The 72089-nt window shown below is 37.9% G+C and overlaps 6 protein-coding genes and 1 pseudogene across 6 annotated transcripts; 2 read left to right on the top strand and 5 right to left on the bottom strand.

Annotated features, from left to right (window-relative positions):
- Positions 1 to 6405: 6405 nt before the first annotated feature.
- On the bottom strand, positions 6406 to 7341 carry LOC133054307 (olfactory receptor 51A7-like). Its single transcript, XM_061139188.1, has one exon. It carries the CDS (start codon positions 7339 to 7341, stop codon positions 6406 to 6408), a length of 936 nt encoding a protein of 311 aa, XP_060995171.1.
- Positions 7342 to 18021: 10680 nt separating this feature from the next.
- LOC133054296 (olfactory receptor 51A7) lies at positions 18022 to 18960 on the top strand. The gene has a single exon (XM_061139177.1). It carries the CDS (start codon positions 18022 to 18024, stop codon positions 18958 to 18960), a length of 939 nt encoding a protein of 312 aa, XP_060995160.1.
- A 4076-nt stretch (positions 18961 to 23036) lies between these two features.
- On the bottom strand, positions 23037 to 23978 carry LOC133054289 (olfactory receptor 51G2). Its single transcript, XM_061139169.1, has one exon. It carries the CDS (start codon positions 23976 to 23978, stop codon positions 23037 to 23039), a length of 942 nt encoding a protein of 313 aa, XP_060995152.1.
- Positions 23979 to 36691: 12713 nt separating this feature from the next.
- LOC133058627 (olfactory receptor 51G1) lies at positions 36692 to 37648 on the bottom strand. The gene has a single exon (XM_061145482.1). The coding sequence runs from the start codon at positions 37646 to 37648 to the stop codon at positions 36692 to 36694; it is 957 nt and encodes a 318-aa protein (XP_061001465.1).
- A 9655-nt stretch (positions 37649 to 47303) lies between these two features.
- On the bottom strand, positions 47304 to 51778 carry LOC133058582 (olfactory receptor 51A7-like; annotated as a pseudogene).
- A 5120-nt stretch (positions 51779 to 56898) lies between these two features.
- LOC133058498 (olfactory receptor 51A4) lies at positions 56899 to 57864 on the bottom strand. The gene has a single exon (XM_061145229.1). It carries the CDS (start codon positions 57841 to 57843, stop codon positions 56899 to 56901), a length of 945 nt encoding a protein of 314 aa, XP_061001212.1. The 5' UTR covers positions 57844 to 57864.
- Positions 57865 to 67025: 9161 nt separating this feature from the next.
- LOC133054279 (olfactory receptor 51L1) lies at positions 67026 to 67973 on the top strand. Its single transcript, XM_061139140.1, has one exon. The coding sequence runs from the start codon at positions 67026 to 67028 to the stop codon at positions 67971 to 67973; it is 948 nt and encodes a 315-aa protein (XP_060995123.1).
- The last annotated feature ends 4116 nt before the right edge of the window (positions 67974 to 72089 follow it).

Here is a 72089-nt window from a genome sequence, read left to right as displayed (position 1 = left end):
ATACACAACACTTCACAATTCATATATTTTAAAACATCTGGAAAAACACACACACACATATATATATATATATTTTTTTTTAATTTTCATAAGTCTGATACCTAAATGCATTAGCAGCAAACAACAAAGCTAACATGAACTGTTGTGAATATACTTATGGACATTATTTATTTCAATTGTGTGAATATTAACACATTTCACTTCAGTAATATAACTGTGTTAGAATACAGGATAATGCCCCAAGTGTTACAGGGCCTTTCTAAAGTATAAAAAATTCTGAGTTCCGAATGTTTTAGGTGAGCAATTATAGAAATGTGTAATCGTTCTTCCAGTTTTATGATTGTCAGTATATAAAGCAGCCTGCTATATGTGTTAATCTTTCGTTCCTCCGAATGTACTTTTCATAGTCAACTCAAAATTCAATTGCTCAATACCAAAATTGCCTTCTCAATGTTGAAACACTTTCATCAGTGTACTTTATAGTAGTTGTTATTAGTAGATGACTTTGCATTTTGGTGTTATTTCAAGCAATGCATTTAATATATTTGGGTTTTTTCTAAAAAAATTATAAATGTCATATATATGTATATTTAGATATAATTAAATTTTTGTGACTATATTGGGAAATACAGAAAAGTATTTAAAACATAACAAAAATCATTCACAATTCTACCATTGAGAAATATTATATGATCTATGACCTAAGCTCTTTTTAATAAGCCAACATAGTACACACACAACATATATTTATGAACCAGGGTAGTAGGGTATATTTCAACATATATTTCTACTTGTAGATTTGCCTGATGTTACTCACTATTCTCCATTAAATCATATTTTATATTAGATTAACTTTCTTTAGGAAGCTTTCCTCTGATTCTTCACTAAAATAGGCAAACTGCCATTTTTTTATTTGTGCTTTCTCACATTCATGCTTAAGCTTACCATACTTTACTCAGTGAATTTAATTATCTGTTTGTTCTCCCTACCACCAGACTATAAGCTTGAGGGTAGGCCTATGTTTTATTTTCATTTAATCCTAAATGCCGGGAGCCATTAGGGGAGGTCCCGCCCGTGCCGAGGTCATGAGGAAAATACCTGACAGGCAAGGCCGTCTAGGATAAGGGAGCCTCCAGGTTGGCCTCGGCCTCTACCCCACCCTGTATCCTCCCCACTTTCTGCTGTTGTTCTTGTTTGCCCTGCTGCGGATTCTTGTGTTGCCTGCCGAGAGCTCTCCTGCTCCTCTTTCATAAAGAGGAGTAAAGGGGAATAAAGACCAACTTAAAACCCTAACTAATAAATCTCTGGGATGCTGGTACCCTATGAAGGGGCCAGGGATGAAAGAAATGCTTCAATTCAAACCCTTTTGCTGGCATTCTGGCTTGTTTGATAAATGTGTGCTCTCATTGCACAAAATGCTCATGATGGTTCTAAACATCCTAAGCACAGTACACTAACAAAAGAAACTATTAAGCATAGGCCCCTTCGCGGGGTGAGAAAAGCTCCACAAATATAATAGCCACAAATGTGCCTATTAGAAAATAGTTTAGATAGAGATTAGCTGGCGACTTCTTGCAGGTAGTTAACTTTTAGACTAAGAGCCTGTTTTGTGCCATATCTGCTGTTTCTGCAGTCCTTCGCATTTCTGTTCTGTAAAAATGTAATCCTATCTAGTTCCTATAGAGATGATGCCTATTAGAAAGAAAATAGATTAATTATAAGAAAAACAGGGTTGGCTACCGAAGTTGCTTAAGTCACACTAGGTGCAAGCAATAAAATGTTAGCAGGCCTGAAGGCCAAATGATAAGAAAGACTCTTGTGAACGAAAAGTATGTGGGTTACATCCTGTTTCTGTTGAAGATCAAGTTGCTGTAATGTTTTGAGATGACCTGTGTGTAAGCAATATGCACTTCCCCCAAAGATGTTGTTAAGGGTATAAAGTGGCCGTGCAAAAATAAACTTCAGACTTAGCCCTGAGCTTTGTCTCACTCTCTCTCTCATTCGCCAACGCCGTTCATCCTGAGGGTTCCCCTGGATCCTGCTGGGGCTGGACCCCGGCAGCTAAACATATAATTTAGTGTTTAGCAAATACCACTTAGTTCTGACTGCTGCGTTGCATGGGTGAATAATATTTAATGTTATTTGTATATCATGGTTTATATTATACTTCCTATTATTTAACATTTCAGTATTTTATGGTATTTTTATCATAGAAAATAACTCTCAAAATATATTCTTATAAATACATATTTGACCACACATAGAATGTGAATTGTTAAATTGAGTGGGTTAGTTTGTAGGCTCTGGAAACACACTGCCTGGGGTAGATTCAAGTTTCTAACACCATAGTTCTGTGTCCTTGGAAAAGCTAACTGCTCAAAGCTTTAAATTCTTAATCCCCATAACAGAGGGGAACTCATAAAATCTACCATCCTATGCTCTTGCTAAAACTAATGGAGTTAAAGCAGGTAAATATTTAGCCCAAAGTCTGGTACCTGGTAAATGGTAAACGTTGCATGTATCATATTATTATCTTCTAAACTGTTTGTGATTTAAAAGCCATTCAAATATCTAATTGTTTTTCACTTTTCCTTTCAGCTTTTACATTTTTCTTATTTCTTTAGAAATTTGTTCCCATCCAGAGGTTAATTTATTTACTTTTATTAAAGTAGATTTAAAAGTTAGCTTTGAACATACTTCTTCATTTATCTTATTTTTGTGTGTGATTAAAGATCACAAACACATGTGTAGTTTAAATAGGTGCTAATTTTTCTACCATAATTATTTGAATAGTCAACCTATTTCAATATTGCTCTGATATTCCTTAATTATACATTAAGTTTTCATATCATGTATGGTATATTAAAGTGTGTTTTTTATATTTCCTTGTTTTTCCCATTGATTCATTGACCAAACTACACAGAATTTATAGCTGAGTAATAGTTGTTCTTATTATAAAGAGCCTTATTACAATTTTTATTTATTATTATCATACTCTTCAGTTTAATCTTATATATCTATTTTTGGAATTATTGGGTAAATTTCTAAATATGCTACTGGGAGCTTTATTGAAAATGCATTAAACCTGTATGGTAATTGAGGAAAAGGGACAAACTGAAACTTATTTACTCTTCTGATCAAGAAACATTTATTGACATCTTATGACTTGAGTTATTGTAAAGATTTGAATATCTGAGTTGAGGGTAAACACTAAAAAGAGAATAAGTATTCTTTCTCGTGTTTTTCATGACAATGTATTTGCTCTTTCTTGTGGTTAAACAGAACATTGACTGTTTTTTAGGGCAGCTTCTTTAACCTAAAATGTATAGTTATTCCTTAATGATTTTGGCAATAAGTTTTCTATCATTCCAGATATTCTGTATGCCTGAAGTTTATCATCATATTCTGAATTTTTAAAAGATTTTACTGCTGTTGTTCAGCAATAAAATGTGTTGAGATGAAAGTTGAGAAATGTGTCAGACTACTATTCAAATGCAATTTCCATACACCATACAAGTTTTGGAGATATGCCAATCAGCGTGATGTATGCAGTTATTTTAAAGAAATGAATTACAAGAAAGAGAGGTAGACATGTGAACTAATAAACATAATATAATTGGAAACTGTTAGGGTCCTCAGAGAATTTAGTAGTACAAACTGGGAGGATGTACAAAAAGTTGTCCCTCATTTTCCTAAAGAAGCTATAGACATTGAGACAACATCAGTTGTTGAACAACAAGAACTCAGTGAAATTCACCTGGGGACATCAAATCTATAGTAATATTTAGAGAACAACTTCTTCAAAATGCTTTTTGGGAACATCAATAATATTAATTATTTGTGATTTTGACTCAGGAAGTAAAACATTGAAATTTATTAACAGTAATTTTCTCATTAGCTTATTCTAAATTTTATGCTTTCTATCTTTGTCCCCAACTAAATACTCATGAGTAAAACATGAACAAAAGCCAAATGATATAATTTATAGGAAATAATTTGAGGTAGCCAATCATTCTTAGTTGGCTATTTACCTTTTTAAAAGTGGAACTATATATGCATGAATATTATTTTATATTCCTTAATATATGTCTAATATGTCATTTTTTCTGTTAGCTCAAAATTATTTCTAGCATTCTTAGTGTAACTGAACATGCCGAATACCAAATACCAAAAATATCAAGTATCTAAAAGCATTAAAATCATTATTTTAGAACATATATTTTAAGGCATTTAAGAATATCAGTGCTTTAAAAATTACTGTGCTACTATTAATAGCTTTCCTATTTCTTACTAATAGCAGAACTGCCCCTCTGTTTTCTTTTAGTAAATATGGCTTTTTGAAACCCTGTTGTAAGTTAGAGTAAAAGAAAAGCAAACCTGCTCTGTCTTAAAGAATATTATGAGTTTATTATCAGCTCAAGGTTGCATGCATGCTCAAATGTGTCTGACTCTCTGTGACCCCATAGATTATAGTCCCCCAGGCTCCTCTGTCAATGGGATTTTCCAGGCAAGAATACTGGGATGAGTTGACATTTCCTGCTCCAGGGGATCTTCCTGATCCAGGAATCAATCCCACGTCTCCTGTGTCACCTGAATTGGCAGGCAGATTCTTTGCCGCTGAGCCACTTTGTCTCTATTTGATGGTTAAGAGCAAAGACAGCATCACTAATTATCAGAGAAATGTAAATCAAAGCTAAACTACAATGAGGTATCACCTCACACTGGTCAGAATGGCCATCATCAAAAAATCTACAGACAATAAAAGGGTGTAGAGAAAACGGAATCCTCTTACACTGCTAGTGGGAATGTAAATTGGTGCAGTCACTATGGAGACAGAATGGAAGTTCCTTAAAAAACTAAAATATAGTTATCATGCTTGCATGCCTGCTATGTTGCCTCAGTCGTGTCTGACTCTGTGAGACCCTATGCAATGTAGCCCACCAGGCTCCTCTGTCCATGAGATTCTCCAGGCAAGAACACTGGAGTGGATTGCCATGCCCTCCTCCAGGGGATCTTCATGACCCAGGAATTGATAGTTACCATATGTTCCAGCAATCCCACTCCTTGGCATATATCCAGAGAAAACACCAACTCAAAAAGATACATGCATCCCAATGTTCATGCTTCCCCAGTGTTCACAGCACTATTTACAATAGCCAAGACATGGAAGCAACCTAAATGTTCATAGACAGATGAATGCATAAAGAAGAGGTGGTATATTTATACAGTGAGATATTACTCAGCCATAAGAAAGAGTGAAATAATGCCATTTGCAGCAACATGGATGGACCTGGAGATTATCATACTAAGTGAAGTAAGCCAGACAGAGAAGGACAAGTATCATATGATATCACTTATTTGTGTAATATATAAAAAGATACAAATGAACTTATTTACAAAACAAAAACAGACTCACAGACTTAGAATACAAAGTTAAGTTATCAAAGGGGAAAGGTAGTGAGGGCAAATAAATTAGAAATTTGAGATTAAAATACACACTACTATATACAAGAGACATAATCAGTAAGGACCTACTAAAGAGCATGAAGAACACTACTCAATATTCTGTATTAACCTAAATGGGAAAAATATCTGAAAAAGAATATGTAACTGAATCACTTGGCTGTATACCTGAAACTAACACCACATTGTAAATCAACTATGAAAATTGAAAGTCACCCAGTCATGTCTGACACCTTGCGACCCCATGGACTATAGTCCCTGGAATTCTCCAGGCCAGAATAGTGGAGTGGGGAGCCTTTCCCTTCTCCAAGGGATCTTCCCAACCCAGGGATCAAACCCAGGTCTCCTGCATTGCAGGCAGATTCTTTACCAGCTGAGCCACAAGGGAAGCCCAAATCAACTATAACCCAATGTAAAATTAAAAAAAAAAAAAAAAAAAAAAAACAAGAGCAAAGGGAGAAAATATATAAGCAACTCATATTTGAAAACAGACTTTTTTCATTTAAATGGGAAATCAAGAATTTAAATTGAGTCCCCACAGCAAATACATGGTGCAGGAAATACAGGCTGCTGGAAAGAAAATCAGTAACTGGTTTGGAGTAATGTCTTTAGCTTCCAGCTCCTCTGATATTCATTCTCTATAAGGGAAAACAATCTCTACTTCCATCTTTACAACCTTGTGTTGTAAACACTGTAACTAAAATTCCACATCCATCTATTGATTCATGATTTTAATTATATTACAAAACTATCCCATACATACCTATCAATGCCCATGTAAGTCCTAAGCTCACAGACCTCAATGCCCAGACCATATGTTGTTGTACTGATTACAATCATGACTAGGAAAGATAAGAATGACCCATCCATAATACTTTGCTTAGAAAGGTATTGTTTTATTCCCTGAACCTGGCTGACCCTGCCTCACTTTTCCCCATACCTTTAATTTAGACCAAATTTCCCCAGAACCTTCTCACGAATTTGTTGTGTCTTCACACAGTAGACAATGTGATTCATCAGAGGTGGCACTAGCAAGAAAATGTCAGCAATGAGGATCATGGCCAATGGGGACTTGAGCTTGCCAAAGCGGTGCATGGAAGCCAAAGCTATGATGGGCACGTAGAAGATGAGCACAGCACAGATGTGGGAGACACAGGTGTTGAGGGCCTTGAGCCGCTCCTTGTGGGATCCAATTCCCATCACAGTCTTCAGGATGAATATGTAGAACACAGCAATGAACACACTGTCTGTCCTCATACAGAGAACAACAAAGAAGCCATAGAAAAAGTTGAATGTGTTGTCAGAGCAGGCAAGCTTCATGACATCTTGATGGCGACAGTAAGAGTGAGAAAGTAGGCTCTTCCTACAATAGGTCAATCTTTTGAGAGTGAAAGGAAATGGCAGCACTAAGAGAATGCTTTTGATGAGAAATGCCACATCTATTTTGGCCACTCTGGCATTGGGGAGGATGGAGCTGTATCTCAGAGGGTTGCAGATGGCCAAAAAGCGATCAAAAGACATGACCAGGAGCACTGAGGACTCCAGATCTGTGAATCCATGGATAAAGAATTCTTGAGCAAAGCAGGCATTTGGGGAAATTCCTGTAGCATTGAGAGCAAAGATCCACAGCATAGTGGGGAGGGATGAGAGGGACAGTCCCAGGTCAGAGATAGCCAACATGGAAAGGAAATAGTACATGTGTGCATGGAGTGAGGGCTCTGTCCCAATCACGAAGAGTATGGTGCAATTGCCAAGGATGGCCACCAGGTACATGAGGCAGATGGGGATAGAGATCCATATGTGAAAATGCTCCAGTCCTGGGATTCCAATCAGGAAGAAGGTGGTGATCTCCACCTTAGAGGAATTGAGAGTGGGCATGATAAATTGATTTGGAAGTATTTATTCCCAGATCTGAAATGACACTTTCAGCAAAGGCCTGTTGTGCACTTCTCCCTCCTTTCAGCACTTTTGTCTGAGACATAAACAGAGAAAACACAGTTTTGAAAGACTTCTCATAAAAGAATAAAGGAATAAAATACGTGTAAATCTATGGCTGATTCATATCAATGTATGACAAAACCCACTGAAATGTTGTGAAGTAATTAGCCTCCAACTAATAAAAAAAAAAAAAAAAAAAAAAAAGAATGAGGCATTCCTTCCAAACAGACTATTGATAATATAGTCAGATAATGGTAACTGACAAGGAGAACCATGGATGTCACACTTCCCCATCAGGTCCTGAGAAAAAAAGTGCCCACATAAAGATATGTTCTGCAAATAAATTTCCCTTTTACTATTAGCTTTTGCCCCTCCCCACCTATAATCTAATTAAACAATTTATACACTCAGGCTGAACTATAGGGTAGCGCTTTCTGCTTGATCCAAAATGAGCCTAGAATTAAGAAGAAAAGAAGAAGAAGAAACTGCAAAAAATAGATTTTAGTAAAGCAGTTAGTAAATAGTTTCTCCAATTTCTAGAAACATTTGTTCCAAACACTTTTCAAGGCCAGGCTTCTAAAGCTGATTTCACTTACAAGCTCTCTGTAGAGCTTGCTACCACTGTTGGTAGCACCATCAATCAAGAAACAACTGTGACATTGTCAAGGTACAAAATCAGCACTTCCTCAGTTAGATCAAGAGGTGAAGATGAGAGACGGCTCTTAACAAGCTGAAAGAGGGAAAAAGAGGAACAAATATGTTAAAGAGAGAGATTTAAAAGAGAAAACATCGGAAACTAGTACTCTGTGCTAGACATTGTATTAGACAATTTCCACATATAGCTTCACTTTCAAAATATTTGTTCCATTTTTATGTGAACTTGAAAATAAATGTTTATCTGTGAAGCCTCATACACTTACTGATGAACAGGAGATAGTAAAATAGCAGAATTACTTTGAGGATAAGAGATAGTTGGCAAAGTCCTGATCAGTCTGAAACATAATAAGCCTTCTACTAACAATAGTTACTATCAAAAAGGCCCAGGCCATTTGTTTCTCAAGTGCAGTGACTCATGTGGAGAAATTACTCAAGAACTGCAAGTAAATTCATTGCCTTGAGAGAAAGTCCTACATGTCATTACTGAAAGGAATTAAAATTCAGGGGTACTATCTCTAAGATGAATGATATCTCAGACTCTTTATATACATTTTATTTAATTCTCAGAAAAACCTTGTGAAGCAAGTACTGCTATTATCTCTGTTTTATAAATTAAAAAAGAAAGAAATAGCTAATCATGGATATATATGTATATATGTGCTGCATACTCAGTCGTGTCTAACTCTTTGCGACCCCATGGACTGTAACTCAACTGGCTCCTTTGTGCATGGAATTTAACAGGCAGGAATACTGGAGTGGGTTGCCATTTCCTACCCCTGGAGGTCTTCCTGACCCAGGGATCGAACCTGCATCTCTTATGTTTCCTGCATTGGCGGGTGGATTCTTTACCACTGAACCACCTGGGAAGCCCCAGTCATGGATGGAACTAGAATTCAAACCCAGGTGTGTCTTATCCTCTGACTGAATACTAAGGACTGTCTTAGACTGCACCTTATAGTACTTTCCTTGCGTCACATACATCTTACCTGGAGTAGCTAGATTGTTTTCAGGCCCCTCTTCCAATTAACATGAGGCCTTAATATCCTCTACCTGCTCTTTCTTCCGAGACTAAATAAAGTCCTCTCTTCTGATTTGAGTCTAATGACTAAGATCCTGTCATCCATGGCCTGACTCTGTACCCATGTCTACCTTCCTATTCTTTGCTTAGATGAATACATTTTACTCTTTCAGCTGATGAGTCTGCCTATTTCCCAGTCCCTATCTCACAGAGTTCCAACTCTATCCAGCATTTTGTCTAACTGTGCATGAACAACTGGATACTTTCTCAGATGAACCGTAGAAAGGTGAATGGAACAGTGGCAATGGATGGCTAAAAGCATTTTAGTGCATTTTTACATTTTCATAGCTTCTTCTCCAAATTTAAGTTAAAAGTATCTTCTTATCAAGTAAACATATCACCAAGAGAAGCTCCCCTATCCCCTTTCCCCCATTGCAGTCTTTTTGTTTTTTTACCTTTGAGCCCTTCCTATGTCAAAAAGTCATCCTTATTCATCATCCTCTCTAAGGCTCAGTTCATAGTTTCCATGTTTCAGACATACCCACGTTACAAAGCCATATTATGAGACAATGTTATGTTAGGGCCCTACTGCACTTACCATGTGACCACACAGTGAAACAGAAATGATTTTAGGCTAGAGGCTTCTCAGCCTCAGTGTACCATGTCTGCTGACCAGCCTTCATCTACAGATCACTCTCTGAGCTGTCTTTTGAGTTTTGTACTTATGGCACACCAATTCCTACAGCTCTGCTATCCTCTGTAAACAAATGATTTCCCTGAGCAACTTCCTAGAAACTCCCAGAAGAGAGCCTGGTGCAGGATTGAGGTTTAACTCACTGGTTCCCACAAGAACATGAAAAGGTCAGACTGCAATAGTCCACAGGTTTTGGAGACTTGAACATATCAAGGAGAGCCTGCCTGAGAGATTAGAAAAAGCAGTTGAAGCTACCAAAACATTATTTAATTACAAATTAACTGATACATTATTTTAGGCTCATCACTTTTTAGTTTCTTTTTATTTTCTTATAGTCAGTGAAGATGTTTTCCCTTTTTAATTATTAAAATATAAATTACATAGAGTAAGATAGATATATCTGGAGTGTATAGCTCAATTTCAATTTTTATCTACATATGCAACAAAGTAGCATAGAAACAGGAAAGTGCTAAAATCCCCAAATCTGATTAAGAATTTGTCTTTTTCCAGAGAAGGAGAAATATCATATGAAATCCCTTATATGTGCAATCTAAAAACAAATAACACAACTTACAAAACAGAAGGAGACTCACAGCCTAAGACAAAGAACTTGTGGTTGCCAGGGGGAAGGATGGGGGGAAGGGATAGTTAGTTTGGGATGGACATATACAGATGGCTATATTTGAAATGGATAAGCAATAAGGACATACTGTACATCACAGGAAACTGTGCTCAATGTTAAGTAGCAGCCTGGATGGGAAGGATATTTCAGGTGAATGGATATATGTATATGTATGGCTGAGTCACTTCACTGTTCATCTGCAACTATCAAAATATTGTTAATAGGTTATACCTCAATACAAAATTAAAAATTAAAAACAAAATTGTCTTTTTCTTTTTAGTCCTGTTACTTTTTCTTTGTGTATTTGGAACCTTTCCTATTACATGTACAAACAAGGGGCTTCCCAGTTGGCTCTGGTGGTAAAGAATCCACCTGCCAATGCAGGAGACACAAGTGATGTGGGTTTGCTCCCTGGGTCAGGGAGATCCACCGGAGAAGGAAGTGGCCACACACTCTAGTGTCCTTGTCTGGGAAAGACTAGGGACAGAGGAATTTGAGGGGCTAGTCCGTGGGGTCACAAAGAGTTGGACACGACTGAGCACACATGTATAATATTAAGATTGCTATGACATCTTAGTGAACTGATGATTTTATCATTGCAAAATGTTTCCTTTTAACTTGGTGACACAGTTCAGTTCAGTTCAGTCACTCAGTCATGTCTGAGTCTTTGTGACCCCATGGACTGCAGCCTGCCAGGCCTCTCTGTCCATCACCAACTCTCGAAGTTTACTCAAACTCATGTACATTGAGTTGGTGATGTCATCCAACCATTTCATCCTCTGTCATCCCCTTCTCCTCCCACCTTCAATCTTTCCCAGCATCAAGGTCTTTTCCAATGAGTCAGTTCTTCGTATCAGGTGGCCAAAGTATTGGAGTTTCAGCTTCAGCATCAGTCCTTCCACTGAATATTCAGGACTGATTTCCTTTAGAATGTACTGGTTGGATCCCCTTGCAGTCCAAGGGACTCTCAAGAGTACTCTCCAGTACCACAGTTCAAAACCATCAATTCTTCAGCACTTAGCTTTCTTTATAGTCCAACTCTCACATCCATACATGACCACTGGAAAAACCATAGCCTTTACTAGATGGACCTTTGTTGACAAAGTAATGTCTCTGCTTTTTAATATGCTGTCTAGGTTGGTCACAATTTTTCTTCCAAGGAACAAGCATCTTTTAATTTCATGGCTGCAGTCAACATCTGCAGAGATTTTGGAGCCCAAAAAATTTAAGTCTGTCAGTGTTTCCACTGTTTTTCTATTTCTTTGCCATGAAGTGATGGGACCAGATGCCATGATCTTAGTTTTCTGAATGTTGAGCTTTAAGCCAACTTTTTCACTCTCCTCTTTCACTTTCATCAAGAGGCTCTTTAGTTCTTCTTTGCTTTCTGCCATAAGGGTGGTGTCATCTGCATATCTGAGGTTATTGATATTTCTCCTGGCAATTTTGATTCCAGCTTGTGCTTCTTCCAGCCCAGCATTTCTCATGATGTACTCTGCATATAAGTTAAATAAGCAGGGTGACAATATACAGCCTTGATGTGCTCCTTTCCCAATTTGGAACCAGTCTGTTGTTCCATGTCCAGTTCTAACTGTTGCTTCCTAACCTGCATACAGATTTCTCAAGAGGCAGGTCAGGTGGTCTGGTATTCCCATCTCTTTAAGAATTTTCCCGAGTTTGTGTGGTCCACACAACCAAAGGCTTTGGCATAGTCAATAAAGCAGAAATAGATGTTTTTCTGGAACTCTCTTGCTTTTTCAATGATCCAGTGGGTGTTGGCAATTTGATCTCTGCTTCCTCTGCCTTTTCTTGCTTTAAATCCCAAGTGCCCTGGAATTTATGGTCATATTCACCATTTATATTGGAATGCATGACATTTTCCCCATCCTTTTACACTAAACTTATCTGTGTCTTTTTATTTCCCATGCAGTGAATGTAGTCAGAATGTTTTTTAATCTTGTGTGACAAGAGTTCTTTTGTAATTGGAATCTTTAACCCAATATAGTTAATACAGTTATTAATATTTTGATTTTATGTTTGTCATTATTTTGTTTCCTCATTACTTCATCTGTTTTCTCCTCTCAGTCACAACTTTACTCACTTACTCACTTCTTCTGAATCTTTAAATTAAATCAGTTCAAGTAAGTTTTGGTATTCCATTTTATTTATTCAGTTGACTGTTTGGCTATACTTTTTTGTTTCTGTTTTTTGTAGTTGCTCCTTGGATTATGGTATGCAACTTATCAGAGTTCACCCATAAATTAATATATTCTACCCCACCCAGAAATCCTACTACTGGGCATATACCCTGAGAAAGCCACAATTCTAAAAGACACAATGTACCCCAATGTTCATTGCAGCATTATTTACGATAGCCATGATGTGGAAGCAACCTAGATGTGAATCTATGGATGAATTATAAAGAAGCTGTGGTACATATATACAATGGAATACTGCTCACCTATAAAAAGAACAAATTTGAGTTAGTTCTAGTGAGGTGGATGAACCTAGAGTTTGTGATACAGAGTGAAGCAAATTAGAAAGAGAAAAGCAAATATCACATATCAATGCATATATATGGAATCTAGAAAAATGGCGTTGATGAACCTATTTACAGGGAAGAAATGGAGACACACATGTAGAAAATGGGCTTGTGGATGCAGGATGGGAAGAAGAGGGTGGGACAAATGGAGGACGTAGCAATGGCATATATACACTACCATATGTAAAGCAGATACCCAGTGAGAAGCTGCTACATAACCCAAGGTGGTGTCCAGCTTGGAGCTCCGTCATGACCTAAAATGGTAGGATGGGGGAAGGGAGGGAGGCTCAGTAGACAGATAGTATATGTATAACTATGGCTGATTTGCATTGTTGCACAGCAGAAACCAACAGAACATTGAAAAGCAACTTTTCACCAATTAAAACATAAATTTGAAAAAAAAAAATATTATACTACCCCATAGGTAATGTAGGAAACTTTTAACAGTGTGCATTCGTTTATCTCATTTTGACCTGTATGTAATTATTGCTGAGTACATATTTCTACCTTTGTTACAGATCTCTCAATGTAGTATAAATTTTTTACCTTAAAAAGTAAATTATCTTTCCTAGGAAATGAGAAAAGATAAAAATATTTTATGTTTACTCACATATGCACCTCTTTTAATATATGTCATGCTTTTCTGTTTAATCTTAGTTTCCATCTTGCACTATTTTACATAGCCTGGAGTGCATATAATTTTGGAATAATTGGTTAGAAATCTAACAGGAAGTGGCAGAACATGTCTATTTCAAGGCTCGTCTAATCACATTTGCCAAAAATGGGTCAAATTAGTGAAATCACTGATAAACTATCTTATAGTTTATAAAGTGCCCTCTTAAACATTTGATATTTTGTGTATTATTATTTCCATTTTGTGGATGATTAAACTGAAGTAAAAGGTAGGTGGTATGATCTCAAATTAGAACTCAAATATTATGATAACAAATAGCCTATTCTTTTGCCTATATTGCTGAATCTCTGTGACTGACAAATATCAAGCATCCTTCATCAATATGATTTCCAGCATACTTCTAACTTGAGTAGTTTTCTAATTGTGTTTTGCCTCAGAATTGGTCTCTAGCTCCTACTGGGGTTCCTGGGTACCAAAGAGTTAATGTACTACATCAAACCCTTTCTATTTAAGTTTCCTGGGAGATTACAGAGAGCTGGCTACTTTTTTATTCCACCCAAGGGGCTGCATCCCAGAGGGAAATAGAAGTAGGTGCATCTAGATAAATTGAATGTTAAAGTTGAAACTTCTTGCTCTTGTCATTCAGGGATACACTGAGCATCCAGTATTGGTATGTGCAAGTAGTTAAAAACTCCCTTTGAAAACCTAAAACTAAGGCTTTGTGAAACACTTCATATCTGAAGAAATGACTATGGGGAGGAAGAAGTAGCTTGAGACAGAGAGAGAGACTCTGTGTGTGTGTGTGTGTGTGTGTGTGTCTGTGTGTGTGTGTGTGTGTGTGCGCGTGCGCAGAGGGAGTATAGATGGGGTTGTGTGGTCTGAAGGTTAAACATAATTTTATTAAATCTGATATTAGCAGGATCCCATTTATTGGATAATATGAAAAGTAATAACAAGCCTTAATGTCAACTGAAAAAATAAAAAACCTTCTTTGGCCAGTCTAGGATTTGATGTGAAAAAGAAATGGTTAGGAAATTTTTGTTGAAATATTTTAAAGTAGCTGATACTTACTAATATACTCAGTATGCAAAAATTATATCAGACTTTCTAAGGTAACTTTGTTAGATAGATATTATTGTTTACAATATTTAACAGAAGAGTAAACACCAGAAGCTTACCCAAGTTCACCCAGCTGGTAATCTGCAAAGATGAGATATTACCCAGATGTTTTTGTATCAGACTTGAGGGTTTATTTCTTACCTTAAAGAATGGAAATTCTAAGAAATCTAGACAATGTTTAACTGATGACCATCCTCCTTGAAATATTCCTTGGGGATATACTATATCCCACTCTCTTAGTCTTTCTTCCTGATGTCTGGATATTCTTGAGCAAGATGCTATCAACAATCTTGGTACTCTTCAGCGTTCAATCTGAGATTTCAATTTTGTATTTTACACACCTTCCTAAGTGATATCATCTACTCCAATGACCATAGATATCAACTACCAGTTGAGCTGTTTTTCCTGAAATTCAGACTCTGTATCCAAAAGCATAGTGTGTAAGAACAAATTTACCACTGAAAATGTACGTGAGTGGACTGAGCATAAATATCCCTTGTTTACCACTACAAAAGAAAGGGAGATGGCATTAAGGAATGATTCTATGTCTTACATTTGCTCCATTCACATTCACTCTTTGCATGCCTCCCAAGAAACTTTCATATTCTAGAAACTATGTTGATGGCAGATATATGAAGACAAATAAAATCCCATCAATACTTTACAGTATTTAGTATATGATGGGGGTTTGGTTGGGTAGGTATACATGAAAATAGTACATTATAAAAATGTAGAAGAGACTATAGTAAAAACTGCATAGCAGAAATATTACCTGGAAGACCAAAAGCAATACCCCTTAGCCAAAAAAAGCAAAAAAGGAAAGGGTCATGTGCTTTTGGGAAATGACGACTTTGTCCTCTGGTGGAAGGATCAGAATAAAATTTGCTAAATAGGCACAGTTTGGCAGATTACATACAGAATGGGTTTTACAGCATTTGAAAATCTACTACTATCTCCAAAATGCACTTTCTTTGGATTTGGCAGGAGGCTTGCTGCCATGGTGGGAGATAGATAAGACTTGTCCAACTGCTTAGGGGCTCCAAGTCAGCAGGTGAGGCTCATTTACAAGCTGACAAAACAGAACTACATAGAAAATACCTAAAAATGTTGATATATAATATGAACCAAGGGCTGCTGGCTATATATTATGTTTTTCTCGGTTATCCTCTAAAGTGAAAGTGAAGTCGCTCAGTCGTGTCCGACTCTTTGCGACCCCATGGACTGTAGCCTACCAGGTTCTGCTGTCCATGGGGTTTTCCAGGCAAGAAAACTGGAGTGGGTTGCCATTTCCTTCTCCAGGAGATCTTCCGGACCCAGGGATTGAACCTGGGTCTCCTGCATTGTAGGCAGACGCTTTACCATCTGAGCCACCATAAAATATCAATTCACAATCAACCTTCAATTTAGAAAAATGATTTCCAATGTCCCCTATATTTTTCACTGGAGACTGATGATTTTTCATTTGTTGCAATTTGAACTTTAAAATAAATTCTCTAATGAGGTTAATGCCTCACATGAACTCGACTTCCTTCGTCTCTCCCTTTATTTTTGTATTTTGCCATTACTATTTTTGCAATTGAAATTATTATTTTAATAAGTTTTATTTACATATGCATGTATTCATTATGCTTACCAAATACAAATGGGATTTATGATGGTTGGCTTAAATATGTGTATTACTCTGGTAATTTTTATCAATTATCCAACACTGGGATATCTTTTTTTTTTTTTTTCTTATTATTATTATTTTTTTTTCCAGTGGGTTTTGTCATACATTGATATGAATCAGCCATGGATTTACATGTATTCCCAATCCCGATTCCCCCTCCCACCTCCCTCTCCACCCGATCCCTCCGGGTCTTCCCAGTGCACCAGGCCGGAGCACCTGTCTCATGCATCCCACCTGGGCTGGCGATCTGTTTCACCATAGATAGTATACATGCTGTTCTTTTGAAATATCCCACCCTCACATTCTCCCACAGAGTTCAAAAGTCTGCTCTGTATTTCTGTGTCTCCTTTTCTGTCTTGCATATAGGGCCATCGTTATCACCTTTCTAAATTCCATATATATGCTTCAGTATGCTGTAATGTTCTTTATCTTTCTGGCTTACTTCACTCTGTATAATGGGCTCCAGCTTCATCCATCTCATTAGGACTGGTTCAAATGAATTCTTTTTAATGGCTGAGTAATATTCCATGGTGTATATGTACCACAGCTTCCTTATCCATTCATCTGCTGATGGGCATCTAGGTTGCTTCCATGAGCTGCAAGACTGTATATTTTCCCTTTGAAAACAAACTGTGAACTCTTTAATGACATTGTTCAGTTGATAAGTTGTGTCCGATTCTTTGCAGTCAGGCTCCCCTGTCATTCCCTGTCTCCCAGTTTGTTCAGATTCATGTAAGAGACTTTAACAATAAAATCAAAATTTAGTTTAATATATAGGTGGACTTAAAATTTTTACCTTACAAAGGTAAATGGAATGATTGGGATATTTTTCATTTTGAGTTTCTTTGACTAATTCAGTCATAGAGATAAAAATATAGGATAATTGATCAAGAGAAACAAGATGAATATAATACTAATGTATGGCTTCAACATTTTCTCTTGAAATAATAAAATAATAACTTGAAGTGTGGCCCATAGGTACTTGAGCTAGAAACTATCATATTTTGTGTAGGAAAATGAAGGCAATATGGATATATAACTCCCAAGGGTGTATCCATGTTCCATTTCTCCTAGTTTTTCTTTTGAAAACCACTGTATCATCAATATTAATATATTGCAGATGCTTGTTCATGATTTTTTGAGCCGAGAGTGGTGTTTATGCTCATGTATAAAATGGAGTAATAAATATCAAGATCATAAATTTAAGAATTAAATTAGTTTATAAACTTACTTTCTAGCATTTGATATTCACCACAGTGTAGATATCTACAGGGATCTCTGTGTAAGAGAACTACTGAAGATCATGTGGAAAAGCTGTAGAAAAGAATCTGAGTATCTGTCAGTAACTCAATCAAAGCAGCTCTGCTTTGACATGAGTTTCATATTTGACTAGAAATGTTGGAAAACCACCACCTTAGGATAAATTACTGTAAGTAAAATTCCCATGTTAGAGGACATGAACATATTTAAGGCTTTTTGATAAATGTTGGCAGTTCCTTTTATTAATATTATGTCAAATATATCCTTGTGTGTGTAGTGTAAGAAAAACTGCTCATCTCCCTCTGCTCCTCCCCACTCATGTCCAGCACTGAGCTTTATCCAAAAGTGTTACTGCTTTTTGTTTATGTGATTTCAGATCCAGCTAAAGAGTTCATATTCCCACTTCTCATGGCTGTTCTCAATAACTCTGAGGTCCAGCTTTTCCTTCTGATTGGAATTCCAGGATTGGAACATGCCCACAAGTGGATCTCCATTCCCATTTGCCTCCTATATCTGGTTGCCATCATGGGCAACAGTACCATTCTCTTTATCATAAAGACAGAGTCCTCACTTCATGAACCCATGTATTATTTCCTTGCCATGTTGGCTATCTCTGACCTGGGCCTGTCCTTCTCCTCTCTCCCTACCATGCTGAGAATCTTCTTGTTCAATGCCATGGAAATTTCACCCAATGCCTGCTTTGCTCAAGAATTTTTCATCCATGGATTCACAGTCATGGAGTCCTCAGTACTGCTGGTTATGTCTTTGGATCGCTTTCTTGCCATTCACAATCCCCTGAGATATAATTCTCTCCTCATTAGCAACAGAATTGTTAAAATGGGAGTGATTTTAGCCACCAGGAGCCTTCTCTTAGTGTTTCCATTTCCTTTCATGCTAAGGAGATTGAAATATTGTCAGAAGAATGTCCTTTCTCACTCATACTGTCTTCATCAGGATACCATGAAACTGGCCTGCTCTGACAACAAGATCAATGTTATCTATGGTTTCTTTGTTGCTCTCTGTACTATGCTGGACTTGGCTTTCATTGTTACTTCTTATACACTGATACTGAAGACTGTACTCAGCATTGTATCTATGGCAGAGAGACTTAAGACCCTTAACACCTGTGTCTCCCACTTCTGTGCTGTACTTATTTTCTATGTGCCCATCATTACACTGGCTGCCATGCACCACTTCGCCAAGCACAAAAGCCCCCTTGCTATAATCCTTATTGCAGACATATTCTTGTTGTTGCCACCCCTAATGAATCCCATTGTGTATTGTGTAAAGACTCAACAAATCCGGGAGAAGGTCTTGGGTAAGCTATCTAACATATGTGGGAGATAAGATGAGGATGAGATGGTTGGATGGCATCACCAGTTCAATGTACATGAACTTAGGCAAACTCTGTGAGATAGTGAGGGACATGGAGGCCTGGTGTGCTGCAGTCCATGGGGTTGAAAAGAGTCGGAACCAACTTAGCGACTGACCAACAACAACAAGTGACAAGAACTGAATATTTAGGTAATAAACTGTTGACCGGTATTTATTGGCATCTACAATATATTCAGGACTTTCCCCGATGGCTCAACAGGTAAAAGAATTCACCTGCAATGCAGGAGACACAGGAGATGCAAGTTCAATCCCTGAGTCAGGAAGATCCACTGGAGAAGAAAATGGCAACCCACTCCAGTATTCTTGCCTGAAAAATCCCACGGCAGACGAGCCTGGTAGGGTAGTGTCTATGGTGTCACAAAGAGTTGGACATGGCTGAACAACTAAGCACATACAGTGTATTCAATGCCACAGCATTTACTATTTAATGGAAGACCGGGGGGAGAGTGAAAAGCTGTGCAGTGTGGAATTTATTATAAAGTCAAGAATACATTATGAATAGAGCATTTAATTTGACAAATAGTGATGGAATATTTATAAGTAGTATGAGTGAACCAGGTTTTGGTACTTTTAAATGTCTTCAGAGGAGTCTGAGCTTCAGAATTCTCACAGGAAGGTGCAGTCATTTCTTCCCTTTTCCCATCATTTCTGGGTTACATACATTGCAAAGTTTAACAATTATAATATTAGATACAAAGGACTTCATCCTAGGTCCCTCAGAGCATTTTAAACTCTCACAGCCACCTAAATCAAGGAATCTTTTCTGACAGTGACCTTAAAACATCAGTTTTGCCTAGCATTCCTGTCCCCGGTATTCAATATCAAATTATTGCTTTCTAATTTCCCACTGGTTAATGTTTACTCACTTAGCTCTAGCCATACTGGCCCTGGTCTTTTTGTTTTTCCTACAACCTCAGTTTTGGGATTTTTTTCTTTGTCTTTGGTTTCTTCCCACCTCAGACCATTGACATTTATTCTGCATTTTTGGAATGCTTTTCCTTTCAATTGTTTCTTATCTCACATAATTTAGAATTTTATTGAACCCCCCCCCCCCCAATTTGGTTTCCTTCAGAGCACTTAGTGCTATCTGAAATGGTTACTCACTGATTTTTCTATTGTCTGTGTCTCTCAGCTCTGTAACAACCTAGAGGGGAGGGATGGGGAGGGAGGTGGGAGGGATAGTCAAGAGGGAGGGGACATAGGCATACCTATGGCTGATTCATGATGATGTTTGGCAGAAACCAACAAAATGCTGTAACGCAATTATCCTCCAATTAAAAAAAAAATGAACCAAGAACAAAGTCTTTCTTTAATCTTTTGCCCACTGTGTTTCTGGAATGCAGACTCTGCCTAGAAAAAAAAAAAAACACAGTCAACAAATACTTGTGGACTGAGGGCATATTCCCTTCACTTACACAGTTTGGGCTTCCCTGGTAGCTCAGCTGGTAAAGAATCCGCCTGCAATGCAGGAGACCCCAGTTCAATTCCCTGGTCGGGCAGATCCACTGGAGAAGGAAATGGAAACCCACTCCAGTATTCTTGCCTGGGAAATCCCATGGACAGAGGAGCCTGGTGGGGTACAGACCATGGGGTCGTGAAGAGTTAGACACGACTGAATGACTAAGCATAGCACAGTACAGCACAGAGTTTTGTCTATATAAATTCTGCTTATTCTTTAAGAATCAGCTAGGACATTCCCCTTGGAAAATTTTCCATTTTTTTTGGAAGGAAGTTGTTCTCCTTCACCTCAGGGCTGTTTCAGGGGTTCTTCTCTGACTGATCACACATTCTCCACGGTATGTTTTATTCTGTGTCATTAGGCTTTGTTTTAGGAATGAAAGTAACTGAAATTTATTTGAAGCTAAAAAACATGCTAAGACTTGTTTTGAAACTTTCATATACATATATATACACACACATATATGTGTGTGTATATATATATATATATATATATACATAGTTCAAATAGCCTTGTGGGATAGACATTATTAGATCCATTTTAATAAAAAAGTTCCTAAGTTCACAGTTAGAATGCAGAACTTTCTCAAAACTGACTCCAAGTTTACTCTACTGATTAGTATATCACAAAAACTCTTTAATTCATTATAAGATATAAGAGAACATGACTCCTACTGAAGGACTGAAATTGCCTGTAGATGGCATACATATAGTTTCCAGATGTGGAGTTGTAATGTATGCCTCAGTATCTGCAGTGGCTTTGTGGTTGTTTTAAAGTTTTGTGGGGGCTTCCCAAGTGAAGTGATGCTGGTGATAAAGAACCTGCCTGACAATGCAGGAAACACAAGAGCAATGGGTTCAATCCATAAACCACCCATGACACTCAAGGACATATTCTATTTTCTGTCTATAAGTAATCTTGGATCTTTCAAGTGACATCATCCAAGGTTCCCACATGGCTGTCATTGCAGAAACAGTTTTCTTATGCCAGGCTGAATGAAGCACAGGTCAGCAATGGGACATGACACATCAAATGTTAAATGCCATATGTGATAGGTAGCCTTGAATGAGACTAACTTCCAGTGAGACAGTCTCCACATAAAGGTCCTAGTAGAGAATTCCATCTTTGGCTTTCTGTCACTCCCTTTCTAGACTCTGAACTAAAACTATGCAGGAATACAACATCCTCATGCTTCCCTTTAGATGTTCAAAACTCCCCTTGGTAGTATCTTATCTGGGCCTGCTTTCCTTGCAAATATCTCCAAGTCAAAATTACAAATACTGTTCTGACAAGTATTATTCAAAAGATCCATTAAAAAATCTGGAGCAATGTAGTAGAGTTGCAGTGCACAAATAGGAGGGTGTAAGGAATTCTCTCCTTTTAGTTCATTGGCTTGTAACAATAGGGTCAGTGTCTCAACCTCAGTCCACTTACCACCACCCACCCCCACGTTATCTACACTTCTCTGACTTGCTAGGGAAGAACAATGACAATAACAACTTCAGATATTTTCCTGAAAACAGTGTCCTCTCTCATACCTCTGTCAGGTTAGCATATGCTGTTCTCTCAGGCTGGACCATCACTTTCCAGTTAGACTGTCTAACTTCAATACATCCCTGAAGGCTGCCTTCTATGCCAGCTCAAGGAAACCTTTCATGCCACTTCTTTCCCTAGTTGGAGGAAGATATCTTTTTTTTTTTTTTGCTTCTATATCAACATTTTTCACTTTAACACAGTTAACATATGGAACACAGTTAACATATGGAACACAGTTAACATATGATTAACAAAGAATCGCAAAAGGTAGTGTCTTAAAAACATACATACATACATACAAACAAACAAACAAAAACCAGATACTCATTTAGCTTACAAATCTGCAATTTGGGCTGGGCTTAGAGTACATTGATTGTTTCACCAGGTGCAACTGGAAAAGACAGGAAGGTTGGGTGTTGGAATAATTTGAAGATTCATTGACTCACTAGTAGTTAATAATGATCCAACTAAGTCTGAGGCCTCAGCTCGGTCTATTGGCTAAAACACCTAAATGTAACCTCTCCATGTGGTCCGAGTTTCTGCTCAGTATGATGGCCAGGTTTCAAAAGCAAGCCCTGAGTGAGAGCTATAGAAACATATCAAAAGAGAGACAGAAAGAGAGGGAGAGAGAAGGAGAGTGAGTCCCAATGAGTAACATATCACCTTTTATGACCCAGCCTCAGAAGTCTTATAGCATCGCTACCTCAACAGCCAATCCATTGAGCTGCTGAGTCCAGCCCAGTTACTAGGAGAGAAGCAACATACTCCATCCCCTGATGGAGGACTCAGGCATTTCTGGAAGAGAGTTGGGGATGAGACATAATCTTGTGGCCTTCCTTGGAAAATACAAGCCACCATGTCATATTGCCATGTATTTCCTTGTGACCACAGTGAGGGTTCCATGACAGCTGTGACTTCTTATTTGTTCAGTAAATAAATAACAACCTATTCCACTTCATGCACATTAGATATTATAAAGAATAGAAGAGTAAGAGTACATTTAAAGAAACAGTGCCTCCAAGATTAGACCCAGCTAGGAACAAAAGGTCTGGGTCACACGATCATGAATCTGTTTGGTCTTCACACTGTAGACGATGGGATTCATCAGGGGAGGGAAGAGAAGATACACAAAGCCCAGGATCACCTGGACCAGATGAGGTGCCTGCTTCCCAAAGCGGTGGATGACAGACAGGCCAATCATGGGAGTGTAGAAAAGGAGCACAGCACAGATGTGGGAAACACAGGTGTTCAGAGCTTTGAGCCTCTCAGCCCTGGATGCGATGGACAGCACGGTGCGCAGGATCAGGGCGTAGGAGAAGAGGATGAGCAGTGAGTCTATACCCACAGTGGAAATGATGACAAACATGCCATAGACGCTGTTGGCTCTGATGTCTGCGCAGGCCAACTTCATCACTTCCTGGTGCAGGCAGTAGGAATGTGAGAGGACTGGGGAGCCACAGTATGGAAATCTTTTGAGCATAAAAGGTAAAGGAATAATGAGTGCTACACTGCGACCCAAGGAAGCCAAGCCGATCCTGCCAATGACTGTGTTGGTGAGAATGGAAGCATAGTGCAAGGGACGACAAATGGCCACAAAGCGGTCAAAGGCCATAGACAGAAGTACAGAGGACTCCAGGAAGGACAAGCAGTGAATGAAAAAGAGCTGGGCAAAACAGGCGTCATGGCCGATGTCTCGTGCCCCAACCCAAAAGATGCCTAGCACTGTAGGGAGGGTGCAAAGAGACAGACCCAGGTCAGTCAGAGCCAGCATGGACAGGAAGAGGTACATGGGCTCATGGAGCGAGGGCTCTGTTTTAATGATAAAGATGATAGTGCAGTTGCCCAGGATGGAGACTATGTATATGAAGCACAGTGGGATGGAGATCCAGATGTGCATGTGCTCCAGGCCAGGAATGCCACTCAGCAGGAAGGTGGAGGACATGCTGCTGCTGTTCTCCAGGGACCTCAAAGGCATTGTGTGTGGAGGGAAGGAGAAAGTCGGAGTCTGTTCAAATTCCTGAAACCAACTGAGCAAAAGCTAGTGACTGCACCTAGGAAGATATTTTTTTAAAAAAGAGAAAGGTTAGGTTTAAAATTTTTTTTTTAATTTATTTATTTGTGATGGGTCCTTGTTGTGGCACAGGGATCTCAGTTGTGTCTTTCATTGCAGTCCGTGCACAGACTCTAGTTGTGGCACATGGACACCAGAGCACATGGGCTGAGTAGTTGTAATGCATGGGCTTAGTTGTTCCGATGCATGTGAGAGCCTAGTTCCCCCACCAGGAATCAAATCTGCATCCCCTGCATTGCAAGGCATATTCTTAGTCACTGGATCACCAGGGAGTCCCCATACATGATATTTGTTTGTTTTTCTCTTTCTGACTTACTTCATCCTGTATGACTGTCTCTAGGTCCATCCACATCTCTATAAATAACCTAATTCCATTCCTTTTTATGGCTGAGTAATATTCCATTGTATATAGGTACTACATCTTCTTTATCCATTCCTCTGTTGATGGACATTTAGGTTGCTTCCACAAATATCTATATTAATGCATACATGTGAAATCTGAAGAAAATTGATATAGATGATCTTATTTCCAAAGCAGAAATAGAGACATAGACATAGAAAACAAACGTTTGAGTACTGAGGGGGAAAGGAGGGATGGGGTGAATAGAGAAACTAGGATTAATATATATACACTGTTGGTATTATGTATAAATTAGATAACTAAAGAGATACTCTCACATAAAACTACTCAGTGCTTTACTAAATGGGAAGAAAATCCAAAAAAGAGGAGATACATGTACATGTATAGCTGATTCGCTTTGCTGTACAGTAGAAATGAACACAATGTTGTAAAGCAACTATACTTCAATAAAAAGAAAAAGAAAAAAATGAAAAACCAAAAAAAAATAAATAAATAAAAAGAGAAAGGTTAGAAACAAATAGATTTAACTCCTCCAGAGGTCATTTCCTTCTGGTCCCTGGTTTCCTCTCAACATTTTTTTTTTTTTAAGAGAAAATCTTTTCTTTGAAAATTTTTTGCCTTGCTTCTTCAGGCTAAGAGGTCTGAAACATCTTCACTACAGTGCATATAATTCACTATATCAGATATCTGAGTTGGTTATACTCAACTTCATTTACCTCTTATGAGTAGATCTTTAAATAAACACTTCCTCACATGCCTCTTTCCTGCTGGGGCTATCACTAATGTTTCAACATTTCTTCCAGCTTCTCTTCTTTTCCTTTTTAGTTCCTTTCCTATTGCATTGTCTTTTTTCTTCCTTCCTTCCCACCCTTCTTCCTTCCTTCCTTTTCTCTTACCTTCCTTCCCTCTATTTTCCTTCCTTCTTTCTGTTTTTGTTTAATTTCATCAGTTGTGTATAATTGGTAAACTTAGATACCTTCTTATTTCTCCTTTGATCTTCTCGCTTTGGAAGCCTAGCTTGATGCAGAGAACACATAAATGTTCTTTACGCTGTAAAGAGTAACTTTACAGACAGCCATTCCTGAACCTTCCAGAACGGCTGTCTGTAAAGTTACTCTTGGCAGATGGAATAAGAAATCAAAGCTCTGATGCTCAAATTAGTCAGAAACTGCCATTCCTTATAAGTCTATGAATTCAACTACTGTGAACCTAGGTGGGAGGAAACCCTGGTGCACCATCAACCATGGCCATGACCCCAATCACAAGGCAGCATCCAAGTTCATCCACAGAACAAAAGGCAACAATGCTAGGGCTTATTCTGTCAATGAGAAGATGAAGACTTAGAAAAGGATAGTTACTGGGTGGAAACCATATGTTAATTTCAGCCTCCCGACTTCCAGGGCATTGATCTTCCCACTACTAATCCCACTACAAAGTGAACTCAAAATGGGTGAGGGTTTTGCTTTGTTGACTTCTGTCAAGACAGTGCTTAGAAGGTACCTTAGTACACAGAAAGTGCCCAGCAATTTTTTTTTATGCAAGAGTTAGAGTTCAATTTTATTTAGCTAGCTGTTACTAACTTCATGCATGTTTTATCTCCTTAAAAAATCTGTGAATAAAGTTCTATTAATTGTACCATGTTATGGATAAAGAAACAGAGGCTTAGAAAAATTTGACATTTCTAAGATCAAACTCAAAGTAAAACAGCCAAAATGGGATTTGAATCAAGATCCGATTTTTCTCTAGATTTCGAGCTCTAAATGATGGCTATATACAACACTGTCAAATATCAGCAACTAGCATGAAATCAAGGCTTAATGGGCCTTCAAAAAAGGCACTGACTCTTTAGTTGAATTATTAAATAAACTTCCTGGAGAAATACACACAGTTGTATACACAGACATTTTCTTTCTTGCTACAAATACCAATGAAATGAATAGTAAGTGTCATGAACTCACTGTTCACTTGAAGGTCAGGTTGACTCTTAGTGTTCCTCAGTTTCTTCTTTGGCCATGATCAGTGCTCAGCACATTATTTATCAAAGTAAATTCAGAAGAGCTGTGGTAAACTTACATGTCAAGTAAGCTATGCGGTGACAGGCAAGTTACACAGTGGTTAACAATGAAATTCATAAAAGCTAAGGCAGAAAATATTTTGACATGAAAATGAGGTTGGATGGTGAAGAAGAAAGAACACTTTTTTTTTTTTTTGGACATCTGCTATATGCCAGCCACTGCACAAAGAACATGGCAAGTGAAATAGAAATTAGACCTTAGAAAAGCTTTGCAAGTTAATATTGTCTCCTCAATTGGCAAATAAGGCAAGAGAAGTTTAGAGAATTTGATAATGTGCCTCAAGTCTTACAGCCAATCAGCAGCAGAGGTGGGATTCAAGCTTAAATCTCTGGAACTCCAAGGCACTGTCTGGAAATTCAGAAGGTTAACAAATCCAGCCTGAGACAGCCTGGAATGGGTAGAGATCAAATGAAAAATGATAAAGAGAAATATCAAAGGTCTAGGTGCCTACCTCCATTTAGTCAAGACAGACTCTTTGGAATCAACACTTGTACTTCAGAATTTAAGGGAGCAGAGCAGAACAGGAATCAGAAAGAGGATTTATGAGGAAAAAAAGGAAGCAGGGAACTTGGACATAAAAGAAAATTCAGAATAGTTAAGCCAGGAGATCTCTGCTTGGAAAAGATTGGCTGAAGAGATTTCAATAAGATGACTATGCTAAGCTCTTCTTAGTTAAAGTATCTTTAGAGTATTCATCCTCAGGTTTGCCGAGAATTTCATTGTTCCTGACCCAACAAAAGTCAGTTGTCCAGGGTAGAGGTGGGTGGCAGATTTAACAGATGGCCTTTCCGCCCCAGTTGCTCTGCTTGGAGATCATTCCTAGAGGGACTTAAACAATTGCAGTGATCACTTCTAATTCCATTAGTCATAAGCTGTGGTCATTCCAGGAAATGTCCTTTTATATCACCGTCTAGCTTTTCTCCAGAGGATCGCATTACTTCCTGCCACTCTTTGCTTCTTGGAAATAACCTCTGACTCTTGTAACCTTGTGTTGAGGCTAAGAGGTAGATATGGAACCTATAGTAACTTAACTTATCTCATTCCCTCATTTCTCAACTCCTACATCCTATACCTCAGTTTTGCTTATTTAATTCGCCTGTCTCCCCAGATCTCAGCAATATTCCTACTGTTACTACATGTGACCCAACTCTCTGAGCAGGAAACTAAGGAGCTAAGCAGATATGAGAGAGCTGTTGTAAGGCTAAACCCAGACCTGAGGTTGCCTACTAAGTCAGCAAGATCTGATGGCAGCAGTCACCTCCTTGGGCAGGCACCCTCCACAGCCTTTCCTGCCGTTTTCAGTCCCTTCCCTCGTTTCTGTCTCCAAAGCTCAGGCTGAGACTCTGGGGGCCTTTTTTTGGTTCTACAGTTTGGCACCAAACACCTGCTCACTGTATTGATTCCTTACATACCCAGGCTGGATCCAGAAGCTCCAGGCCTTACAATAGAGCACAAAGATCTGGGGACAGGGTGAGACTGGAGGGTGGATGCTTAACTTCCTGATTTTTATGAAACTGCCTGAGAGCCCCATTGCAAACCTCTTAAGGATATTTAATCTATTTCCTACTAGGATTGGCTCCCTAGCCCTCATTATCACATACCCTAGGGATAGAGAAAGAGAGAAGAGAGTGTCCCCGTGAGCTATCTAGATGGGAAGCCCAGAGGATATTATGCACTGTAATTTTAAAGACCCGGTGAAAATCTTGAACAACCCTCACAACTTCACAGAAGCACAGTGGGTGTAGATGACAGTGTCTTGTTAATGACATATCCTAACTATAGTTTATGCACAACAAATGTGAGAATGGGCATCTTTAGTTTATTTCAGTCACTCAGTCATGTCATGGACTGCAGCACACCAGATCTCCCTGTCCATCACCAACTCCCAGAGCTTACTCAAACTCATGTGCATCAAGTCAGTGATGCCATCCAAATGTCTTATCCTCTGTCATCCCCTTCTCCTCCTGCCTTCTATCTTTCCCAGATCTGGATCTTTTCAAATGAGTCAGTTCTTCGTATCAGGTGGACAAAGTGTTGGAGATTCAGCTTCAGCATCAGTCCTTCCAATGAATATTCAGGGTTGATTTCCTTTAGGATTGACTGGTTGGATCTCCTTGCAGTCCAAGGGGCTCTCAAGAGTCTTCTACAACACCACAGTTCAGAAGCATCAATTTTTTGGCACTCAGCTTTCTTTATAGTCCAACTCTCACATCCATACATGACTACTGGAAAAACCATAGGTTTGACTAGATGGACCTTTGTTGACAAAGTAATGTCTATGCTTTTTAATATGCTGTTGATGTTGGTCATAGCTTTTCTTCCAAGGAGCAAGAGTCTTTTAATTTCATGGCTGCAGTTACCATCTACAGTGATTTTGGAGCCCAAGAAAATAAAATCTCTCACTGTTTCGATTGTTTACCCATCTATATGCCATGAAGTGATGGGACCAGATGCCATGATCTTATTTTCCTGAATGCTGAGTTTTAAGCCAACTTTTTCACTCTCCTCTTTTTATCAAGAGGCTCTTCAGTTCTTCTTAAATTTCTGCCATAAGGGTGGTGTCATCTGCATATCTAAAGTTATTGATATTTCTCCCAGCAATCTTGATTCCAGTTTGTGTTTCATCCAGCCTGGCATTTCACATGAAGTACTCTGCATAAAAGTTAAATAAGTAGGGTGACAATATACAGCCTTGACATACTCCTTTCCCTATTTGGAACCAGTCTGTTTTTCCATGTCCAGTTCTAAACTGTTGGTTCCTGCCTGCATACAGATATCTCAAGAGGCAGGCAAGGTGGTCTGGTATTACCATCTCTTGAAGAATGTTCAACAATTGGTTGTGATCCACACAGTCAAAGGCTTTGGCATAGTCACTAAAGTAGAAGTAGATGTTTTTCTGGAATTCTCTTGTTTTTTTGATGATCCAACAGATGTTGGCAATTTGATCTCTGGTTCCTCTGACTTTTCTAAATCCAGCTTGAACATCTGGAAGTTTATGGTTCATATACTGCTGAAGTCTGGCATGGAGGACTTTGAGCATTACTTTGCTAGCTTATGAGAGGAGTGCAATTGTGCAGTAGTTTGAACATTCTTTGGCATTGCCTTTCTTTGGGATTGGAATGAAAACTGACCTTTTCCAGTCCTGTGGCCACTGTTGAGTTTTCCAAATTTGCTGGCATATTGAGTGCAGCACCTTAACAGCATCATCTTTTAGAACTTGAAATAGCTCAATTGGCATTCCATCACCTCTGTAAGCTTTGTTCGTAGTGATGCTTCCTAAGGCCCACTTGACTTCGAATTCCAGGATGTCTGGCTCTAAGTGAGTGATCACACATATCGTGGTTATCTGAGTCATGAAAATTTTTTGTATATGAGTATGCATGTGGGTAAATATAAAACCATATGTAACATTAAATGGGGCTTTTTATTTTTATTTATTCTATTTTTTAGTTAATTTTTATTGGAGTATAGTTGCTTTACAATGTGTTAATTTCTGCTGTATAGCAGAGTGAATCAGCTACACACACACACACACACACACACACACACACACACACACACACCACTATTTTTTTTTAAATTTTGTTCCTATTTAAGTCACCACAGAGCATCGAGTGGAGTTCCCTGTGTATACAGTAGTTTCTCACTAGTTATCTATTTTATACATAGCAGTGCATAGCTATCAATCCCAATTTCCCATTTCATCCTACCTTCTCCTTCCCCTCATTGATATCCATATGTTTGTTTTCTATGTCTGTGTCTCTATTTCTTCTTAGCAAATAAGTTCATCTGTATCATTTTTCTAGATTCCTCATATAAGTGATAATATACAATATCTTTGTTTCTTTTTCTGACTGACTTTGCTGTGTCAGTCTCTAGGTCATCCATGTCTATGCAAATAACACTATTTCATCCCTTTTATTGTTCAGCAATATTCCATTGTATATATGTATCACATCATTTTTATCCATTCTTCTGTTGATGGACATTTAGGTTGCTTCCATGTGCTGACTATTGTAAACAGTGCTGCAATGAATATTTGGGTGCATATATCTTTCAACTGAATGCTTTTTCTATCACCAAAGGGGAAGAAAGAAGTCTGGGCAAGTTCTTGGAAATATTACAATTGTGTTGATGCTTATTCTTGGGGTCCCAGGTAACCCCATATGCTCCTGACTCCTGCCCATGCTCAGGGACTCCATCTCCTCTTCCTGCCTCTGAATCACTCTAAGTTCTGTCTTGTTCCTAGACATCAAGGAGCTAATTGGAGAAACTAGTCTATTCTGGTAGCTTTGTGGGAACATGAGTTTCTGCAAAGGGTGGTTAAACATGAAGAGGAATTCTATGTATTAGCATATGGTTGCGAAGAGTTAATCATCTATTTGGGACTCTTAAAAGCTGATAGAGAAGACATTTACAGAGAAGAATGGAGGGTCATTTCATTGTTTTTATTACCCACCTAATTAGCATCCACACGTTGGATCTCTTTGGGGACTACAAAGTTTTAAACATTAAGGACTGCCCCAGAATCCCCAAACCAATCATAGGGCATTATTCTAATTCATTGGCCTGTCAGCTCCTTTTGGAATATGACAGGAGTTTTCTTGTGGCCACATTCCATTAATTTTTCATCAACTACATTGTTGACATATTTTGAATGTCATGAAGCAGTGCTTTTCAAATTTTAATCTCCAGATAATCAGGATCTGAATTACATGTGATGCTTGCTAAAATGCAGATTTCTGGGCCTCCCCTCTGTTTTACAGAGTTAGAAATGGACATTTATGACAACCAAAGAGGTTTAGGAATTTCATATATCCTTGTCTTTATGATTTGATTTCAACATTGATTTCAAATTTTTCTATTCTTTCTGTAATTCAAAATCCATCTCCACTTTTAACATGGAATTTATTCCAAAACACAGTTATACCTTTTGTTTTACTTTCCCAAACTGCCATATGAAAAGACCAGACTGAGTGGTTTTAAAATCAGCAATTCTTATTGTCACAATTCTGGAGGTTAAAAATCCAAGATCAAGGTGGCAGCAGATGTGGTTTCTTCTTATTCTTTCCATTTGCAAGTGACATTTCTCTTTGTGTCCTCACTAGACTTCTCCTGTGGACATGAAAATCCTTTGTGTCTCTTCCTTTTCTTGTAAGGGCCTCAGGCATATTGGGTTAAGGACCACCCTGAAGGTCTCATTTTAACTTAATTACTTTTTTAAAGACCTTGCCCTTGAATACAATTACATTTTGAGGTACTGGGGACTGGGACTTCAGTATGTAAGTTACGGACAGAAGATACAATTCATTCCGTAGTACTTGTTTTGGGCATACATCCTACCACTCATTTTTTTCATCTAGTTAAAAAATATTTTAGAACAGAAGTGATGCTCCCCTATACACAAGTAATATTCGTTTATAACCTCTGAGTCCAAGCACTGAGAAGAGAGAGATAGTATTATTAATGGATGCATATTGGGAGAAAATAGGTCTGCATCTCAGGTGTTATGGAGAGAAAGAAAGAGATAAGGGGAGAGAGATAGGGAGAGAGAAGGACTAGATTAATCTTTCAAAGCTTTGATTAGAAGGAACATAGAGGTTGATCATAGTATAGGGAAGACAGTGCTGTCTGCTGTAAAGTCTCAGTTATTTAGCTTCTGCAAAGGAGACACAGGCTATGATGTGCTAAGAGACAAAACAAAAGCTCATATTTTCTAGCCCAGAAAAGTGTGTGGAGTTGGGGGAGGTAGAGAGAAAAGAGAAGAGTCAGGTGAACATTTTGTATCCAAAGATGCTACCTTGAGGTGAGACAGAACTTAGAGAGATTTCAGGGTACCTAAGGGGAATATTATTGGACTGAGACAGACTCATGCTAAATGAGTGTTTTTTTAAATATGTTTTTTAGTTGTTGTTATTGAACAATGAGAAAATAAACAATGAGATTAAAAAATGGGTCAAAGATCTTAACAGGCACTTCACCAAAGAAAACATTTAGAAAACATATTAGCATATGATAAGGTTCTCCATATCATATATTATCAGGGAAATTCAAATTAAAACAATGATACACCACTGGGTACCTATTTCAATGACCAAATCAGAAACAGTGACAACACTAAATGCTGGTAAAGGTGCAGAACAACAAGAACTGTCACATATCGTTGGTGGGGATGCAAAACTGGTACAATGACTTCGGAATATAGTTTGACTAAATGTACTCTTAGCATAAGATCCAAAACTTGAAAGCAAGCAAAATGTTGCTGAGGAGGTAAATGGATAAACTGTGGTATATGCAGAAAATGTAGGAATAATTATGCAGATATTGAGAATAGACATGTGAATACAGCGGGGGTGGGGAAGGGGAGTGAGGTGAATTGGGAGATTGGCATATATACACTGAAGTGAAGTGAAGTCGCTCAGTCGTGTCTGACTCTTCGCAACCCCATGGACTGTAGCCCACTAGGCTCCTCTGTCCCTGGGATTCTCCAGGCAAGAATACTGGAGTGGGTTGCCATTTCCTTCTCCAGGGGATCTTCCTTCTCCAGGGATCGAACCCCAGTCTCCCGAATTGCAGGCAGATGCTTTAACCTCTGAGCCACCAGGGAAGCCCTAATACACTGCTGCTGCCGCTGCTGCTGCTGCGTCGCTTCAGTCGTGTCCGACTCTCTGCGACCCCATAGACGGCAGCCCACCAGGCTCCTCTGTCCCTGGGATTCTCCAGGCAAGAACACTGGAGTGGGTTGCCATTTCCTTCTCTACCTAATACACTACTAAGTGTCAAATAGACAGCTAGCAGGAACCTGATTCATAACACAGGGAACTCAGCTCTGGGCTCTGTAGTGACCACGATGGAGGGGATGCGGGAGGAGGGAAGTCCAAGAAGGAGGGGATATATGTGTACATATAGCTGACTCACTTTATTATACAGCAGAAACTAACACAGCATTGTAAAGTAACTATACTCCAATTTAAAAAATAGAGTACAAAAAAACCCCAAACAAACAGGAAAAGAGCTGTCAAATTGTGAAAACATGTAGAATATTTAAATGCACAATATTATGTGAAAGAAGTCAATCTGGAAAGGCTACATGCTATATGATTTCAAATATATGATATTCTGGATAAGGCAAAGCTACGGAGACAGTAAAAAGCTCAGTGGTTTCCAGAGGATGGGTTGGGGGAGAGATTTGAATAGGCAGAGTACAGGAGAATTGTAGAACAGTGAAAATACTTTGTATGATACAATAATAACAGACACACGTCACTATAGACTTGTCTAAAGCATAGAATGTGCAACACCAAGAGTGATCACTGAGGCACTGTTATGCTGACCTCATATGCAAGATGAGGCTGTAGGAGGTGAGAAGTGGACCATATCCATGCTTAAACCTGAATCCAGTGCCTTTAGGCCATAAATGTAGGTGATAGTTATAGCTGAACAGGTCAGGTTTGTGTTATCCTGGTGCATACAGCATCTTAGGAAGACGGGCAGGGAGAGGATGAGAGTCAGGTTCCTGGCCCCAGAGTCTACCTATTGGACTCTGGAAACAATAAACAAGGAGGTCCATCTCAGTGAATGAGAAATGACATCCAGTGGCTAAGGTTGTGGTGAGGACTGAAGACTCCCAGAAGGAGAAACGATAAATGAAGAACTGTTGAGTGAGCTGGGCATCCATAACAACATAACAGGGATTAAACCATAACAGCCAGGGCACTAGGAGGGTAGAAAAGGCCAAACCCAATTCCAGGAATGCCAACAGAGTCAATAATTGATACATGGGTTCACAAAAGTGATAGTCGTACTTAAAAATGTATAACATCATTGAATTGTTTAGGAAAAAGAAAAGATGGGGATGACAAGTTGCTGATGTTATTCAGTTATTAAGTTGAGTCTGACTCTGACACTGCATGGACTACAGCATGCCGGGCTCCTTTGTCCTTCACTATCTCCTGGAGTTTACTCAAGTTCATGTCCAGGCATATAATTTCTCTGGAATGACCATTAAAATAGAGGCTATGGGTTATGTGCTACCAGTCATGGAAGACTCCATGCTTTTGGCTCTGGAGAGAAATCTTAGATCCATTAGCTCATACACATATGCAACAGTCTGTCATTACTATCATGAACATTATTAGATACTCCTTCAGAACACATTTCCTGCCCAATTCTGACCACCCAAATTACTCTGATGTTTGTTTTGCTCATCAATTCTTGGTGTGTGTTACTATGTGATTATTATATCTGTTATAGCCCTAGAATTTGGACTCAGTCTATTTGGGCTGTTGTAACAGACTGGGTTTAAAAAACAAACATTTATTTTTCAAAATTCAGGAGGCTGAGAACTCCAAGACCAAGGTGTGGGCTGACTGGGTTCTTGCTAAGGGTTCTTGTTCTGGGTGTGCAGTTTTCCTCTCTCTGTGTCCTCACGTGGTGGAGAGAGATCATCTCTCTTATGTCTCTTCTTGTAAGGGTGCTAATCTCATTCTTGAGAGCTTCGCTCTCATGAGCCAACTTCCTTCCAAAGACCCCATCTCAAAATACCATCACATTGGAGATTAGCCTTCAAAATATGAATTTTGAGGGTAGGGGGCAGGAACACAAAAGGGGCCTCCAAGGTAGAACTAGTGGTAAAGAACCTGCTTGCCAATGTAGGAGACATAAGAGACACAGGTTCAATTCCTGGGTTGTGAAGATCCTCTGAAGGAGGGCATGGCAACCCACTCCAGTATTCTTGTCTGGAGAATCTCATGGACAGAGCAGCCTGGAGGGCTACAGTCCATGGGTTGCAAAGAGTAGGACTTAGCATGCACACATGGGAGCACAAATATTAAGTTCACAGCACAGACTTTTTTTGAATTATTTCTTTTTAATTGGAGGATAATTATTTTACAATATTGTGTTGGTTTCTGCCATACATTAACATGAATTTTCTTCGGTTTTCTGGCAGTTGATTGCCTTATATCTTTCCCAATATTACAGGAAAGAGATAAAAATCAAACTGAAGCATACAAAATGAAGAAAAACGATCTCTTTAAGAAATAGTCTTATCAAGAAAGATGAAGCTGTTTTGATTAATTCGCTCACTGATTCCTTCATGTGTTGATTTATTCAATCCATATATATTAAATCTTTTTTGCAGTTCTGTGTGTGTAGTGTGTGTGTGTGTGTGTGTGTGTGTGTTGTTTGTTAAGCTAGACATCGACATGAGAAAAGCATCTTGCAAAAAACATAAAATATGCATGTGTTTCTCTCACTTTTCACCCCTGTAATAACAGGATAACTGAAGAAAGAAACTAAATCCCTTGATGAGTTATTCAGATGATGAATGATTACCCTAAACCTTAACTACCTTCTAAAAGGCTCAACTATGATTATTGTTTTGCTGTTGTTCTAACTGGAGAACCTACCTCAAGGTCCTAGACTGTCTTCTTTTTCTTAACTATGTGTATGTACTTAGGAAGAAGCCTCATGAAAAGTTATTAATTCAGGCATAGGTAGGGGTATCTGCAAGGCTGTTGCAAATGAATAAAAGTGATAATTATGATAAAGCAACATAAATTAACAAAAATGCAAATTTTAGTATATAAATCTCTGATCAAATTCCACTGACTGGAGGAATATAAGATGAAATTTGTGTACTCTTTTGGTTTTCCAAGTAATAGTAGGCAATATTTGTTGAGAATTGATAATGCTTCAGGCACTGTGTTACAGAGTTTCATGAATGATCTCATTTAATCTTCACAACATTCCTATAAGGAAGGTAATATAATTATTTACATTTTCATTCTGCAATTGAGGAAACTAAAGAACAGAGAAATTGAGTAATTTTCCCAAGGTCACACATGTGGTATATTGCCTATTTATTTCCTTTTTGTTGATAATTGGAAGTTCGTTACTTTTCCCTAGTAGTAGTAGTTTTAGCCACTCAGACATGTCCAACTCTTTGTGACCCTATGGACTGTAGCCTGCCAGGATCCTTGGTCCATGGGATTCTCCAGGCAAGAATACTGGAGTGGATTGTCATTCCCTTCTCCAGGGGATCTTCCTGACCCAGTTATCAAACTCAGGTCTCCTGCATTGCAGGCAGATCCTTTATGGTCTGAGCAACAGGGACAGCTGAAATAAAAAATATTTATGTGCTTTATGCCCCAAACTTCTCTTTCTCTAAACTAATCCCGCTAAAAACCCCTGAGTGATTTTATAAACTCAAACTTCTTAACAATGCGTTGGCGGATTTGCTTGGTCTTGATGCTGTAGACAATGGGGTTCATGAGTGGTGGGACCAGCAGATACACATATGACATGAGGAGGTGGACAGTGCGGGGCAGATGCTCACCGAAGCGGTGCACAAGAGACAAGCCAATCATGGGAATGTAGAAGAGGAGCACAGCGCAGATATGGGAGACACAGGTGTTGAGGGCCCGCAGTCGCTCATGGTGGGAGGCGATGCTTAAGACGGTGCGGAGGATAAGGGCATATGAGAGGAAGATGAGCAGTGAGTCCACACCAACAGTGCAGGCCACGACAAAGAGCCCATAGATGTGATTGACGATGATGCTAGAACAGGCCAGCTTCATGATCTCTAGGTGCAGACAATAGGCGTGGGCCAGCACATGCGAGTGGCAGTACTGGAAGCGCATAAGGAGGAACGGCAGGGGGAGGATGAGCAGCGCACTTCTGAACACTGAACTCAGCCCCATCCTGAGGATACGTGCAGCTGTCAAGACTGTGGAATAACGCAGGGGGTGGCAGATGGCCACATAGCGGTCAATGGACATGGATAACAGGACTGAAGACTCCACTAGGGACAAAGTATGGATGAAGAAGAGCTGAGTGAAGCAGGCAGGGATACCAATTTCTCGGGCATCAAACCAGAAGATGCCCATCACCGTGGGCAGTGTAGAAAGGCAAAGGCCCAGGTCTGTGAGGGCCAGCATGGCCAAGAAATAGTACATGGGTTCATGGAGGGTGACATCCGTATGGATGACATGGATGATGGTAAGGTTGCCTGTGATAACTGTCAAATAGATGAAGCAGAAGGGAATAGAGATCCAGCCGTGGAGATCTTCCAGACCTTGGAAGCCCGTCAGGAAGAAAGTGGCTTTCTGGAGGCTGCTGTTATAAAGGATTCTCATGGCTTTATAACCTTGAATTCACCAACCTGCAATATAGAACGGGATTTCTGGAGAATGACAGGGGCGAATGCTCACTCACCTGTCTTGGGGTCAGTGAGCCAGGAAGGATCTGCAGATGAATCGTCAAAGAATTGGGGCCCCTGATCTATTAGCCTTTTCTGGAGGGTCTAGGAGGGTGATTGTCATAGGTGATTTTTATAGCTCATGGATGCTGTGTGATTTAGGTTTATTGTAATATGTACATATGTACTGGACTCTCAGTAGTTTAATGAGGTCACCTCAGATAGCACCTTTTCTATATGTTCCTCCCTGAAAAAAAAAATCTCCAATTCAATCAGCAAAGCATTTAAAGCTGCTCCATCTATATGTGGAACTGGTACTATACACACCATTCTGCATAATTGTCTTCTAGAATCAGCTGCATATCAAGAGCCTTCAAACATATTTATAATCTGGCTGGGGATAGTATTTCACTCCACAGTACTGGCCTGCAGGTGAATGCAGCGGAAGCATTGAGTAAATATTTGTTGCACTGCTTAAGCTTGTAACCTGTGACCAGAGCGATGCCTTTCTTGAATTTACATAAAAGCCTCTGATGGCTGAAGAGGCAAATGTCGATGTGCAAATCTGAAGTCTGGAACTGAGAAATATCTGAAAAGGCAGTCTTCAAAAAACAAATACTTCTAGGACAGGGTGCTTTGGGGCTTAGTTCTGAGAGATATTAGGAGAGATATGTGTTTCTCTCATCACTGTGGTTAAGCTGAGGCTAGATGTAGAGATGGAGATATCTAGGTGGGAAACATTAGCTCTAAAACAGTGATAACAAAGAAAAACCTGAAATGGTCATGAAAAGTCTCTAATCTCTAGCCTAAGGAAAGTAAATCTTAAGGCTCTCAGAGTGAGCTGTGCCTCTGGGGTTTGGATAATATGACATAGAGGTATAGGTCTGTCCCATAATACCTAAAACCACACTCTCCTTTACCTCTGCCTTCTAAACTTTTATTCACTTATGTTTATTTCAAGCCACACTCTAATGTGTTCTAATGGGTTAATGTAGTGTGACTATATACTACATGCATAAAAAGCTTATCACATGCATAAAAAGCTTTAAATAGCTAATGTTCAATATATTATCTTTCTGTCACCTTCCTAAGTGCATAGTGTTTATTATGCCATTCAACTCCCACAATGATCATACTATCAATAGATAGATTTTATTCTAAGCAGCACATTACAGGTGAGAAAACCATGGCCCTGAGAGGTATAGTGATTGGATAAAGTTACAGAACAAGTAAGGGCTGAAAATGGAATTCAAACTCTGACAGTGTTTTCCAGAGTCTACATTATTGTCTTACATCATATTTCCTACTACGGTAGTAGGAGTAGTCCTACTACTACATAGTACTTTAGGTCTTACAAAAGTCAGATATTTTAAAAAGAAATCAAAAAACAAAACAAAACTATACCAAGATATATGTATGTGCAACCATTTCAACTGCGTACATGACAGATGAGAAGAAATGTTTTCTTGGGACTAAGTTCAGTTGGGACACGCTGAATGTCAGCTTAAAAAGAAATTCTTGGGGTGATTGCCTAGAAAGTATCATAGGTAATTATCTTTGGTTTGATTGGAGGCTTGAGTTATAGGATATTTCCCAAGAATATGGAGAAAATTGCTAGGAGATGCAGTGTGAAAGCAAAGACAAGGCTCTGTTCATAATAATGGAAACTATTTTAAATGAGAGTAGAACATAAAATTAGAACTAGAAAAGAGACAGAGATGGGAGAAAAGAGATCGGATAAAAATAGTAGTGTATAATGTGACTGAAGTCAAGTCACTACTGTTAACTAAGAAAAAGAGATGGTGTAAGATGTGGGATTTTAAAAGGCATTTCACTTATGATGGTGAGTTCATTATTGATTTTTTCAGAGAATATTTCCATAAATTGGAGAAAGACTATACAGGCTTACACTATCAGTGAATGGGGAGGAATATGTGAGGCATGTATGTTACTTATAATTTTCCTCCAGGAAAAAATCTACATGATAAGTGAAGGTAGGATATTTTAAGGAAGAGAGATGGAAAGTTGAGGGTACTCTTTCTAAAAAGCTTCTTTTATTGATCAATAAAGTGAAGAAGCATTGAATGGCTGACAATAAGGAAAGACAAGATGTTCAGGCCAAGATTTTGCCATTCAAACTTCAAAACAAGTAGTAAAACAGATAATAATGCAATAATTAATATTATACTGAAATTAATGTTGTTTTATGATCCCAAAGAAGAAACAAACAAACAAACAAGATGTAAAGAGGCACTTCTAGCAAACAAGAGAAATGCAGGAGTAAAGTGGAGACTTGGGAGAAGATGGGCTGTGAAGGAAGAAGGGAATATCATGAGATTTGAATAGCATGCTGTTGGTGGCACAGACAACAGTGCAATCTGACTCCAACACTGAGAACAGTGATGGAAGGAAAAAAGTTTCAACAAAACCTTAAAAATGAATGATAATAAAGAAGGGAAATTTTTCCATATGTTAAGTGGAGATACAAATAAGAGTTTAAATATATATGTGACTTTTCAGCCAGCAGACTCAGTCAAGCTGGTTTCCATCCATTCCATATTGAGAGATTTCAGAGTTTGAGAAATAGAAGAGGTAGAAATAATCTATTTCATCCTATATCTCCAGACAGAGAAGTTTCATTCTGCCTGCTTAATGAAAAGTTGCATATACAGTTTCCCACACCAATAATTATCTCCAGATTAATGGATCAGAGAAGTGTCAGCTAACACTAACAACATCATACATCCTTGAACATCCCTTCAGCTCTAATTTATTGGTATAAAGGGATGTCATCCTAGAGTCTGCAGCAGAAATAGAGAAGAGATGGGCTAAACAGATTTCAATGACATCTGACTCCCTCTTTCTCTTATTCTTCATATAATTGCACACAATGGTATTTACAATGATCAACATCTGTGTTGGTGACAGTCTGCAAAATTACTCCCAAGAACAATTATGATCTCATATTAGTGTAAGTGTTACACTAAATATTAGTGTTACAGAGCATGATCAAATTCATTGTAATATTTAATTAACATAACACAGTTTTAAGGTAAGCAAAGTAGAGATTGCAATTTTAATTTTAAAGGTAAAGGAACTATTAAAAACATTCCTAATGAGGAGAAAAGAGACAAGAGGCAGCAAGAATTAAAATGGATGATGAAGATGACTTTTACAGGGTCACCAGACAATGACAAAGTGAGGACTGACTATCCCCAGGCCATCTGCTTCTCAAAACTTCTTTGACTAATTTGATGTGGGGATTCAGAAGCAACCAAGATTGAGAGTTCAGTGTCTGATTCTATGTGCCCCAGTAATTTTTTTTTTTTGCATTACATACCTCAGCAGAAACAGCTGGAGAGAAAAGTGGGTGGGGTGCCTTAATTCCAGTCAGAACACAGGAAAAATGGTAGCCCAACTACAAGAAGATTTCCAGCTTGAAACTCAGGGTTCTTTTAAAGAGCCCAGCAGCTTCTCCCCAGGGGCCTCAGCTGAGGTTGAAAATTCCCTGAAGAATTTTCTAAGCATGTGGCTATAGATGGAGGCTGTGAGAGGCTGAGAAACGCCAATCTTGTATGTAGGCAAGGGATTATTCAAAAGGATGTTTATACTAACAGATTTCATTTTCTGAAATTGTGTAAGAAAGCATTAGCTCTGACTGAAGAGCAGTGTTACATAACATAACATTTTGATTCAGATTCAGATAGAAAACATAGTTGATCCTAACCTTATCTCTGATACTTTATATCCAGCAACCACATAATGACTTAATGTCTAGAGAGATTATCTCCTTATCTAAAAAGAGGAAACTCTTCTCTCTCTCTTTTTTTTTAACACAGACCCTGATATTATTAGGCATTCTCACATGTTTTAGAGTCAACTGCTAGTTTAATTTAGTTTGCATGAAGGGAAAAGGATAGTCCTTATCAGCCTTCAGTCTTATTAACATTGTTTTTTATTTTATATTGCAGTACAGTTTATTTAACAATGCTGTGTTAGTTTTCGGTGTATAGGAAAGTGATTTAGTTATACATATACATGTATCTGGGCTTCCCTGGTGACTCAGATGGTAAAGAATCCACCGACAATGCAGGAGACCTAGGTTCAATCCCTGGGTTAGGAAAATCCCCTGGAGAAGGGCATGGCAACCCACTCCAGTGTTCTTGCCTGGAGAATCCCATGGACAGAAGAACATGGCCGGCTACAGTCCATGGAGTCACATGGATGGAGGAACCTGGCAGGCTACAGTCCATGGGGTCACAAAGAGTTAGACACGACTGAGTGACTAAGACATCCCATTTAAGTTGTTGCATAATATTAAATAACAGCTTTCAGTCTTTTTTAAATTTTTTTTAAAGATCTGCCCACACCCACTTCTTTTTATTTTATTTTTCAAGCTGGTTTTATTTTTTAATTTTTTTTCCATTTATTTTTATTAGTTGGAGGCTAATTACTTTACAATATTGTAGTGGTTTTTGCCATACACTGACATGAATCAGCCATGGATTTACATGTATTTCCCATCCCAATCTCCCCTCCCACCTCCCTCCCCACCCCATCCCTCTGGGTCTTCCCAGTGCACCAGCCCTGAGCACTTGTCTCATGCATCCAGCCTGGGCTGGTGATCTATTTCATCCTTGATAATATACATGTTTTGATGCTGTTCTTTCAAAACATCCCACCCTCACCTTCTCCCACAGAGTCCAAAAGTCTGTTCTATACATCTGTGTCTCTTTTTCTGTTTTGCATATCGGATTATTGTTACCATCTTTCTAAATTCCATATATATGTGTTAGTATATTGTATTGGTCTTTATCTTTCTGGCTTACTTCACTCTGTATAATGGGCTCCAGTTTCATCCATCTCATTAGAACTGATTCAAACGAATTCTTTTTAACGGCTGAGTAATATTCCATGGTGTATATGTACCACAGCTTCCTTATCCATTCGTCTGCTCATGGGCATCTAGGTTGCTTCCATGTCCTGGCTATTATAAACAGGGCTGCGATGAACATTGGGGTGCACGTCTGAAAGAGACACTTCTTTTTAAAAAGTATTTATTTATTTATTTTTTCCGTGCTGGATTTCTGTCGCTGCATGGCCTTTTCTCTAGTTGCAGCCAGCGGAGGCTACTTTCTAGGTGCGGTGGGCGGGCTTCTCATGGCAGTGGCTTCTCTCGCTGTGGAGCGTGAGCTCTAGGCGCTCGGACTTGAGTAGTTGCAGCATGTGGTCTCAGTAATTGTGGCTTCCAGGCTTTGAAGAACAGGCTCAGCAGTTGCAGCACTCAGGCTTAGTGGCTCCAGGGCATGTGGCATCTTCCCAGATCAGGGATTGAGTCTGTGTCCCTTACATTGGCGGGTGGATTCTTTCCCACTGAGCCACCAGGGAAGTCCCCAGTCTTCAGTCTTAAACTATAGGTTTCTTTATTATGATTGACCAGCTTCTTTCAGCCTGATTTAAACAACTGGAGGAAAGACCTCAACAGGATAGCTTACACAATGGATTCTCAGTAAGCATCATTATTAAAACAACTGGTAGAGTGCTTCTAGTTTGCCCCAAATAGGCCTAATGTATAGTTATTATCTTTGTTTCTCAACCAATTTGGGTTTGCATTTCCCTGATGTTTAGTGATGTTGAACATTTTTTTCCTGTACCCTCTGGCATTTGCATATTTTCTGGGAGAAATATTTATTTAGTTCCTCTGCTCATTTTTTAATCCGGTTGATTGTTTTATAAATATTATTGAGTTGTGCATTCCTTATATATTTTAGAGATTATCACTTATTAGATATATGTGTTACAAATATATTCTCCCACTATATAGGCTGCCTTTTCATTTTGTTGATTGTTTATTTTGCTGTGCAAAAGTGTTTTAACCTGTACTCCTACCTCTTGATTTTTCTTTTTTACTTTTTTTTTTTTTTTTTTTTGCCAGTTGGGAAGATCAGGTGATACTTTCCCATTGGCTCATAGACAGACTTCCTGATGGAGTTCACTACATAGTCATCAGGGACCACAGCCCTTTCATAACCACTGAGAATTTTATCTGCCCTTCTCCTGATATCTTTCCTCTTTTCAGTCATGAGCTTATGATTTGGTATTCTGGATGCTACAAGAGAAATAAGTCTGTTTTGTAGTTTCCTGCAGAGCTGGGGAGGCCGGGTGTTCACTCAGTCATGCTCCCTTTCCCCTGCAGGGAGTCAAGGGACTGAGAAGGTCTCACTCCGCTCTAAACTTAGCTGTCTTAGGAAGGGGTGACTGGTACAAAGTCTAACTGTTCTTCTCACACACTCCAGGGCATTGAAACTCATATATTTTTGGCTCCAATGGCATGCTGGAACTTTTCTGGAAATCTGGACTTCCACAAAGCTCTCTCATTCATGGCGTGTTTTCCAAGTGCTAAAGGACCAAGGCCCAGAGAGCCTGGAACTAGTTCATAGCTCTCTTGGAGACCACAACCAATAGCAAGGTCTGTCTGCCTATTACGGATGCATGGCTGTGTGTGACCCTCCTAAGTTCCTTGAAATGCGGTACTGGATTCCACAGAAGCACGTTGTTGTTCATGGATGGGCAGTTAATTTTTGTTGTTGTTGCTGGAGGGAGGACAAATAAGAGATGCCTTATGCCACCATGATTTTAAAGTCACTCTAAAAATCAATCTGTTATATAAGGTGTTTAAATAATGTTATTCCAATTCATGGCTCAAAGATTTTGAACATGTATTGGGTTCACATCTTATTCAATAAAACATGTGGTCCTATTGAAAATGTTATTTTGAATTCAATTAAGGACCTCAACGTTAGATATACATTTTAAAAAATGTAGATATAAGATCATATTTGTCAGGACAACAATGTGGTAAAAAAAAAATGCTCTTGTGAAATTAGGAAACTGTTCACAATGTTATTGGGATAGTTGTGGTGCAAACATAATTCATGACTACATCCAGGCAATTCTTCCAGCCTATTCTATTTTTACATATACATTTAGAATAACTGAATTAAGAAATTTTAAAGACAAATTTGATATTCAATTTAAAAAGAAAGAAAATCTTTAGAATTATAGTGAAAGAATAATCAGCATTCTCTTTTACTGACTAATCACTTTCAATCAGATTTTAAAGCTAGCTGAGCCTCTGAAGGAGTGCTTGGTAAACCAGACTAATTTGGTGTTCAGTTCAGTTGCTCAGTCACATCTGACTCTTTGTGACCCCATGGACTGCAGCATGCCAGGTTTCCCTGTCCATCACCACTCCCAGAGCCTTCTCAGACTATGTTCATTGCATCGGCGATGCCATCCAACCATTTCATCCTCAGTCATCCCATTCTCCTCCTGCCTTCAATCTTTCCCAGCATCAGGGACTTTTCAAGTGAGTCAGTTTGCATCAGGTGGCCAAAGTATTGGAGTTTCAGCTTCAACATCAGTCTTTCCAATGGATATTTTGGATTGATTTCCTTTAGGATGGACTGGTTTGATCTCCTTGCAGTCCAAGCAACTCTCAAGACTCTTCTCCAACATCACAGTTCAAAAGCATCAATTCCTCAGCACTCAGCTTTCTTATAGATCAGCCCACACATCCATACATGACTACTGGAGAAACCATAGCTTTGACTAGACAGACCTTTGTTGACAAAGTAATGTCTCTGCTTTTTAATATACTGTCTAGGTTGGTCATAGGTTTTCTTCCAAGGAGCAAGTGTCTTTTAATTTCATGGCTGCAGTCACCATTTGCAGTGATTTTGGAGTCCAAGAAAATAAAGTCTCTCCCTGTTTCCATTGTTTCCCCCTCTATTTGCCATGAGGTGATGGGACCTGATGCCATGATCAGGTCTGCCATTTCTGAATGGTGGCATAATAGATGCAAATGCACACTTTTTCAATTTCACTTGAAGAAACAGTTTGTTGTCCAGCTGCAAGCTGAAGAATGTGATGTATCAGAATCTACCTTCAATTTCCATCAGAAGTCACAATCTTCTTTTGGTAATCCAATAATGTATGAGTAAATGGTGGTCATGTACTTGGTCCTTTCTGTTGAATGAGGGACTCCTCCATACAACAGCCTTTGCTCTGGAGCTCCCATTAGGGCTGGCAAAAATGTTAATATATGTGAAACATGGTCTAATAGCTCCCCCTACCCAATTCTAATTTTTGCCCCTCTCCTTAACACATTTAAACTCTGTACATTAACTCTGTCTTAGCATCTGCTTCCCAGAGAACTCATCCTTTAAACAATTTTTATATATTTTGTTCGAAGTAGGTTAGACACCTTTAACCAAAGCATTGAAAAGTTAGAGTATCAAAATTTTATTTTTGGTTTCTTTTGGCCAGCATAAACCATTGTCTACTTCAAAGCTTGCAATCAGAGCTTGTACAGGATGAAATTTCTTTACTTTCAGAGAAAATTTCATGTTTGAAATCATTTTTGTTTAAAATGATTTGATTGGACAACCAATATTCTAAAACTATTTGCTAATTAATATATTTTAAAGTGTATTATGTATAAGATTTCATATGAAGTATGTATATAAAATTATGAACTATACAAAATATGTATATATGACCTTCTACATACAATTCCATTTTTGTTTATTCTCAAAAATGTCTGAATATTAACTCTTATATTAACCTTATAAACTCAATGTTTTAGTTATTAAACAAAATATGTCTCAAGAAATTTAAATAACTAACAGAAAATATGTGCAGAAAAAATTAGATGTAATTTTCTGATAAAGTTTTAGGTGATTAATATGATTTAGAAAAACATGCACTAAAAGGTAAATGCATACATATTACATAAATGCCAAAAAAAGAGACTATTGCAAATAGTTATTTGAGAAATGCAAATCCCATCAACATACATGTCAGTCTATGACTGTATGAAAGAAAGGATTCCCAACATTGCTAAAGATCTGAGTGAACTATTGGCAGTTAGTTCCTGAGTTGTTAAACATCCTTCAGTAAGCACAGCATTCTCATCTGGCATTTTCCTGACTCAAATGTAGGTAGTACAGTCTTTTCAGGAACACGTTTACCTATTAATACTAGTTGCCTGAAGGACTAGAGTGAATTACACATGTCTGATAGATGGAAGAGAAGAGGAAAAGAAAAACTAAGAAAGAAAAAAAAATAGTCGCATGCATTTAAATATACATGCACACAGATTCTTAAATCAGAGAAACTGTATACGGAGCTTTGGAGTTCAGGAATTAGATAGATCAATTGCATCATAATGAACTAAAAAAGGAGCAAACACTCAATCTTTCCTCTAGTATACTTTTATTAGCTAGGAAAGTGAAAGTATGGAAACTATATTTTTTTCTTTTAATATAGGAGTTGATATCGGTGAGTTCTCTTATTTTGTTGGCATTAATTTTAAACCTCAAAAAGTAGAGGCTTCCAGTCATCATTGAAGGCTTGAATTTTTAGATGTTCAATCTGAGGAAAAGAATGGAAGTAATTTTCTCAAGATCTCAGGGACACTGAGGGTACTACGCATACTCAGTATTAAAGCTGTTTACTCTACGAGTTCTGCCCATAGAACACAAGACCATTCCTCTAGATCATGCTTTCCCCTGGCTACACATTCAGTTTACTTATTTACCACTTATAAATTTATTCCCTTTCTTATTGCATTGATAAACTTCTTTTTGAACAAATTTCCCCATAACCTTTTTGCAGATTTGATGGGTCTTCAGACAGGACACAATGGGATTCATCAGGAGAGGCACCAGTAGGAAAACATCAGCCATGAGAATGTGGATCATAGGAGACACATCGCTGGCAAATTGGTGGAGCATGGCCACACTCAGCACGGGCACATAGAAGATAAGCACAGCACAGACAGGAGAGATGTGGGTGTTGAGGGCCTTTGGCTGCTCTCTGTGGGTTGCGATGCCCAGTACTGTCTTTAAGATCATCACGTAGGAGAAAGTAATAAACAGCAAATCCAAAATAGTAGAAAGGGCAGCACAGAGTTCATAGAAAACATTGACTCTGTTGTCAGAGCAGGCCAGTTTCATGACACCCTGGTGGAGACAGTAGGAGTGTAAGAGCAGATTTTGATGACAGTACGTCAGCCTTTGCAACAGAAAGGGCAGTGGAAGAATCAACATAATATTTTTGGAAGTCAGCAAGACCACTGTTTTGATGACTTGGGAGCTGGTTAAGATTGTGTATTGTCTAAGAGGGTTGTGGATAGCCACATACTGGTCAAATGCCATTACCAATAGCACAGAGGCTTCAGTGACTGTGAATAGATGGATAAAGAACTCCTGGGCAAACATGCAGCTGCATGAATTCCACAGACACCAAACAGGAACGGTCCCAAAGTGGTGGGTAAGAATGACAGGGACAACCCTATGTCAGAGATGCATAGCGTGGAAAGGAAATAGTATATGGGTTCGTGGAGGTATGGCTCTGTCTTAATAAAGTAAAGGATGGTGAAGTTACCCAGGAGACAAAGAAAGTACACGGCTGAGAAAGGGATGGATATCCAGATGTGACTCTTCTCCACTCCAGGGATCCTGATAAGGAAGACTCTAAGAACTTCAATTTTGGTGTCGTCAAGAGGAGACGTGACACGTAAAAAACATACTTAACCAGGTGCTTGCCTCAGTGGAGATGGAAATTTCCTAAATAAAGAAAATATTCCTTCTTTTGTAAAATGTAGTCCTAAAACTTTCTGCTTCGTAAAGTTAAATACTCAGTTTTCCTTCCTTGAATCAAGCTGATAAATTTTTCTAAAAATTTCCATTCTTTTTCTCTGAAGGTACAGAATCTAGTCCCATTTACACACAATAGCTTCTTTGTGAAAGTGAAAAGCAACAGTTGCTCAGTCATGTCTGACTGTCTGCGACCCCATGGACTATACAGTCCATGGAATTCTCCAGGCCAGAAGACTGGAATAGGTGGGTATACAGTAATATGACACCAGGCTAAATGGTTTATATGTTTTTTTCTCATTTATGATTATATATGATTATTTTATTCACTTCATAGTTAATAAAACAGGTCTTAAAAAGGTATAATAATTTGTCTAAAGTCATGAATCTACCTATGAGACATAAAAAAAATGAATCATGTGGATATTGAGACATATAGGCTTCTCCAGTGGCTCAGACAGTAAAGAACCTGCTTGCAATGTAGCAGACCTGGGTTTGATCCCTGGGTGTGAAAGATCCCCTGGAGGAGGAAATGGCTACCCATTTCCTACCCATTCTTCTTCCCAATCCAGGGATCAAACCCAGGTTTGATCCTGCTCTGTAGGCAGATTCTTTACCAGCTGAGCCACAAGGGAAGCCCAACTATGCTAGATATGGCTAAAATTATCTTATGTCAATAGACTGTGGTCATTTGCATTCTGGCCTTTTTATCACTACTGCTTGAAGACTGCATTATTTTTAGAGATAGTCACTATTCAGTTCAGTTCATTCACTCAGTCGTGTCCGACTCTTTGCGACCCCATGAACTGCAGCACGCCAGGACTCCTGGCTCATCACCAACTCCCAGAGTCCACCTAAACCCATGTCCATTGAGTCAATGATGCCATCCAACCATCTCATTCTCTGTTAGATTTAATTTAAATGCATAGAATAAGCACACACAGATTTAATTATTTTATTATGTATTTATTCTTATTTTAAATTTTATACAATAATATGCATGCCTATGTGCATGCTCAGTCATTTCCAACTCTTTAAGATCCCATGGACTTTAGCCTGCCAGGTTCCTCTACCATGCAAGGTAGAGGCAAGAATTTTGGAGTGGGTTGCCATTTCCTCCTCCAGGGAATCTTCCTGACCCTGGATTGAACTCATGTCTCCTGTGACTCCTGCATAGAAGGTGGATACTTTACCACTGAGCCACCGGGAAGCCCCTAGATAGTAATATGCTGCTGCTGCTGCTGCTGCTGCTAAGTCGCTTCAGTCGTGTCCGACTCTGTGCAACCCCATAGACGGCAGCCCACCAGGCTCCCCTGTCCTCGGGATTCTCCAGGCAAGAATACTGGAGTGGGTATACAGTAATATGACACCAGGCTAAATGGTTTATATGTTTTTTTCTCATTTATGATTATATATGATTATTTTATTCACTTCATAGTTAATAAAACAGGTCTTAAAAAGGTATAATAATTTGTCTAAAGTCATGAATCTACCTATGAGACATAAAAAAAATGAATCATGTGGATATTGAGACATATAGGCTTCTCCAGTGGCTCAGACAGTAAAGAACCTGCCTGCAATGTAGCAGACCTGGGTTTGATCCCTGGGTGTGAAAGATCCCCTGGAGGAGGAAATGGCTACCCATTTCAGTAATCTTGCCTGGAGAATTCCAAGGACAGAGAAGCCTGGCAGGTTACAGTTCATGGAGTTGGAAAGAGTTGGACATGACTGAGTGACTAACATTTCCTCTTTCACCCTTCTCACAGATATCATCCAGACTGGGCATTTCTAAGATATCTCTGAACACATACCCCTATCACACATACATTCCAGTTCCCCTTGCTTGTTCTATAAGATTTTCAATCTCCATGGGCATCTCCTGCTTTGCTTTTAACATCTAGCATATCTATTGAGAATACAAAGAGATAGAAAATGGGATGAAAATTATGTCAAATATCCCGAATGAGTAGAATTACATCTTACTTTCTTTGAGGCTATTTTTTATCAATGTGATATTAGAAGCTGAGAAGCAACCTTAAACTCCCCTTTTCCGCTTTGTAAGCCCTTTCTTAGAAAGCCTAGAGTGTCCTTGGGGTTGACTACAAGCAAGAGCTGCCTGATGAATAACACCATACTTCATGGGAAATCTGAGGGGCTGACTCAAGGGAGATGAATCTAACAGCTTAGAACACAGGCTCAGACTAAGGACATTAAGTATGATAAGATCTTGGAGACCATATTAAAACCCAATACCATTTATCAGCTCTTGCTCTTGGCTCATCTGCCAAGATATTTCAGGACGAATTAACTAGGTATTTAGAATCTCAAGTTCTGAAAGAGATCATACTATCAATTTTGCATATTAATTTTCTTCTAACATGAAATTATACTTCTCTATTAATATGTTTACTGCTCATTTGTAATTCCTCTTTTTGAAGCATCTGTTGAATCCTTTTGTCCATTTTGTATTGGATTACCTGTCTTTCTCTAATTGATTTGCCAAAGTGTTTAAATAAATATAGATGAAGCTCTTTGTTGGTGATATATAGCATATATGTTCTCCCACTTTACTGCTTGCCTCTTCAGTTTCTTACTCAATGCTATTTATTTAGTTGGTGGAGTTAGTCATGTTATGCTGTGTAGATTTATACTATACTTACTTGTAGGCAGATATAGGGGATTTTCTTTGGAACAATTATGAGTAAAACACAGGCCAGCAGTCAAGTGTAGCCAGCCTGTCTTTGCTGTATAAGTCATATCCACTTTCTCAAATATCATAACATTATGACATAATTAGAAATGTGGAAATTAGGGAGAAATGATTTCTCAGTGGTTCTATACTTCTTGTTTAAAATCCTTGCAAGCCTTCAAACCCTACTAACACAATCACAGTAAATTCTCACACTTTTGTCAATAAAGAAGTGCTTTACTAAAGTGCCTCTTAAACTTTAATGTGAAGATCAATCACCTGAAGATTTTGTTAAAATGAATATTTTGATTTAATATATTTTGAGTGGATCATAAGTTCCTGTACATTTAACCCACTCCTAGGTGATGCTTTCTACGGTGGTCCAAGGACCACACTTTGAGAAATGCAGCTTTAGTCTCCCTAACACATGATTTTGGGAGACGGAAGAAAATCTGTCCATCATGTTGGATTTGCTTATGATTAATTTTGTCTAAAGATAATAATCAAGTAAATGTGATTGATGAAAATTGTCTATGTTCAATTAGGTTGACTAGTATTTCTATTATATCAAAATAAATTGGCTAGTCTTACATTTTAAAAGGTATTATTATTTTCCTTTTGAATTATGCTACATTTATTCACTCTTCTATTTATTTATCCTTTTTAAAAAATTCTGGATTATTTTCAGGAATTCCTGTATGTCTGTTCTACCTTCCATGTTGGTTATTTTCTCATTAATCTCAGTGTTCTAAGACCTGAATCCAAATTGAACATAGATGATGAAACGGGATATCTTGGCCTGTTTTTCACTTTTGACGGGGTGCTTAAATATTTTGTCATTGGCTTTTAGATTTACTATTTATTTTGAGAGAGGGGTTTAATTTTTAATTATTCACAGTAAATCAGCTATCTTCTACTCCTTACCTTTTAAGAATCTTTTAAAATCATGATATTGAAATTTATTGAATTTTTTTTTACTTTTGTTGAAATAATATCTTTCTAGTTTATTTGTATTGTGAAATATTTACATGCATATTTTTAAAAATTCTGATATACTTTAAGAATGGTAATGATCTAAGAAAAGTTAAAGGAGAAAGAATTCAGGCCTGTATGTTTCAGAAGCTCTCACACAGGGAAAGCTCATGCACAGACACATAGAAACACATATACAGATATATTACACATGTTTGATATATGGTATGTGTAGGATTTCAAATTACTAAGAAATAATAATGCATCCAATTATTATGTTGTGATTATCTCAGCCTATCTATAACCAACGTTTGTGGCTGGACTGGCTCTTGTGGTTCTTATGATGATTGCAAGATGTTCTCAGCAATAGGAAACTTCAGAAAAAAATAAAAGTTTTATTACTTACAAGCCCTAGGAATTGTACAGTATACCTGGGGCCACACAGTGAGGGCACTGGGGAGGGGGGAGGAGAGAGAGACACAGATCTGGAGTTCTGCTTTTATTGGGGTTGGGGATTGGCCTACATACAACTTTGCAGAATCACTTTTTTTTTTTGGTAAATTTAAAACATAGAGAACAGATATTGAATTGCTGGAAAAGGAAAAAAAAACAAAACAAAAACCAAGGACTCAAAATGGACAGTTATGGAAATCAGCTAAGATCTCTAAAACAGAGGAGCCAGATGGGGGTAGGAAGGTGGGGGTAGGGGTATGACCTGGCTCTTTTTCTAGTTCTGTGGCAAATGTGCCCATTAGGGACATCCTTCTTTGAAAACTCCTCTTGGCAACAAAGGTCAAGGTCAGGCACTGGCATTACATAAACAAAAACCAACTGTCAAAGCTTACTCTACAGTTCAATTAACTGGGTTGATTGTACTCAGTAAAAATGTGTTACACAAGATCTTTTCGTGGTGTGAATCATTTTTTCATAAGCATGTAGTAACGTGGCTAAAGTAGGCATTTAACAAAGAGCATCTGAAGAAACTAATGCCACAAAATTCAATATGTCACATCAAATATGCATGCTTTCAATGGGCCCTCTAACATTATGGGCCCTCTAAGCACCTCATTATAAGGTGCTTATAATGAGAATCTCTGCACAATTTCTGGGTTCAACAATTTACCAAAGTTTGAGATGTAAACTAGGAAACTGAAGGAAAACATTTCCAACTGAAAATTAAGAACATCAGGGAAAAAACTGAGCAACAGTCATACAGAAATAGAAACTGCATGTGTGGGGGGCAAAACAGATAAAAAAGGTGAAAGAACAATGTGAAGAAAATGTTTTCTAAATGTGTGCAAAAAAAACGGAGGCATTTATTTCTGTCTCTTGACATTAATGAACTCAAGATTTATAGGACTCTCATATTTATGAAAATGTCCTTGGCCAAAATGAACAGAAGTAACTACCATATATAAATAATACTGTGTCTTATGTGTTCTCAGATGTACTTTCTTCACATATTAATACCTCTGAAAATGGCATGCAGGTTATAATCAATGCTATCTTTGATCTTTGATTTGATGCAACATGGCATTTACATTCTGCACATTAGGATTGGATAGAAGTCTAGAAATCAGCAGATTTCCAACTTACCTGAGGCCTTATGCTTATGAGATCATTTCTATGGGAGATACTAACAAAAGGGCCCCAGTAAACTATGATGTCCTGCTATAGAGACTAGCAGTCATTCTATTTGAAAATTATACTCATGAGATGAATTCATGTAACTCCAATACCAAAGGGTATATTCCCTCTAATTCTCACCATTCTACATCTAGGAAATAATGGTAATTTTTGCCCCTTTAATTTTACACAGTGTACCATCCCTTGTGATATTTTTCCATAAACTTCCCACAACTGGCAATGTCTAAGAGAAAAGCAAAACAATAACAACAGAAAAAGAAAGCAATAATTTTAAAAAACATATGTATTGTCACCTGATAAGGATTACATGCTTTTCCATATGATTTTGTTGCTTTCCACTTGCAATAAAAATTATTTTTAAAATATATTTTAAGTGAAATATTTTGATTTTCCAAAGGTTTCTATCAGTCTTCCACTGGGTCCCTTTCTAATGGATTTCTCAGATAGCAGATTATTCCTGGGTGCTGGGGAGTCTTTTCCTCAAGGCAATCTGAGTAACCATGGGGGGTTAATCATTCATGTTTGACTATTACATTCAGATTAGCATTTCTAGTCCTTGGCACTACTGATATTTTGGCTGGATAACTTATTTTTGTAGGGGGCTATAGCCTGTAGGGAAAGCATATCCTATAGGATGGTTAGCAGCATCCCTGGTCATTCAGTAGATAGCAGCAATACATCTCATCTCCAGTAGATATCAGCAATGCACCTCAGCTCCCAGGTTTCCAGATATTGTCAAATGTCTCTTCATAGCAAAACTGTGCTAGTTGTGAACCATTATTTTAGAAGGTCCAGAGGCTAGAAACTGTGGTTCATATTTCAGGAACACATGGAAATAATCATGGTGATTAAAAAGTCCTACCACCTCTGCGGACATTTTTGTAACTTCAATTTCCTTTTCATGTTATTTTACTGAGAAGATTAGTAAAGAAAAACCCGAATGACAGACTCTTCTTTGAAAGTGCTGAACATGACATCTCTGTACAACATCCTGCAAGAACTAGATACCCATTACTCCACTTAACTCTCCTTTCTTTTATTAGCATATACTGCTGAAGGCTTCACTTTGTGCTGCCTAATTTCACACTAGGAAAACATGAGCTTCTTTTTCTTTCCATTAATACGGTAACTGAAAGAAGATGACCAGAGCTTTGTGTGCTACAGCCCTCAGTGTCCATGGTTACAGCTGTGAGGCTATGGAAAAGGCAGAAGGAGATGGTTATGTACCTCAGACACAGAAATACTTAGCACTTGGATCTGAAGATAAAATTTCCTATAAGAAGAAAGCATTATGGAAACTGATGCAATCCTGAATGTGAAAGCTCAAATTTAGCCAAGTTCTATCTTGGGATGTAAAGAAAAGGATTGAATCTCAGCTTTTAATTTCCTATCTGTGGGAAATTCACTAAGTCAAATTCTCAGAGGCTCAATCTCTTCAACTGCAAAAACAGAAAGAATGCTTTATAAAAATTAGATTATTTTTTAGACTCAAAAGAGAAAAAACACCTAAAAATACCTAGAAGCATATCTTGCATAGAGTAGATTAAAAAACAATTGATGTGGTTTGTGAAGAGGACTTAGGTCAATGAATGGAAAGTTAAAAAAGCTAGACATTTATTCTGTAATCTACAAAGATTTTAGGTCATAGTTAGGAAGGGAAGTTGGACGATTTGCCACACAATATATATCACACAATATATATCTTGTATATCAAATAGAAGACAGTAAATTCCTCCATAGCCTCATATAATTTTTCTCTACTTTCAAAATCTTTGAGCTGTATGAAATGCTTACTTTTGAAATACAGTCTTAAGAAAGTTATATTCCATCTGAATGGAGTATTGAAGAACTCTTCTGTAATTTCATTTACCTCAAACACAGTTTCATGTGAAAAAATAATTACTATTATTTGTTAATAACTATTTATTGGAGAACTACTCTGTGTCAGAAATATCCTAGATATTAGGCAAACAGATATAGAAAATAGGCATGCTTTCTCCTTTCATTGATAGCACACTCTATTTAGGAAATAGGGAAAAAACACAGAAATAAACAATGTATTTAATTACCTGATGTGAAGAGTTGACACATTGGAAAAACCCCTGATGGTGGGAAAGACTGAAGGCAAAAGAAGGGGAAGCAGAGGCTGAGATGGATAGATAGCATCACCAACCAATGAACACGAATCTGAGCAAACTCCAGGAGAAAGTGGAGGACAGAGGAACCTGGTGTGCTGCAGTCAGTAGGGTTGCAAAGGGTCACATACAACTTAGAGAATGAAAAACAGCAATATATTTAATTACAAATCATAATAGTAAGTATAATATAGTGATAAAGAATAAGAAGCAATATTCTTAAAAAGAGAGCACATAATTTGAACTGAAGGCTTAAACTAAGCTATGATGAAATTAAGCTGAAACTTCTAAAATTGAATAGCAATGAGTAAAACTGAAGCCAACAGCATCCTAAAGGAAGGGTTCAGATGTGAAAATTTATAAAAAACAGAAAAATTGGCAAATACAGCAAATTTTGAGAAGACCACTGTGACTAGAATATCATTATTTGACAAAACTGGAGAGTTAGAGAGGGTAAAGAACATGTATCACTTATAGTAGGTACTTTATTTCTTTAATTCTATTCCCAAAAAGTAAGTCTATATTTAAAAGAAAAATAACATCATTCAATTTGTCTTTTTTAAAAGATCACTCTCCTCTTGAATAGAGAATCAGTTAGAAAGTAGCAAAAAGTCTGCATTTAAAAACTAAAAAGGTTAATGGAGTATTTCACTAAAGAAATCCTGGTGACATACTAGGATGATTAAAAGAGATAACGAGAAGATGTAATTAAGATATAGGTTGTGTCTAGAATCAAAAGAACATTGTATGGATAAACTGAATGTGAAGATGAGGAATTCATTTTTGTTACAAGAATAGGAGCTACCATTGGTCTGTCTTGATTGGAATTTGGTGCTTTTATAAAAGATGACATCATCAGGCATCTATTCTCTTATTTGCTAATTTGGATGGAGACCCCCACAAAATACACACCATTTCCTATTTTATGCCCATGGACAGTAATCAATTTGAATGAAATAAATCTGATGATAATAACAAAAATATGTTAATGATTATTTGGGACAAATATTAGGTTTTCTCAAACACATCTTTATATTTTATGCAAGACATTCCCCCATATGTTGTCTATTATCTATGACTGTTATTAATATATTTGTTTCTGACATAATTTTGCTACTACTTTTACTCTATTCTGCCTGGTTTTCACACAGTACACGATAGGATTCATCAGTGGAGGCACAAGTAAAAGAACATTTGCCATAACAACATTGAAGAGGGGAGAGACATGGTGGACAAAACGATGAACTATGGCAAGGTTGATGATGGGCAGATAGAAGATGATCACTGCACAGATATGTGAAACACAAGTATTGAGGGCCTTGAGCTGTTCCTTTCGGGATGCAGTTCCAAGCATAGTCTTGAGGATTAGGATGTAAGACATAGCAATGAGCATAAAGTCTACCATAACGCAGAGTGCTCCAAAAAAGCCATAGATGACATCAATCTGGTTGTCAGAGCAGGCCAGCTTCATGACATCCTCATGGAGACAGTAGGAATGTGATAGTTGGCATTTCTTACAATATGTCAGCATTCTCAAAGTGAAGGGAAAGGGAAGAACCAGGAGGAAGCTCTTAAAAAAGCAAATAATTCCAATTTGGGCAACTCTGAGAGTTGTAAGAATGGAGCTATATCTCAGAGGGTTGTGGATGGCTAGGAAGCGATCGAATGACATGATCAGGAGCACTGAGGATTCCAGTGCTGTGAATCCATGGATGAAGAATTGCTGAGCAAAGCAGGCATTTGCAGAGATTTCAGAAGTGTTAAACAAGAAGATCCTCAACATAGTGGGAAGAGAGGAAAATGATAGGCCCATGTCAGACAAAGACAACATGGAAAGGAAATAGTACATGGGCTCATGCAAGGAAGGTTCTGTCTTAATGATGAAAAGGATGGTGCAGTTTCCCAGAAGGGCAATAAGATACATGCTGCAGATTGGAATAGAGATCCAGATGTGTGCATATTCCAGCCCCGGTATCCCAACCAAGATGAAGGTGGTGATTTCAACATGTGATACGTTGATAATGGACATGATGAATTTAGAGGGCTCTGCAATGATACATAGAGCCTTGAGTCAAAAAAAAAAAAAAAAAGAATATCTGGAAATTTAGTTGAAAAAAGAGAACTCTTAAGTTTTGACTGTTTGGCTGTCTTTTGATAGAACAAATCATTTATGTGACTGTCATATGGTGAGAAGCGGTTTCCACTTTAGAATAGAATCTGCCTATATCACAGATTAACAAAATTACTTCTGGGCAAGTTTTTCCTAAATAGGGAAACTAGAAATATATTTTGCAGTCAGATGATAACTTGGTTTCTTTTTCCCTGAAAAATATTAGTAAACTTTAGTCAATTAATCTAGAATCCTCTACAATTTCTTTCATTCACATTCTAGATGAAATACTGGGCAGAATATGTGATTTCTAGAATGACACTACATGAAGGCAAAGGAGTCTCACAACTTAATTTCTATGTACTTCTTGGAACTCCCAAAGAAATATGGTCTTATCCAAACCAAACTACCCTTAGTTCTATTCCTTGCTATCTGAAGACTGTTGGTTAAATACCCTTTTAAAAAATCCCATGGTTTTCAAATCATGTATATATTTGAAAGGGCAGTTACTATAGATTACTGAAAATTGCATCTCATTTTCTCTTGGCCTGGAATGTGTGATCAATTGTGTCATGTTCACAGGAGAATAATAATCTGAAGAGCTCGGTATCATGATTTAGGAGAATTTGAATTCTGCTGAGGACTGATATCTTAAAAAGTGAATAGATCATTTTCATAGTTTCTGAAATGAACAATTTTCCTAGATATATGACATTTGGAGGTGTATCCTGCTCTATATAAAGTTCTAAGTGGTTGATTTCCAAAGAAGAGAAGTAAAATGAACACAAAGTAAATAAAGGTAATCTGAGAGCTTACCAGAGAATGGGATATTTTGCAGAGGACTCTTGAGAGCAGCTGAAGGATTCTAGCATAAAAGCCCAGAAGCCATTTGTCTCTTACCAAAGTCTCCTTCTTACATATGAGGGTTTGCCTCTTCTTTCCAAGTCACCTGCACTAGGGGCACTGAGTTCTCTGGGGATTTCAACTAAGCTGAATCTATTCTGAGACTAAAAAATAAATATGTGCAGACATAACAAATCCACAGAGATGGTTCACAGTAAAGGAATAAATGAGGATCTAGACTTTGAGCTAGGGTTTACAGATTAGTTGAAGTTTTTCTTGGTCCTATGTACTAAATGTTAATTAAGATATGCATATCAAATAGATGGGATGCAGCTTAAGCAGTACCTCTATGATAAAATACAGGTGAAGTTCATTCACTAGGAAAGAAGAATAGGTTGAAAACAAAACTATAACATCCATTTCAAGAAGATAATAGGAGAATGAATGATATGTTAAATCCAAAGGAGAAAAGAAGGTAAGATCAGAAGTCAATGAAATGGAAATCTATCATAAAATAGAAAAAGTCAATAAAGGAGAAATTTGGTAATTTGTAAAGTTTAAGAAAGAAAATCCATTTAAAACATTAGGAAAACTAATCAGAGAGGAAAAAAATAGAGTGTATATTAATAATGAAAATAGGAACATAATACACAGATCTTACAGATATAAAGTTAAATAAATAAGATGAATATAATAAACACTATTTTTACTGTACATAAGTTAACTCAAATGGAAAATGACTTTGAAAAATGTTAGTGTCTAGAACTCAAGCAAAAAGAAAGAGAAAATCTGGATTGTTTCATAGCTGTCAAAAAATTTTAATATATATTTTTTAAAAGGTTTCAAAGTAAACAAAGTCAAGAGGGTTTCATATGAATTCACTGCATGTACTTAAGAAAGAAATAATATAAATATTGTACATGTTCTTTCAGAAAATAGACCAATTTCTAACTGGTTTCATTAGTGACATCTAAACAAGATAATTGTAAGAAAAAATAATTAATGGCTAATGTGGCTATGAACATATAGCCATACATTTAAAAAACAGCAAATAGTATATAGTGACCTATAAAAAGATGATATGTCATGGTAAATAATGCACAATAATGCAAACAATTTCCAGAAGATCTAAATAATAGATTTACCTTAATTTTTGGAAAACTCTATGATGTTAAGATGACAATTCTTCCCAAAATGACATGCTGATTTAGTAAAATTCTAATCCAATTCTAGCAGATTTTATTTGGAAAACTGACAAGTTGATTGTAAATATTATATAAAATCACAAAGAGCCAGGATATGTAAAAAAAAAAAAAAAAAAAGTTGGATGAATTAAGCACCACATTTCATGACTAACTCTTAAGCTGCATTTATTAAGCAGTGTGATATTAACATGAGGATTAGACAAAGTAATGGAATAAAACAGTTCAGATACTGGCACATACATTTAATATTATGTGATTTATGACAGTGACATAATTCAAAAGGGAAAGGAAGGTCAATTTCAAGAAATGGAATAATGTATAGACAAATAGTGAGAAAAAGTCTTGAGCTTTATCAAAAATTAATTTAAGTTAGACAGTAGACCTAAGTATTAAATACAAAACTAAAATGATCGTAGAAGAAAAATGATAATATTTTCATGACCCTGAGAAAATGAAATACACAGAAAGATTAATCCTGAAGCAAAAATAATTGATCTTTTGCATTTAATTAAAAGAAAGAACTATTCACTGAAAGACATTTTTATGAGACTGAAAAGGCAAACCATCCACTAGGATAAATACTCTCCTTACATATATCTGACAAGAATATATAAAGAATTCCTAGAGATGAATAAGTAAAAGAGAATTAAAAATAGGCAGTGTACTTGAACTTGCATTTCCAATTGGCATTTAGAAAAATTTGAATTAATATCAAATGAGATACTATAATATACATACTAGAGTAACTAACATTAAAAGATTAAGAATCAAAAATTTTGGTAAAAATATGAAACAACTGACACTCTAATACTTTACTGGTGACAGTGTAATTTAATACAAATTAATTGACGACAAAGAGTTTGGCATTATCTACTGTAGTTAAATAAATACCCAACTCAGTGGTGTAAAAACACCATTTCTAAAGCAATTAGTTCATTCAAGTACACATATCTCTAAGGATCCTTACTAAAACTTTATAGCCACAATTTGGATATAACTTTAATATTCATCAACAGGAGAACTGCTTAAAAACAATTTTGCATTCTGCTTTAATTGGCCTGTGATGTTATCCTATGATCCAGGCTTTTAAAAGCTTCCCATGTGATTCTTATGCCTTGCCAAGATTGAGAAGAGGGCTTTCTGTAGCTCCTGTATATGTGCCATGAGTTAAGATGACATATACCTGAGTGCCTGTCTCTATACTTAAGCATAGCCTTCTGAAAATGACTTTATTTTCCCATAATGAAAATTATTACTAATACATTGGTTTGTAATCAGTGGTCTAACGACAGCTGTATTTTCTAAGATCTAAAATAAAATCCCTACAGGCTACTGCATTAGTTAATTTCTTACGTATCTTTTAATAATCAGTTTCCTTAGTAATGCTCTTGACATTATTTCTCACTGGTGTCAGTCTGCCATATTTGGCAGTTCTAGCAGACAATTATTGGGTTTCCTTGGTCTATTTTATTTATTTTTTCTGGTTTATTTCTATCCAACATTTCACCAACCTTTCTGGAAATAGAATTTCCTTATTTTATATATTACTTATATATAAACTTACTTTACACGCTAAATCATAATGATTGAAATAGTGGGTAGGGATTTGTACATGGCCAATTTTCCAAATCACATTAAATTATGTCCACTATATGGGATATATCTATATAGTGATCAGTTCTGCTTCAGGATATTAATAAAGCTACATTCAATATTTTCCCTGGCTCTCTAGGTGGAGATGATAGTGAAAGTTCTCTTTCCTCTGTGTTAAGTGAAGTGACAGTCCCTGTCTCATCTATTTGCAACCCCATGGACTATACAGTCCATGGAATTCTCCAGGCCAGAATACTGGAGTGGGCAGCCTTTCCTTCTCCAGGGGATCTTCCCAACCTAGGGATCGAACCCTGGTCTCCCACATTGCTGGTGGATTCTTTACCAGCTGAGCCATAAGGGAAGCCCAAGAATACTGGAGTGAGTAGCCTTTCCCTTCTCCAGGGGATCTTGCCATCCCAGGGATTGAACCCTGGTCTCCTGCATTGCAGGCAGATTCTTCACCAGATGAGCTATCAGGAAAGCCCAGTTAAACAAGATGTAAGGGTGGTCATGTTGGATGTGAGAGTTGGACAGTGAAGAAAGCTGAGCACCGAAGAATTGATGCTTTTGAACTGTGGTGTTGGAGAAAACTCTTGAAAGTCCCTTGGACTGCAAGGAGAGCCAACCAGTCCATCCCAAAGGAGATCAGTCCTGAATGTTCATTGGAAGGACTGGTGCTGAAGCTGAAACTCTAGTACTTTGACCACCTCATGCAAAGAGTTGACTCATTGTAAAAGACCCTGATGCTGGGAGGAATTGGGGGCAGGAGGAGAAGGGGACGACAGAAGATGAGATGGCTGGATGGCATCACCGACTCGAAGGACATGAGTTTGAGTAAACTCCGGGAGCTGGTGATAGACAGGGAGGCCTGGTGTGCTGCGATTGATTCATGGGGTCGCAAAGAGTCGGACATGACGGAGTGACTGAACTGAACTGAACCAAAGATTTAGAAAAAGATCATTTTAAATGGTCTTCACATAAGGATAAATTAGTACAAACACTTAATAATAAATCTAATATAAGAGGTGATGCTAACGGTAAAGAACCCTGCCTACCAGTGCAGGAGACATAAGAGACGCAGGTTCAATCCCTGCGTCAGGAAGATCCCCTGAAGGAGGAAATGCAACCCACTGCAGTATTTTTGTCTGGAGAATCCCATGGACAGAGGAGCCTGGTGGGTTACAGTCCGTAAGATTGCAAAGAGTAGGACATGACTGAAGTGACTGGGCACACACACATGCACAATATAAGATATATATTATCTTTTTAATGTTGACCTGAAATAAATGATCTGACGAGTATTTTTCCAGCCAAAATGAGTTTGTTCAGGATCAGCAGAAAATTGTGATTCAGGGTCTTCAACTATGGTGAGCCATGTGCAAGTTTCCATATGGCAAGGGAAGAAAAAATGCTTTTATAAGAGAGAAAAAGGAAAATGCGAAAGCTATTGGAAACAAAGAGTCCATGACTTTTCATTAGCTCAGTCCTTGTCAGGAAAGAAGAGTAGTTTTTCTTCTTCCTCTTGGGCTCGCCTATCATCGCAAGGCAGGAGAGCTCCCCACTCTGGTCTCCCAACTCTATTTAATTGAGTTTTCTGTAGTAAATTTTTTACATAGCAGAAAACTATAAAACAGCACTGAGAAAAAATAAAAACTTTAATTAATTGAGGTCTATATTCTTGGATGCAAATTTCAATTCTTCCAAAATTGGTTTATAGATTTAATACATTTCAGTAAAAGTCCCCATATATATCTTGGGTAAATTGATCCTGTTTCTAAAATCTATAAATAAATTCAAAGAGGTAGATAACCAAGATATAAGCTAAGAAAAGAATAGATTGCAAAACTGCTTCATGCTAAACACTATGGAAATTGTAATAAACCAGAGAATGAAATTTGCCTTAACAGAGCTTAGTATCCTCTTAGAGTTTAATGTATGATTATAAAACACACAGCTAATGAAAAACTCTGTTCAGTGAGAAGCAGGAAATACCTTATAACAGAAGGGGGTTAGAATATTATCATGAATTTATTCTCATATGCTCTTTAGAAAAGTGAAAACTACTAGATTTGAAAGGACTGGGAGAGGTATGTGGATAAATGTAGTGGCACATTTTTACAAATTTCAGGATTACATGCTTTTGATACAGCTGTGGTTAAGGGCTGTTCATATTAATTTCATCTCTAGGGATCCAGTAGGCTCTGAAACCAATCCCTAAACTTCTATCTCAGGTGAAACCAGGAATATATATAGAGATGGAATAAACATTTAAGCCTCACTATTCAAAGAATCAAAGGTTTTCAAGACATCAGGTACGTGGAGAATCAAAATTATAGCCTCTGAAATCCATTCAAGTTTGATCTTCAGACAGAGATGAAAAGTCTTCTTAGGTGAGAAATAAAGCAAAGAGAGCAAAAAATAAAAGCACAGAAATACAAAGAGAAATGAGAAGAAATATAAAGAGAATAGCAAGGCTGAAAAAAAATAGAGAAAGCAACCAAAATAGAATGTGACTTTACCTGCAGTGGAGGAAAGTTTAGGCAGAGAAAATCAGTATGGAACTGAAACACTGGGAAATGAGTTACTGGTTTTACCATTAGGGATTCATATTGATATAATTGGCTCATTTGTAAATTTCAAATGTTTTAATTACAAATAAATAGTGGGTAGATTTTGGCACAGTTTAAGATAGAAAGATTAAAGAGAGCAAAAATCATTAAAAGAACAACGTGTAATTTATGAAGAATGAAAACAGGAGTGTCAATGTGTTTAGAGGTAAACAATTTTGAAGTATATGACATATCTTAATATCCTACTTCAATATTTATCAACAATTTTAAGATAGGTTGGTCAGTGAACGAGTAATTGAAGACTGTAGGTAAGATGCTAGAGAGGCTATAATAAAATGGTTTTCTTATCCTCCATGGTTCTCCCTTATCTGTTTGGAATAGGTAACTGTAGTCCATGAGTCTTTTCTGCCCTTGGAAACAATCTTGTCATTGGTCCAGTCTCTTCCTACTATTTATTTTTCACCTTACTATGATTAAATTGCATTAAAATAACAAAATGCCCCCAAAGAATTATGTTTAATGAGATGTTTTGAATGTCAGAAGAAAATGTACAGAAAAAAAGGCAATAATGAAGGGACTGAAAAAAAGTGAAGCACATCGTATGTGAGTCAGTAAGAGAAAAGGGTAAGAAAAATAGAGTGTAAATAGGGATATTCCTGCCTGTCCCAAAATTAAATCTATGGATGGGCCAACCACTGAAGTTCTCTAAAGCTGCAGTTTGCACTGAGAGGATCTAGAGCATGGAGAAAAACATTTTAAAAGAATAATGATTCACCTTACTTTTTCTAACTTCTCTGAGAATTAAAGAAAACATGATTTATAGCAAGGTTAGAAGAATAAAAGGAGAATGCATAAAATAATTTTTGGCTTGGGGAAAAATAAACCACCTTCTAATATGACCACAATATAATCTTCGTATGTGTGTGTTCTATATATTTACTTCAATGTTAATATCTAGAGCCTTTGATAAGTTGAGATTTAAATAGAAATTAAAGCAAGATTTCTGAATAAGGAAGAAGAATAAAGAAATTCAATAAGAGATTTTAGTAGATTTTGCAGATTAAGCAAAAAGTGTTGCTTGAAGGTAAACAAAAATAAATGTATTGGACAATTATTCTGCCTAGTAAATGCAGAACATGGTGAGTGGCTGACTGCTTCATCTGAGACAAGAGAGCTAGCGAAGGTTCAGTGTAAACTGCTTGTGGCAGGAAAGCAGTAGCAGAGAGACGTCCAACCCTAAGAGGACAGAGATGACTGCACTGGCAGAAAAGGGAGAAAGTGACACATCTTGCTTATTCCACGAAGAGAAAGTTTGCTTGGTATTTCCTTCTGTTCCTCATTATAGATGCCAGGCCAAAGTTCTCTTTGGAATTACAGACTGTTGAGCCTGAGAACTTTCAGTTTTTAAGCTGTCAGACACTGCTGCTGCTGCTGCTGCTAAGTCACTTCAGTCGTGTCCGACTCTGTGCGACCCCATAGACGGCAGCCCACCAGGCTCCCCCGTCCCTGGGATTCTCCAGGCAAGAACACTGGAGTGGGTTGCCATTTCCTTCTCCAATGCAGGAAAGTGAAAAGTGAAAGTGAAGTCACTCAGTCATGTCCACTCAGCGACCCCATGGACTGCAGCCCACCAGGCTCCTCTGTCCATGGGATTTTCCAGGCAAGAGTACTGGAGTGGGGTGCCATGTCCTTCTCTATTTTATATATAGTATTGTGTATATGTCAGTTCCAGTCTCCCAATATATCCCTTCCCCTCACTTATCCCGTGGTAACCATGTTTATTTTCTATATCTGTGCCTCTACTTCTGTTTTATAATAAGTTCATTTGTACCTTTTTTCCCCCTCAGATTCTACATATAAGAGGTACAATATTATATTTGTCTTTGTGTCTAATTTACTTCACCAAGTATGATAGTCTCTAGGTCCATCCATGCTGCATTATTTTGTTTTTTTTTTTAAATTTCTGAGTGATATGCCATTGTACATATGTACTACATCTTCATTATCCAGTAATACTTGATAGAATATTTTGTAAAATGTGATTATGTATAAACCTCATTTAGAGGAAAAAACCAAGAAAGAAATGATACATAGAAATGAAGAGGATATATTGAAAATTATTACTAATTAAAATGACATGTACTAGATGTCTGAAGTAAATATATTTTAATATTATCTTGTGGGAAGGCATATAAGAAGAGCTTCAAAAATTACACTGTGACCTTATTTTATGTATATATACATATATATTCCCTCTTACATATATATATACATATAAATATATATGAAAAGAGGGAGTAAAAGAGGGAATGCATATACATATGTATCCCTTTCCATTCCCTCTTTCCATACAATGCATGCCTATTTTACTATTAAAATATTATATATTTTTAATTTAAAGTATTATACATTATTAAATAAATATGAAGTTAAATCAATGGTGAGCCCTTAGGGCCAAATAAGCTGTCAGGAATTAAAAGATAGCCTAGAAACAGTAAGTGATTAATTTAAGAACATCACTGACAGGAAGCTTATGAAAATCCATAGATATTTACTCTGAATTTTCTCTATTTTTATTTTATAATATATAGTAAATATTTCTTTCTCTACTCTTTTGCTGTTTAATTTTTTAGTGTCTTCAATGAAAATCCATCAAAGATCTTGTCAGAGATGACCAGACTTGTGGGGTGTACACTGTTCTAGAATTTGATGCTTTTGACTACTGGGAAATGTTTCTTACGTAAGAACTGTAAGAGGTAACTCCTTCCTTCCTCTATGAGATTAGAGGAAAGGTGTATCATATACTGATTGTTCTGCTTATGTTCATCAGGGATAACTTTGAGTAATAAAGCAGGATAACATAAAATATTCCTGTTTGTCAAGAGTCACCATGGTGGTCTGGAATAACAGTGATACTATGGAACCTATATTTATTCTGAGGGGTTTTCCTGGACTGGAGTATGTTCATTCACATCTCTCCATCCCATTCTGTGTTGCATATTTGTCAGCATTTATTGGTAATGTTACCATCCTCACTGTTATTTGGACTGAGTCCTCACTCCACCAGCCCATGTATTACTTTCTTTCTATGTTGGCACTAACTGACCTAGGTATGTCCTTGTCCACACTGCCCACCATGCTTGCTGTATTATGTTCGGATGTTCGGGAGATCCAGGGAAGTGCTTGCTACGCCCAGCTCTTCTTCATCCACACATTCACATTCCTGGAGTCCTCAGTGCTGCTGGCCATGGCCTTTGACCGCTTTGTTGCTATTTGCCGTCCACTGCACTACACCACCATCCTCACCAACAGTGTAATAGGCAAGATTGGTTTGGCCTGCTTGCTAAGAAGCATGGGGGTTGTACTACCCACACCTTTGCTGCTGAGACACCATCACTACTGCCATGTCAATGCCCTCTCCCATGCCTTCTGTTTGCACCAGGATGTTCTGAAGTTATCCTGTTCAGATGCCAGGATCAACAGTGTTTATGGACTGTGTGTAGTTATTGCCACACTGGGTGTGGATTCTGTCTTCATACTTCTTTCTTATGTCCTGATTCTGAAGGCTGTGCTGTGCATTGCCTCTCATGAGGAGCAGCTAAAGGCACTCAACACATGTGTGTCTCATATCTGTGTGGTGCTCACCTTCTTTGTGCCAGTTATTGGGGTATCAATGGTCCACCGCTTTGGGAAGCATTTGTCTCCCATAGTCCACATCCTTATGGCTGACATATACCTGCTTCTTCCCCCAGTGCTTAACCCTGTTGTCTACAGTGTCAGGACAAAGCAGATCCGTCTAGGAATTCTCTGCAAGTTTGGGCTAAGGAGGAGGTTTTAAGTACCTCTAACCTTTGGTTTTCCCACTAAAAATCACAAGGCAGCTTTTTAAGTAGATGAAAAGTACATTGCTGAAACCTGGTCATCTGGTTAAATTCCTAATTCTTTCCCTTCCTATATAAATGATCTCAGATAATCATTAACCCTTAAGAAATCCATATTTTTCATAGCAAAATTGTAAATATGACCTTTTCTATCCCCAAGATAATTATGAGATACATGGTAGAGTATATAAAAGAGATTATTTTGAAAAAGTGTACTATGTGCTAATATTATTAAATTACTATTCATGGTTATAATAACTTTCATTATGTAATGTAACTAAGTTTATAAGTTTCTCATGTTTATGATCTAAAATTCAGAAATCAATCTCTCTTTCTCCATTTTATTTTGTTTCTCATGCCAAAATGTCACAATATTGTAACAGAAATATTTCTGACTTTTGGGGTAAGTTTGGAACTTGTCTTCCTGGGAGGACTTTGAACTGCTACAGTCACCGCTGGCTATGAAGTAAGTCCCCACCTCATCATTGGTTGGCACTAACTGACCTAAGTATGTTCCTATCCACACTTCCCATTATGCTTGCCGTGTTATGTTTGGAGATAATGTTTGGGAGATCCAGGCAAGTATTTGCAATGTCCAGTTCTTCATTCATACATTCACATTCCTAGAGGCCTCAGTGTTGCTGACACTGGGAGAAAGATGGGTTCTTTCTCCCAACCCCACTGGAGGTCTATCTGCTCCTTCAACTTGCCATCAAATGCTGGAGCAGACACATGGAGTTGCCCAAGAAATCCTGATAGCACATGTCTGAATACCTGGGCAAATGTGTAGGTTTCCTGCTCAGTACTATAGCTCAGAATTCTATGTCTAAATCTGCGAGTGGATTGGGGTCTGTGCATGATAATCACTCTCATTTTTTAATAGTATTCTTTCCTCTTCTTCATCTCTGTGTGGATTGCTAATATCAGTGTCATTCTCAGTTCCCTTATTGGCAATAATATGCTACTTTTTTTTCATTAACATACTTATGGTTTCATCAGTGATATTTTATTATTCATATATATTCAGTTTCTTTTTAGCTGTATTGCAATTTTCTTTACCATGAGGTCATTACTACTATAATAACATGTCACTATGTACAAGGTATTCCCCAATCAGCATGAATGTTCATAAAATATTTGTTAGTATAAACACTACTGTCTTTTCATGCTCCTAATAAATATATACTGAGAAACATGAAATGCCTGTCATAGAAATTACTGCTTTCAATACTGTGGATATATAAAAAGCAGAGTGAATGATCTAAATATTAAGAAATTAATGTTTAATAGAAGTGTACATGCAGAAAGCTTGGAAAAATTAATAGAAGTCATTGAAATATTGTTATTAAAGAGTGGCCAATTTTACTTGAGGATTAAGGAATCAGGTATTGTGGTAGTTGACACTCAGCAGTGCACACTACACACCAGGGCTTTTCAAAACTTTCCTAGAGAATGACAGTCCCTTTGCTGTTCGCCTGAAACTATTACAGCACTGTTGATTGGTTATACTCCAAAGCAAAATAAAAAGCTAAAAAGAAGGAAAAAAACAAAAAACGATCTCACATACATTACTCCAGAAGAAAAAGGACTTTGTATTTTGTTCTTAATGACTGCTTAAGTCATTAAGTGTTTACCAGTGCACCACTGGATAAGGTATTCCAAGAAGAAGAGGCAGCATGAAGGAAAAAAAAAGAATATGTGTAAGTAACATTCTCCAACTTCCAGGAGAAGTTTAAGACTTGGTGCAGCCACTATGGAGAACAGTATGGAGGTTCCTTGAAAAACTAACAATAGAGCTACCATTTGACCCTGCAATCCCACTCCTGGGCATATATCAAGAGAAAAATATGATCCAAAAGGATACATGCACCCCAGTATTCACTGAAGCACTGCTTACAATATCTAAGACATAGAAACAACCAAAATGTCCATCAACAGAGGAATGGATTAAGAAGATGTGGTATGTATGTGCTTAGTCACTCAGTCATGTTCCACTCTTTGTGACCCCATAGATTGTAGCCCAGCAGGCTTCTCTGTCCATGGGGATTCTTCAGGCAAGAATACTGGAGTGGGTTGCCATGCCTTCCTCCAGGGGATCTTCCCAACCCAGGGACTGAACCCAGATCTCCTGCATTTCAGGTGGTTCTTTACCATCTGAGCCATGAGGGAAGCCCAGAAGATGTGGTATATATACATATATACAATGGAATATATTACTCAGCCACTGAAATAAATGAAATAATGCCATCTGCAGCAACACGGATGGAGCTTAGCCTCCCTGGTAGCTCAGCTGGTAAAGAATCTGCCAATAATGCAGCAGACCCTGGTTCAATTCCTGGGTCAGGAAGATTCACTGGAGAAGGGATAGACTACCCACTTCAGCGTTCTTGGGCTTTCCTGGTGGCTCAGCTGGTAAAGAAACCACTTGCAATGCAGGAGACCGCCTGCAATGCAGGATGGACCTAGAGAGTGTCATACTGAGTGAAGTAAGTCAGACAGAGAAGGAAATTCCTTATATGCATAATCTAAAAATACACTATACAAATGAACTTAATATGCTTATTAAAAGTTCATTAAACTGAAACAGAAACAAACTCACAGATTTAGAGAACAAACTTATGGTTGCCAAGGTAGGAGCAGGATGGGGAGAATGATGGGGGAAAGTGACAGTTAAAGAGTTTGGGATGGACATGTACACACTGCTATAATTAAAATGGTTAATCAATAAGAACCTATTATATAACACATGGAGCTCTGCTCAATATTATGTGGCGGTCTGGATGGGAGGGAAGTTTGGGGGAGAATGGATACATGTATATGTTTGATTGAGTCCCTTTGCTGTCCACCTGAAACTACTACAGCACTGTTAATTGGCTATACTCCAGTGCAAAATAAAAAGCTAAAAAAAAAAAAAGAAAAAAGAAAACCTCTCTCACATACCTTCCTCCAGAAGAGAAAGGACTCTATTTTTTTTCTTGATAGCTGGACATTATGTACCAGGTAAAAGGTATGGCCTTAAACAGGCCCTTGTTAACGTGTGGCAAGGCATGGGGGAGAGAAAACATCCTGCAGTCCTGTGATCAGGTCTCAGTCTTTTAGTGAGTCTAAAGAGTTCACAGAGCCCCTGGACTGAGAACTTCAGAAGTGCTTCTCCTTTTTTTAAAAAAAATTCTCTCCCTTACATAGAATAGGAAGGCTAGTGCGGGCTGGAGTGGGGTATTCCTTCCCCCACAACAGTTAGGAGCTGATCAAGCCCTGGCAGTTTAGACTCTGATTAACTAGTTTCTCCCTATGACTGGCCTTGAAAAGAACAAGTGCTCTGGCATATTTCAAAGTGGTCCCTTTCCCCCTCTCCCTACAGGGAGCACAAGGGGATTTTTCTCCCATTTACTATGGAAACTTTGAAAAACTCTTGAAGGTCAATATCACAATATTTTAGGAACCCCCTATCACAGGTTCCCTTGGGGTTTTTTAACTCTTAGACTTGTTCACTCTGAGCCCCTAGCACTCCATCAGTAACAGCTCAGCTTTCCTACCCCACCAGCTGTTTTCAGTTGCTGCTGAGCCTGGACTCCCAGATTGGGAATTTGGCATGATCATCTCCTTTTCCAGAGCAGAAGACAGTCTTCCAATGGCAGTGACATCATTTACCTTCCCCGGAGTTCACATTAAGAAAAAAAAAAATTAGTCCTGAGGGAATGGATTAGTCAAAGGGGGACATGCCATTTAGAGTATTTAAAGCACCAAAGTGTAGTGCTGATCAAGCACCTAGCTGGGAAGAGTCAAGAATCTTGAACACAAAAATATGTTATCTTGGCTCTGGAGTTGCAAATGCCCTGCTCAGGACACCTATGCTTCCCTGAAGGACTATCTGCATCAAAATCCACTGTGTTTTTATTATTCTCTTATGCCTGGATTCAGTGGCTTTCTCTACCTACAAGAAATTCCGTGCTTGGCAGACTAGAGATCCAGCCAACCTGTCTACACCTGAAAGAAGTCTTCAAAGGTGAAAAAATGGGTAACAAATTAATACCAAATATATTTGAAGAATTCAGGAAGTAGAAAGAGAAGTC

This window comes from Dama dama, chromosome 1, assembly GCF_033118175.1.
Source record: "Dama dama isolate Ldn47 chromosome 1, ASM3311817v1, whole genome shotgun sequence".
Taxonomy (NCBI): Eukaryota; Metazoa; Chordata; class Mammalia; order Artiodactyla; family Cervidae; genus Dama; species Dama dama.
This window is presented reverse-complemented; position numbering and strand designations above follow the sequence as displayed.

What these genes read in the sequence shown, in the direction of transcription:
- LOC133054307 (XM_061139188.1), bottom strand. Translation starts at nt 7,341, where the DNA reads ATGCCCACTCTCAATTCCTCTAAGGTGGAGATCACCACCTTCTTCCTG.
- LOC133054296 (XM_061139177.1), top strand. Translation starts at nt 18,022, where the DNA reads ATGGCTGTTCTCAATAACTCTGAGGTCCAGCTTTTCCTTCTGATTGGA.
- LOC133054289 (XM_061139169.1), bottom strand. Translation starts at nt 23,978, where the DNA reads ATGCCTTTGAGGTCCCTGGAGAACAGCAGCAGCATGTCCTCCACCTTC.
- LOC133058627 (XM_061145482.1), bottom strand. Translation starts at nt 37,648, where the DNA reads ATGAGAATCCTTTATAACAGCAGCCTCCAGAAAGCCACTTTCTTCCTG.
- LOC133058498 (XM_061145229.1), bottom strand. Translation starts at nt 57,843, where the DNA reads ATGTCCATTATCAACGTATCACATGTTGAAATCACCACCTTCATCTTG.
- LOC133054279 (XM_061139140.1), top strand. Translation starts at nt 67,026, where the DNA reads ATGGTGGTCTGGAATAACAGTGATACTATGGAACCTATATTTATTCTG.